At 48.8% G+C, this 71,394-nt stretch overlaps 1 protein-coding gene across 1 annotated transcript; it reads right to left on the reverse strand.

Moving 5' to 3' along the window:
- Window positions 1-2,628: 2,628 nt before the first annotated feature.
- LOC132587491 (zinc finger protein 592-like) lies at window positions 2,629-57,477 on the reverse strand. The gene is made up of 9 exons (XM_060259740.1): window positions 57,356-57,477; window positions 37,318-39,701; window positions 20,998-21,176; window positions 18,813-18,989; window positions 17,753-17,912; window positions 11,677-11,940; window positions 10,400-10,512; window positions 5,031-5,166; window positions 2,629-3,176 (listed from the first exon to the last, which is right to left on the reverse strand). Exons 2-9 carry the CDS (start codon window positions 39,691-39,693, stop codon window positions 2,649-2,651), a joined length of 3,933 nt encoding a protein of 1,310 aa, XP_060115723.1. The 5' UTR covers window positions 39,694-39,701; window positions 57,356-57,477; the 3' UTR covers window positions 2,629-2,648.
- Window positions 57,478-71,394: the final 13,917 nt, after the last annotated feature.

A 71,394-nucleotide genomic window follows, 5' to 3' on the forward strand; every position in this document is an offset into this window, starting at 1 on the left:
GTCCAGCAGACATTTCCCTCCCCCCCCCATTTTCTGATCACCCTGAAGCAGAGGGAGGGCCTCCAAACCGGGGGATCCCCTGTCTCCACCTGGGGATTGGCAACCTGAACAGGAGGGAACAGCAACTTTGGCGGCTGCGCTTTATGGCTCACTTCCCTGCTGACCCTCCTCCCCTCTCCCAACTCCCCTCCCCAAATCTCCAGGAATTTCCCAAACTGGAGTTGAGAACCTTGAGCCCGTTAGGGGAGGGTGGGATATAAATTTGATAAAATAAATCTAAAAATAAATTGCGCCTCAGCCTTTGGGAGAGCCCAAAATATTACCGAACAGACCCCGACGAGCTAAGCATTGTTAGATGGTTTTATTTGAAATACTTTGAAGTAAACATTATAGCAAGGCACCGAGGCCTCTGCAAATTAAATAGATATGTGAATGGCTTGGGAATGGTACCCCCCCACCCCCACCCCGCTATTGTTACTTTAGCTAGGCTACTCTGTAAAACATTCCCTAGACTAAATGTACATAGTATCAAAAAATACAAAGGGTTTTTATCAAAACACATTCCAACGAGAAAGTGAGCAATTCAAATGTAATAAGATAAATAGGGTTTTTTCTTCTTAAATTATTTATAGTAAACAATGAGCAGGAGTCTGACTCAACATAAAAAACTGTATATATATAATATATATATATATATAAAAAGAGAAAGTAGAAGTTATTACAGAGAGCATGGGAGGAAGGAAGCACACGAGGCGACAGGAGGGAGGGGGGGGGGAATGAAATCGATGCAACCGTAGGGGAATCGAAAATCTCCAGGCCGACTGACTCAAGATGCGCAATGGAATTCTCCCCACCCCCAAGTTGGAGCAAATGTTTGTGCTACTGACCATGCGCCTTGCTGGGAATTCAGATCGGTTTATGCAAACACAGGAAGCCAACCGAGTTGAACTGGGGGAACCAATATGAATTCTTTCTAGCCCGAGCTGTGGCCAACGAGAGCATCCCTGGGTGAGGGATGCTCGTGACAATTTATGCTGGAATAAAAAGCAGCCTATAAAGTGCTGTGAGACTCCTATTGTATATTTAATAGCTGCACTTTTTTTTGTGGCAGGAACTCCTTTGCACATTAGGCCACACACCTCTGATGTAGCCAATCCTCCAAGAGCTTACAGGGGCCTATTGAAAGCTCTTGGAGGATTGGCTACATCAGGGGTGTGTGGCCTAACGTGCAAAGGAGCTCCTGCTACAAAAAAAGCCCTGTTTAATAGTAATCGGTGGGTCACCCGTGAGGCCCCTCCCCCCCCAAAAAAAATCTGCAAAGGAAGAACATCTAAGGTAATCCCTCAAGTGCAGAGAAAAAAAAATATATAAATAGGGACTCTATATGCAGGGAGTTTAAAAATACCTCCCCAGCTTTCTTGTGAAGTCTGTGCAGATGGTGCATTTAAAAACTGACAATATAAAACACAAATGAGCAGAAGTAGCAATCTGTTAAGGAGATGCAGACTGGGCCAAACTGGGGTGGGGAGGGCAGATATAAAGCAGTGATTGGGAGGATTTGGATAGTGGGAAAACCAGACAGTCGGGAGAATAAGGGGGTAGAGAGCTGGGGCCGGTGGGCAAAACTGTATTTCCCTACCCCTGAGAATCCTTGTGCACCACCCCCACCCCCCTTAATGTATAACTCCCGGGCGACATATGGGGGCCAACCATTCACAAAAATGAACAGCTGTTTTCGTTTGCTGTGATCTCCTGTTGGGGTGGGAGAAGGGATAAGCCAGCATTCTGCTATTGCAGGGGTGGCCAACGGTAGCTCTCCGGATGTTTGTTGCCTACAACTCCCATCAGCCCCAGCTGTTGGCCATGCTGGCTGGGGCTGATGGGAGTTGTAGGCAAAAAAAAACCATCTGAAGAGCTACCGTTGGCCACCCCATGCTATTGGGTTCCCTCGCCTTCCTGATTAGCTACGAGCAGTGATGCAAAACGCTGCTTGTGCAGAGAAGAAAACCCACTTGGGCAGGTTCGAAAACACATTCATTGGACTGCTTTTCACAGCGTGGCCGAAAAGCGGAGTCAACACGAGTCTTGGGCAAGGGGGTCCTCAACTGACTGAAGGTCGAGAGGAATGGGGGTTGGGGGGGTGGATTAAACGCCTGCACAATCCCGCATCAAACTGAACGAGGAACTGTGACAAAAGTACCAGAAGCCTGGATGAGAGGGAGGAGGGTGGTGGTGGTGGTGGGGAAGTGAAGCGGAACTGCTGAAAGGGGCCTTGAGTGGCACATGATTAAAGGGAAAGAGCTCCTTTTTTGTTCTGATCTCGAAGGTGGGGGGGAGAGGAGGACCAAAGAAACAAAACAACAAAATTAGAATTTTTGTTTCGTTATGTTACCCTGCAGGTTCAGACACGGTTCAGTCTGGGGATCCTCCCCACCCGCTCCCCTCCTCACATCTTCAGTGCTACAGAGATGGTGGCAATGACTTTTTTGGGGGGGTTCCCTTACTAATCAGAGTTGAACGGAATGAAGACACCCCCCCCCTCCAAGAAAGGAATAGCATATTTAAGAAGTGTGAATCCCGCCCGACCCCCTCCCGCCCCCTCCCTCGAAACCTCAGGGAGACACACACACGCGCACACAAATCTTGTCTTAAACGTTTGAGGACTTTGAATGTTTGTTCTGAGAGGCAGGCTTCTCCGTGTCCCGTGATGCCGAATCGTCCCCCGAGTCTTTCTCCTTGGAACCACCTGATGCCTCTTCCCCGACATTCAGCTCCCCGTTAGGCTCCACTAGTCCGTTCCCATTTGCCTCCGTGACCGCTCCCTCTTTTTCGCCCCCTGCTTCTTCTTCTCGCTGCTCCTGGCCCTCTCCCTCCTCCTCCTCTTCCTCCTCCTCCTCCTCTTCCGGATCTTTGACTTTATGAACGATGAAGAGGTGCCTATTCAGAGAGATGTGGGATGTGTAGCACAAACCGCAGAGCAGGCACTGGAAAGTGGAGCTGTCCGTCTTGTGCCGAGGGATGTGCCCCTGGAATTCAGTCTCGGAGGCTGTTGAAAACTCACATTTGGCGCACTTCCAGTGTGCTCGCAGTTTTTTCGCTGGTGGATCTTCAGATCCTGACGCGGCTGTTTCTGTCTGCTCCGAACCGTCTGCGGATACCCTCTTTGGAGTTTTTGTCTATCAAACAAACAAGAAAGCAGAGCGTTATTGCATCCGTCTCCAAAGGCTTGGTCCAGTTCCCTGTAAGCCCCAGGGATGTCAATCTTTAATAAAGCAGCCCTTTGGTGTAGTGGTTAAGTGCGTGAACTCTTATCTGGGAGAACCAGGTTTGATTCCCCACTCCTCCACTTGCAGCTGCTGGAATGGCCTTGGGTCAGCCATAGCTATCACAGGAGTTGTCCTTGAAAGGGCAGCTGCTGTGAGAGCCCTCTCAGCCCCACCCACCTCACAGGGTGTCTGTTGTAGGGAGAGAAGGTATAGCAGATTGTAAGCTGCTCTGAGTCTGATTCAGAGAGAAGGGCAGGGTTTAAATCTACAGCCGTCTTCTTCTAAATGAATGAGAATTTTAACATTTGAAGTTGAATAAGCTTGCAACTGGTCTACCCTGTGTATGTACTACATATATTATTACCTCTGCTACTGGTTTTTGCCAAGATTAATTAATATGCTCCACCAGGGGTCCCCAACCTTTTCCAGCCTGCAGGCACATTTTGAGCAAGATGATGATACTGATTTATACCCCACTCTTCATTCTGAATCTCAGAGCGGCTTACAATCTTCTTTGCCTTCCTCCCCCACAACAGACACCCTGAGGTAGGTGAGGCTGAGAGAGCTTTGACTGACCCAAGGCCATTCCAGCAGGTGCAAGTGGAGGAGTGGGGAATCAAACCTGGTTCTCCCAGATAAGAGTCCGCGCACTCAACCACTACACCAAACTGGCTCTCAATGAATTCATGGCATGGTGGGTGCAGCAACAAAATGGTGGCCACAGGAGGCGAAGCCAGCCACAAAATGATTGCCGCAGCTAAAGTTCAGTGACACAGCAGAGACCTGTGTGCTGTGGTGGTAGCTGCTGCCCACGCAACATTTTCAAAAAAATCTGCAAAGCCGATCAAATCCCCAATAGTCAAATCAGATGCCTTGCCAGGCAAAAGCAGTTAAGTGTGCGGACTCTTCCCTGGAAAGGCCTTGGGTCAGCCATCGGTCTCGCAGAGCTGTCCTTAAAAGGGCAGAAGATACTCAGCCCCACCTACCTCACAGGGTCTCTGTTGTGGGGGTGGAAGGTGTGAAGGAGACTGTGAGCCACTCTTAACAAGACTCTTGAGATTCAGATGGAAGGGTGGGATATAAATCCAGTATCTTCTTCTTATCTTCCTTCTGGCCCCGCCTACTTCCCAAAAACGCTTGCACTGTTTTGCATTTGCGTTCTCCTGCACTGGAGAACGCAAATGCAAAAAACACATCTAATTTACACAATTTATTCCAATGATTTTGTGTGTGAGTGCTCGCACCAGTTTTGTGGGGTTTTTTTAAACAAACCGCTCTCGCAATGTTTGGCTTCACAATACGCACAGGTCATGGCTTGCTGTGAAAAAAGAAATGCAGAAATGGGCAAAGCAATTGCCGAAGAAGAAGATATTGGATTTATATCCCGCCCTCCACTCCGAAGAGTCTCAGAGCGGCTCACAATCTCCTTTACCTTCCTCCCCCACAACGAACACCCTGGTGAGGTGGGTGGGGCTGGAGAGGGCTCTCACAGCAGCTGCCCTTTCAAGGACAACCTCTGCCAGAGCTATGGCTGACCCACGGCCATCTCAGCAGGTGCAAGTGGAGGAGTGGGGAATCAAACCCGGTTCTCCCAGGTAAGAGTCCGCACACTTAACCAATACACCAAACCGGCTCTCCGAAATGGCACAGGCCAGAATTCGAGGGGATTCCACAGGCTACAAGCAAAAGGGGAAGGCCACCAGGTGGGCCGGGCAGCTACACGAGAGGGGAACCTGCGATTGACAAAAAAGCACAGCAGATTACTTTTGTCAAGACTTCCGCTGGAGCTTTGGCTTTGGCAATCTGGGAATGGTCTGGGGTTTTGATGCCGTGCATGAGGCTGATGTGGTTCTCTAGCGCAGACAGCTGAGGAAACGACTGAACTTCATCTGTGCAGTACCTGAAAAATAAAAGCAGGACAAGGGTTAAGATCGTTCATGTTCAGTCTTGCTCCTCCCCTTCGCTTCTTCTCTCCCTCCGCTGGGAACGTTTTTGGTCCAAGCCAGCTGGGGCAAGGACAACTGCTTTCGGCTTATGCAAACTGTGAAACTGCTGGTGCACACTGGTGGTATAGAATTCATACCACAAACGATGCAAGTGAGTCTTCCTTGCGTTGGGGAAGTTGCAGGGCTTGCACACTATCCTCACCCTGGGAAAACCTCCTATGCGATCAACGTGCCTCCCCTCCCGGGTAAGTGTGCTTTGTTTCTGTTTTGACTTGTTATCTGTTCAATTGTGGTCTTTGATCGCATACAGTAAACACTCTTTTATATTATTTATTAGTTCTGTTCCAAAAACTCCTTCCCCCCAGGGAGATTAGTCTGACTCCCTCTACTGGTATCTTCCGCCAGCAGGGGAAGTCCTTTTCTGGTTTCATCTGGCATACCCAACATTATTGGCCTTCCTTTTAGTGCCCTCCTTTTAGTGCGGCCCCGTGGCGCAGAGTGGTAAAGCAGCAGTACTGCAGTACTGTGGATCTGAACTCTCTGCTCACGACCTGAGTTCGATTCCAGCGGAAGCTGGATTCAGGTAACCGGCCCAAGGTTGACTCAGCCTTCCATCCTTCCGAGGTCAGGAAAAGAAGTACCCAGCTTGCTGGGGGGAAAGTGTAAAAGACTGGGGAAGGCAATGGCAAACCACCCCGTAAAAAGTCTGCCGTGAAAACGTTGTGAAAGCAACGTCACTCCAGAGTCGGAAACGACTGGTACTTGCACAGGGGACCTTTCTTTTCCTTTTAGTGCTCTGTGTTCACGTTTTCAATAACATTTTATAATTTAAACTATTTGTTATTGTTTTCAGAGGTGTCAAACTCATTTGTCATGAGGGCCGGATCTGACATAGATGAGACCTTGCTGGGCCAGGCCGTGTGCGTCATAAAATGGAATGCCAGGGAGCAGAGATATCAACTTTTGAAAGGACACAGAAAAACACAAAGTTTTAAAAACGTAAAATATAATATGCCTAAAAGATTAGCACTTTTGCAATATTTTGTTCTTTAACAGTTTCTGATAATGGACACCTTTGTGTGGTGTAGTGGTTACGTGCATGGACTCTTATCTGGGAAAACTGGGTTTGATTCCCCACTCCTCCACTTGCAGCTGCTGGAATGGCCTTGGGTTAGCCATAGCTCTCGCAGAATTGTCCTCGAAAGGGCAGCTTCTGCAAGAGCTCTCTCAGCCCCACCCACCTCACAGGGTGTCTGTTGTGTGTGTGTGTGTGGGGGGGAAGGTAAAGGAGATTGTGACCGCTCTGAGACTCTGAGATTCAGAATATAGGGCAGGATATAAATCCAATATCATCATCATCATCATCATCATCTTGCTCTGAATTACTGCATCAAAATCTGGAGATAATATCCATGGTGTAGCAATCTTGAGTATGCTATTCAGGTGTTGTTCAGAAATCTCATGGTCAATGCTCAGACTCACGTTTGACACCCCTGGCTTAAATGTTTTAAAATTAGTTGCTTTATGGACTCAGGACTGAGTGGAAAGGCAGCTTTAAATATATATATATATATAAATAAAATGACTAAATGCTGGCAAGTTGCCACAAAAAGAAGGCTTAGAATCCCTGTGCGTAGAAGATGGAGGCCCTCGGCTCAAGCTTATGTGGAATTTACTCCAGTCTAAGCCCAATCAAATCCGAGGTTTCGACGCCAATAACTTGGTAGAGAAGGGCTTTCTAACGCTCCTCAACCCTCAGTGCCCACTTCAATGTTCTTGGAGTCTTAAACATTGAAGAGCCATTGGCTGAAAACACAGAATGGTAGAAATGCAAACTGTATGCAATCTGTCCTGACCAGGAATAGCATTGTATGGAGTCTAGTTACATCTAACGCGTCAGGCTCCAGGCCACAAAATCCTCACGGGAGGGACTCTGTCATTTGCCATATCCTTCTGGGAAGAGGCAGATGTCTGTTGATGGGATGGCTCTAAAAGCGGGCAGGCTCTTCATTCCCTGCCCCCCAACTCAATCCCATCCTTGGATTAAGATTTTTAAAAATGCAAAAACGGTGACAAATTCCAAAGTGCCAATTCTAGAAAAACTCTCCAAAGAGCTGATAAGCTCTGCAGAGAAATAAGAAGGGGTGTGTGTGTGTGAAAAGTGCCGTCAAGCTGAGGCTGACTTATGGCAACTCTTCGTGGGGTGTTCAAGGCAAGAGACAAACAGAGGTGGTTGGCCATTGCTTGCCTCCACGTCACAACCCTGGGCTTCCTTGGAGGTCTCCCATCCGAATACCAACCAGGGCTCACCCTGCTTAGCTTCCGAGATCTGAGACAAGAACTACAACTTAGAAGTATTTAATATGGATTCTTGAGATAGGACCCTGTTCCGTTTCTTAAGTGCTCTGGCTTGTTTATGGAAATCTGCTGAATACTATGCGTATTCCTTCACACAAGCTTTTGTCTGTAAGAGAAAGAACTGCTGCTTATTCCAAATGCCCATGCTTCCCGCCTACTGACTCCCTTCTATACATGTCCCCCCCCCCTCCATTAACCAACCAACCTTTCTTCCTCCCTCCCTTCCTTTTGTGCGTATGCATGCACCTGGAAGTCAACCTCTGGTGACACCTGGAAGTTGACCTCTGGATGGCAACCTCTGGTGACTGACCCCTACTGGGGGCTGGGAGGATATGCACAGAGGAAGCCTGCCCTTGCCCTCCCGACTGCTGGTATTCCCTGGAGGTCTCCCATCCAAGTACTTGCCACAGTCAACCCTGATTAACTTTCCAAGATCCGGCTTGCCTGGACTATCCAGATCGCCCCCCACCCTCAATTATTAAAAACCAGCAAATGAGTATTTGGAAACACGTTTGCAAGCTTAATGCATAACCATGGGTGGCCTAACTGCAGCTCTGGAGCCACATGTGGCTCTTTCACACATTTTGTGTGGCTCACAAAGCCCCCACTGCCCCATCAGTCAGCTTGGAAAATGCATCTAAAGTTAGTTGCTTCCTTTCCACCTCTCCCTCCCCCCAAATTTATTTGCCTTCCTCCCTTCCGGCTCTCAAACACCTTACGCCAGGGGTGTCAAACATGCAGCTTGGGGGCCGAATCAGGCCCCCAGAGGGCTCCTATCAGGCCCTCGAGCAACCGGCTGCCATCTGCTTCCTTCTGCATAACAGCTTGCTTTGCAAGGCTCGCGCAATTGCTCAGGAGCTACAGAGCAAAACCTCAATTTTCTCCACTGGCTGAGGCTCCCCCCTCCTAGTCCCCTGGGGGGAGGAAGGAAAGAGCCAGAGCTTCCTTTGCCCAGTTGCCTGGACCCCATGGGGGAAATACAAAGAAAGCATCCTTAAGACCCATGAGTGCTAACGTTTTAAGCATGTTTTAAGTTTTTAAAAATATATATATTTGTGTTTGTCTGTGTTATCTCTGCTACCTAATCTTAAATAGGGACACACATGGCCTGGCCCGGCCCCTCAAAGTCTCATTTATGTCAGATCCGGCCCTCATAACAAATGAGTTCGACACCCTGCCCTACGCCCATGTCTTGCTGTTCTCAAACATTCAACGTTTATTCTATGTGGCTCTTACATTAAGCAAGTTTGGCCACCCCTGAGTGTAGCTCTGCCCTAGCTGCATATGTTTGAGTGTAGGTTCCAATGCTCCTTTTTGGAGAAACCTCCAGCTATGACATCTGCTCACAGATGAGCTCATGTGCACAGCAGGATGGCTTCCCAGGGTGCACCTGGTTCTTGGGGTGGTCTTCAGGCAACCGGCAGGGACATCCCAGCCACCTCCCCACAAAAGTCTGGGCACGGATCGCTGCCAGGAGCTAAAGGCACACGCTCTATCCAAAGAGGCTCAAAATCCAGCTTTCTATTATCAGTTGTTATTTTATTTCAGTTCATTTCTATTCTGCCCTTTCCCGCAAAGGGTGACCTTGGACCACCGGATTGACCACCAGAACTTTACCAGCAAGGCGGTGAGGAGGAGAATGGTTAGTGAAATTGCAAGAGCAGACTAATTTTAGCCAAGCTTCCCTTCTAGAGGACAAACAAAGAGATTTACATGAAGGGAACGCTGGACAAGATGAGGATCTCTTTTGCCTGTGTCTTGCTGGGAACCACCTTTGTTCAAACGAAGCAGGAATTCAGGAGCCGGCAAAAGGGAAGATTTCAAACATCCGAGACTAACTCATTCTGTTGCCCTGATGAGGCAATAAAAGCCACCTTGAACAAGGGCCTTTTCAGTGGCCAGCTTGAAGCCATCTGAGACATCTGCTTGGGGAGGGGGTCCCCAACCTTTTTGAGCCTCTGGAATTCTGATACGGCACAGCGGGGGCAGCAGTAAAATGGCTGCCACAAAATGGCTCCCGCAGGAGAAGGAAACAGCCACAAAATGGCTGCCACAGCTTAACCTCAGTGCCACGTTGTGGATCGTGGTGCGGAGGTGGCAGCTGCTGCCAAAGCAACATTTAAAAAACTCTACTCAGCCAATCAGATCTTCAATGGTCAATCAGAAACCTTGCTGAACAAAAGCCCTACCTGACCTCATCCACTTCCTAAAAACACTTAGCGGGCACTGGAAAAAGTGTCGGCGGGAGCCACAGAACACGCAGAACCACAGGCTCACGGAATCAAGGAGAGCCAGTTTGGTGTAGTGGTTAAGTGTGTGGATTCTTATCTGGGAGAACCGGGTTTGATTCCCCACTCTTCCACTTGCAGCTGCTGGAATGGCCTTGGGTCAGCCATAGCTCTCTCAGAGCTGTCCTTGAAAGGGCAGCTTCTGGGAGAGCTCTCTCAGTCCCACCCACCTCACAGGGTGTTTGTTGTGGGGAGAGAAGATATAGGATTATCAGCCGCTCTGAGTCTCTAATTCAGAGAGAAGGGCGGGGTATAAATCTGCAGTCTTCTTTCTATACCTAGGGCCAGCTAGTGAGGGTCCACACCAGACCACTACACCAGCAGTCTAACAAGGTCTGCATGACCCTCTCACATATCGGCTGCTGCTTGCATTATTGCTAAGACACATCACGTCTAATGGGGAAAACTTGGCCAGCATTGTAGCCTAAGACTCTATGTGATGTTCCAAAACAGGCAGCAGCAGATACGTTCGTCGCAAAGCCCTTTTGAACCTGGAAGACAGGTCCATTGTGGGAAAAGACTCCCTCCCCCCAATACTCACGGGCAGGTATAAACTTTCTTTGCTGTGTCGTGATCATTTCGCGTGTGTCTCCGCAGACTATTGGAGGCGTTGAATGACTTCTCGCACTGACGACAGGGATATCTCTTGATGTTCTAATGAGAGAACAGAAGGGGTTAGCGAAAACCACAAGAGCAGAGCAGGAACGTGTGTTTTGGGTCGGGGCAGAAGAACTGGACTTGTGTTTGCAAGGCCGTTCTTTGAATTATGGCACAAAGCTGCTTTGCGCACGATGGACAAAGGGGCACTTGCAATCTGTGTGCCGCACGACCCTGCTTGAGGAGTGGCTGCCTGCGGACTCACGGTAGACGGGCCTGAGAGTCTTGGCCAGAAGTCTGTGTGGCTCTCAGATATACGTTTGCTGAGAATCTGCAGACCCCCACTTTCCCTTCTGCTGTGGAGATGCACACGGGACATGTTCTTTGATTTGTTGATTAAAAACAATCATTGGCTACCTTCCCACCTTGCAAAACTCAAAGCAACTTTTTTTTTTAAAGTCGTCAAGGTGCAACTAGCTTATGGCGCCCCCTGGAGGGCTTTCAAGGTACGAGAAGAACACAGGTGGTTTGCCATTGCCTGCCTCTGCCCAGTGAGCCGGGTATCTCTGGTGGCCTCCCATTCAAGTACTAACCAAGGCCAACCCTATTTAGCTTCTGAGATCTGGCAAGATCGGCCTAGCCTGGGCCATCCAGGTCAGGAAAATAGCATATAATATAAATAAAACAATGATTATAGAAACAGCTAAAGACCACAATTTAAAATCTCCAATCAGGAATGCCTCCTGAAGATTGAAAATGAGGCGGCCAGGTGCACCTCTCCGGGGAAGCTGCCATGACTGTGGGGCTGCCACTGAAAAGGCCCTGTCTCAGGAACCCACCAAATGAGCTTCTTGGGTTGATGGACGGACAAGAGAGCTTTTCTGTGTGATCTTAAGATTCCCCTTCACATCATAGCAAACGACTCCTGACCACAAATTCGCTTGCTTGAGAGTTTGGCCGTAAACTCGCTTGTGTCAAGGACACCGATGAGTTTCTCAGCCTCATTCCCCTATCTGCAAGACGGACGCTGAGATCGCTTCAATGCTATCGCAGCCTTTCTGCAGGATATACTTGACATGCTGTCTCAAAGGTATGCAATGCAGCAAAGGAACCAACCTCCCAGACTCTCTCATGTCTTTATGGGCGCCTGTCGTACAGCTACGGTATTTTTGCTGTGTTTGTGGGAAGAAGAATCAAACGTCATGCCAATGTTTCCCTCACCTTTCCGTGGCTCTTCTTCATATGAGACACGTAGGTTTCTCGGTCCGGGAGCCACTGGGCGCACTCCCGGCAAGTCCAGCTGCAGGGCTTCGCCTTGGGCTTTGATTCTGGGCTCGTGTCTTTCGCAGGCAAAGGCGCCTGGGGAGTACCGTTGACGACCGACAGCTCCTTCGATGTCGAGAGGGCGTTGCTGCTCGCTGCCGTCTCTGACTTCTGGCGGAAACTGGCTGGGTCCTCGGGGTTTTCAGGGACTCCGTGGACACTCTGGCAAACAAACAGAATGGGAAAGGGTCACACAGAGAAAGAACAGAGTGATAAACTGTTAAAAATGTGTCTGCATACTCGGCTTATTGGGGAAAAAACGACGGCTCTTTCAAACGGCTCACCCAACTTGGGAAATGGTGAAGGGTGGACAACGTGGACATCACCCGGACGAGAGTACTCTGAATCACTGCAAACGTGTTAGAAAAAAGAATGGGGTGCATTCCTCTTTGAACCATACCACCTGACTGCAAAAGAAGAGACCACCACATGTTCCTCTGTTAAGAAATACTCCCTGAAAATGAAAGGTCAGCATGCTGGGCAGTGTTCCCTCTAAGCTAAATTAGTGTGAACTAGAGTTAGCTCACAGTTTTTTAGCCTCTGGCTCACACATTTTTGTCTTAGCTCAGGAAGGATGTCCCCAGAGCAAACTAATTTATGCAGTAGCCAAACTGCTCACTCACAACATTAATGCCGGTATCTTACAAAGTAGAATTTTTTGCTCACAAGACTCCACAGCTTAAAGGGAGCATTGCTAGTGAGACAGTATGAAAACTAGCGAGGTGCAGTGGATAGAGTGTGGGATTAAGATCCTGGGAGATCTGGGTTCAAACCCCAACCACTACCATGGAAGCTCGCTGACCGACCCTTGGGCCTCTCACAAACTCTCAGCCTGGCCTACCTCACAGGACTGTGGTGAAAAAACAAAGCAGGGGAGAACATTCCTCTAAGCCACTCTGAGCCCCAAGTGAGTGGGAGGGTAGGGGTGGGGGAAACAGGATAGAAATAAACACAAAAGGAAGCACATGGGCTGGTTCCTAGTCATCTCTCCTTGATGCACCACCTTTCCAAATACTGCCAGCTCTTGGCCGAAGGGGAAAACATCATCCCCCTTTCATGAGATACACACCCTCGTAAAATGGTACATTCTCTCCCCACCCCCATAAATATTTGAAGTGTTCCACTCAGAGGACAGTCTTGGTGCATGTAGGAGGAAAGACTATAATCCCAAAGAAACAGTGTTGAGCGTTGGGTCTGCAAAAGTAGTCAGCACAAGCCCAACTGCAGTTGCATTGCTTACAATAAAGACAATCAACACTTCATGCAGTCCAAAAATATGTACCCTAAGTAGACTATCATGGCTGTGAGTTGGGACCTGTTTTCTGGAAGCAGTCAAAGACGTAGTTCCCTGGGAGATTTTGGGACACAGGCTGACGGATGGATGGACAGAGAGTCTACTATGATGAGATTATGTATTGGCTGGATCTTGAGTAAACGGCATTGATCAGTGTCTCCCCAACAGCCATTTCCACAATTTCATAAAATTTGTATTGACTTGTCTGTTGCTAGCTTGTTGATGTGATTTCCCCTGCGCTATTTAATCTTCATACTGGGCCTTATCAGGGTTTATAGGCCCTTTTCCAGATTATGAGTAACAGGCGTGAGGCGTTTGTGCTACTTGTATGTGGCAACTGCTTACCTTTTAAGGTGGAAACAAAAAAGGAGATGATGATATTGGATTTATATTCCGCCCTTCTACCTGAATCTCAGAGCGGCCTACGATCTCCTTCACTTTCCTCCCCCGCAGCAGACACCCTGTGAGGCAGGTTGGGCTGAGAGAGCTCTCCCAGAAGCTGCCCCTTCAAGGACAGAGTCTCAGACCAGTCGATAATCTCTTTTCCCTTCCTCTCCCCACAACAGACACCCAGTAAAGTAGGTGGGGCTGAGAGAGCTCTCATAGAAGCTGCCCTTTCAAGAAGAGCTCTGCGAAAGCTATGACTGACCCAAGACTATTCCAGCAGCTGCAAGTGGAGAAGTAGGGAATCAAACCCAGTTCTCCCAGATAAGAGTCCACATGCTTAATCACTACACAACAATGACCGATTGAAGAGGAACAAAAAGAACGAGGAATCAGACGTCACTTAAAGGTGCAAAGCAGCTGCCCTTGAAGACAGCATAGTAAGAAAGCTGTATATTTAAACAGCAGCAATTCCACAACAAGATAATCCACTACTGCACAGATACACCAAGGCCCGGATCCTATGGAACTACTGCCCAACCAACGGCACACTCCTCTAGTGATATCAGAGCCAAGCTTCAGATTGCAAACCCATTAGGAAGAAACAAAGTATCAATTATTTTGAATAATATCACATTAGTGTCCATTCAGGGCACAGTTTGGATGTCCTGCCCTAAGAGCTGTGTCTTATCAACAATGCAGCAGATGTTGTTCAAGAATCTACAAAAGCCTCTTAGGACTTGCCTAGAAAACTTGCAGCACCTGATCCAAATCATACTTGGGAGGAAGGTTGATAGCAAACCCAAGAGGTGGCCATGACTCAGTGGTAGAGCCTCTGCTTTGCACGCACAAGGTCCCAAGTTCAATCCCCGGCACCTCCAGTTGAAAGGCTCAGAAGCAGGTGATGGGAAAAACCTCTGCCAGAGAGCCACTGCCAGTCTATTTATTTACATTATATTTATATCCTGCCTATTCTATGCAGACTCAAGGCGGCGAACAACATAAAATACACAATAAAAAATAAGCAATATTAAAACAATAAAACAATCAGGTAAATTGCAATGGTGTTACTTCAGGCACATAATATTTCCTTTCTCAACGCGTACAGATCCTAGGCAGTTAGTACTAAAGTGCGATAGATCCAGAAGTGGTGGCAGCCCTCTCCCGTTAGATGTCCTATGCCATCCGAAATAGTTCAGTCTTGCAGGCCCTGCGGAACTGCCTGCAGGGCCCTGAGGGCTTCTGGGAGGCTGTTCCAGAGTAGTCTGTCTGTGCAGACAAGGCTGACTTTGGTGGTCTAAGAATCCGATTCGGTATAAGGCAGTTTTATGCGCGTGTTCAAGAGACTGCTCTGTTTAACTCTCTCTGCTGGTTGTACCGTTTGTTTTCGTAGTTGTTGTCAAATTTATAAAAGGTGCTCGTGACCCACCACCACCTTCCCCTTAATGTACTACATCCAAACAGCCAATCAAATATCCAGTGGCCTATCAGAAGTGTTGCTGGGCAACCCTGTCCCACCCACTTTCTAAAAACACTCGGCGAGCAACAGCAAAGGTGCCTGCAGGCGCAATGGTGCCCACGGGCACTGCGTTGGGGACCCCTGTAGTACAGCATCTGCTGCTTCAAGTAACCTCACCTCTTTTATAAACTCAAGCATTCGCTTTGAGAACAGCTCTAATGGAACGGACTTGGCAACGAGGGTCGGTAACTTTATCATGTGTGATGTGCTTGTCTTGACCCAGGGCTGAATGTGAACTTGGGTCAGTCAACGTGACTGAGAGCCAGTTTGGTCTTATCTGGGAGAACTGGGTTTGATTCCCCACTCCTCCACTTGCAGCTGCTGGAATGGCCTTGGGTCAGCCATAGCTCTCAAAGGAGTTGTCCTTGAAAGGGCAGCTTCTGTCCGTGCTCTCTCAGCTCCACCTACCTCACAGGGTGTCTGTTGTGGGGGAAGAAGATAAAGGAGATTGTAAGCTGCTCTGAGATTCAGAGTGAAGGGCGGGTATAAATCTGTGGTTGTCTTCTTCTTCACATGGAAAAGAATCCACAGGACAGGAAAGACAAGATCTCAACTGACAGAGGTCGTCTTGGGTTCGATCTTTGGGGGCATCTCCAGCTAGACCAGGGCACAATCCCTTCAAGCCACCCCTCCTATTTATTATTATTTTTGAATGTACACCACCCTCTTGAGGCTTTTTGCATCGTGTGTGGAAGTCATTTGTCACAAGTTCGTCAAGACTGTTTCAGATCCAAGAATCTTTCATCAAAGTTCTGCATCTAATTAAAGACAGCTGTTCAGCACACAAGAAGGCAAAGGGGACGCTTGGGCAAAGCCGTAAGCCTCCTTCGCTTCCACCTCGAATAAAAGCCAAATCGACTGAGGAACAGGAGGTCTGATTTGTACTGCCTGGATGTGAAAGAGATAGTTGTAGCTATTGAGTTTGTGTCCAGTTATGACTCTCCCCCAGGTGAACCTGGAGACTTGGGAAGTCTTTGCAGTGTTCTCCAACATGGTGAGACTAACAGGGTTGAACTCTACATGCTGGTGAAGGAAAATGCATTATGTCAATTGCATTTGGTGATATGGACTGCAAGCTTATGATTTTTAAAATAAAAGAAGTGCCAAACATCTTTCTCATCCCGTGTTTTTTTTCTCCTCCCCATCTGAAAAGATCCCTTTTAAAGGTCAAGTCATACATCTTGAGATCCTATCTTTGACAACAAACCTTGAAAAGGCAGCTCAAACATTTACAAAAAGCACAGACATTTGGAGAAAAGCACGTGGTACAGTTCTCTTGGAACAGTACCACTTCTGAATGCAGGTAAATGATATATTTGAACGTTTTCTCTGTAAAAGGCTTCCTACTTGAAGAAAGCTGGCCTATCAGGAGGGAAGCTTCTAGCTGGGCCTTCTCACTGATGCACTGATTTTCCACAAGCAGTGACTTCTTGATGCACAAAAGAACCAGCACATACCACCACTTAGTTGCATCCTGAAGAGATACGGTCTTGTAGGGGCTGTACAGCATGCTATCTCTGAACTTGTGCTTCAGCTTTTTACGATTGTGAATATGTACATTGCTAGCAGGTGAAAGAAAATTGGCAGTGGGGATACCAAAAGCCATTGTTGGCCCTCTCCTGCTCTCGAGACCCGGCCCAGATATCTCTGAAGACGAATCACATGACCTGCCCAGACGAGCCGCATCTGCTTGGCATGCAGAAGGTCCCATACTCAATCCCTGGTGTCCTCAGGTGAAAGGACCAGGCAGGAGGTGATGGGAAAGACCTCTGCTTGAGACCCTGGAGAGCCGCTGCCAGTCTGAGTAGACAAGACGGGCAACGATGGACCAAAAAGGTCTGATTCAGTACAAGGCAGCTTCATGTGTTCATGGGTGTTTACCTGCCAATGACTTGGAGTATTTAAGAACATAAGAGCGTTTCAACCTTTCTTCATAGGGAAAGTGCTCCAGCCCTTTAATCATTCTAGTTGCCCTTTTCTGGACTTTCTCCAATGCTATAATATCCTTTTTGAGGTGCGGCGACCAGAACTGCACACAGTACTCCAAATGAGACCGCACCATCTATTTATACAGGGGCATTATGATACTGGCTGATTTGTTTTCAGTTCCCTTCCTAATAATTCCCAGCATGGCATTGGCCTTTTTTTTATTGCAAATGCACACTGTCTTGACATTTTCAGTGAGTTATCTACCACGACCCCAAGATCTCTCTCTTGGTCAGTCTCTGCCAGTTCACACCCCATCAACTTGTATTTGTAGCTGGGATTCTTGGCCCCAATGTGCGTTACTTTGCACTTGGCCACATTGAACCTCATCTGCCATGTTGACGCCCACTCACCCAGCCTCAACAGATCTCTTTGGAGTTCCTCACAATCCTCTCTGGTTCTCACCACCCTGAACAATTTAGTGTCATCTGCAAACTTGGCCACTTCACTGCTCACCCCCTCCCCCCACCCCCAGTTCTCTCCTCTCCTCTCCTTGCCAGCTCTGACGTGGTGGTGGTGGTGGAGGAAAGTGCTGTCAAGCCACAGGGTTTCCAAAGCAAGAGATGTGCAGAAGCGGTTTGCCACTGCCTGCCTCCGCATCACGACCCTGGTATTCCTTGGCGGTCTCCCATCCAAGTAGTAGCCAGGGCTGACCCTGCTTAGCCTCTGACCAAACTGGGCTAGTCTGGGCCATTCAGGGCAGGGCAGGGCAGGGCTGACATGTGCCGAGTTCAAGGGCAAGGGGGGAGGGGGAGTTCTGCGCAGGCGCCGGATCCTCTTCAGCCACCCACCTTGACGTGCTGCATCAGCTGCTGTTTCTGCATATACACCAGCTGGCACTGCGGACACTTGAAGACTCCCACCGTCAGCCGGTTGGCGTTTTGCTGGAAATGCTCCTGCAGGAGCCGCTTCTTGTTGAAGACCGTCTCGCAGGAACATTTGTAGATCACCCTGGAAGGATGGATCAAAAAACACCCCCCCAAACTGTCAAGTCGCCGGAGAGAAGCAAAAGAGAACAATTCCCATTCTCAGGATGTTTTCTGGAAATGGAAAAAAAATAATTTCTCTGCCACAAGACCTGCTATCTGAAAGCTCAAGATACAACAGCAGGGCGCAGAGGCCGAGGCTTTCCCCTGATGTTGCCTCCTGGCTCTGGGATTCAGAGGATTAGCGCTTCTAATGCAGCGGCTCCCAACCTTTTTGGCACCAGGGATTGGTTTTGCAGAAGACCATTTTCCCACGGACCAGTGGGGGGGGGGTGCTGGGGCTTTTGCTGCCCTAGGCTGCCCCCTTTACCCACACCTTGCCCCCCATGGAGGTCTTTAAATGAGAGGTAGGCGAAAGTCGCTGCTGCGCTGCCCCTTCTGCCTGCCCGGGACCCAGGTGGATGAAAGAGGTGGTGCTTTGGAGCAAGGCCACGCGGCCTCTTTCATCTGCCACGGTCCCAGATTCCAGGCGGACAAAAGGGGTAGTGCAGCGCCTCTGCCTCGCGCCATGGCCCAGTCACTAACAGGCTATGGACCAATCCCGGTCCACGGTCCGGGGGTTGGGGACTTCTTCTCTAATGCAGAGGTTCCTCTCAGTCACCATGACTAGTAGCCCCTGACAGATATATCTATCATGAATCTACCTAATCCCCTTTAAAAGCTGTTTATTCCTGTGACCATCACGGCATCCCCTGGACAGGGAACGCTACCTTTTAATCGCTCTCCATGTAAAGCAGCACTACGTTTTGTCCGTCCTGAACCTACTGCCCACCAGCTTCGTCGGACGCAGGAAGGCACACTATGCCATGCAACGGAGGGCAGGTCCGGAGCTAAGAGGGTGTGTCCCAGTGTGAGACCGACTTACTGAGATGTCTTGTGAGGTTCTGCAGGGTGCTGGCTCGTGATGTGGGCGGTGGTGCTGTCGGCGGACTTGAAGGCCATCGGGCAGAACGAACACTTGTGGAAGACTTCACAGTGCTTCTCGTGAATGTGCACCTTCAGCATCGCTTGTGACATGAAGACAACCCCGCAGTGAGTGCACCTGGAAAGAGAGAGGGAGGCCTGTGAGCGTGCATAATGGCATAATTTTTATGCATAATTTTATAAACCTATATCACAGGGCCAGCCAAACTTGCTTAATGTAAGAGCCACATAGAATAAAGATGTTGGAGAGAAGGAAGGAAGGAAGGAAGGAAGGAAGGAAGGAAGGAAGGAAGGAAGGAAGGAAGGAAGGAAGGAAGGAAGGAAGGAAGGAAGGAAGGAAGGAAGGAAGGAAGGAAGGAAGGAAGGAAGGAAGGAAGGAAGGAAGGAAGGAAGGAGGGAGGGAGGGAGGGAGGCAGGGAAGGAGGGAGGCAGGGAAGGAAGGAAAGCAAATAGATGAGAGGTGGAAAGAAAGCAACTTTAAATGCATTTTCCAAGCTGCTGGTTGGCTTAGCTTGGCAAAGTGATTTAAAGAGGCAAATGCCTTCTCCAAGCTGGCTCACGGGGTTGTGGGGGCCTCGAGAGCCACACAATATGTGTGAAAGAGCCACATGTGGCTCCTGAGCTGCAGTTTGGCCACTCCTGCTCTGTCAAGTCTTTCCCTTAGTTGTCTCTTCAAAACAGAAACGTTCCAGATTCTTCCGCCTTTCCTCCGCGGGAAGGTGCTCCAACCCTCTCATCCTCTGGGTCGCCCTCCTCTGTACCTTTCCCATCTCTGCAGTGTCCTTTTTGAGATACAGTGGCCAGAAGTGATCACAGTTTTCCCATTGAGACCGCACTACAGATCTATACAGGTGCATTCCAACACAGACTGTTTTATGCTGAATTCCTTCCCTAATAACCCCTAAGTCAGCGTTTGCCTTTTCCACTGCTACTGCATATTGGGTTGAAACTTTCATTTAAAAAAAAAAGCCAGGCCTTCACATTCGCAGGTGGCTCTCCAAGCCTCTGGCTACCTACCTGAAATTACAAGCCAGTCCCCTACGGGCAAGGTATGTCTAATCTTATATTCTGCCGTTCTCCCAACTACTCCAGGTGATCTGTGCCAGATGACGGTAACAATTCTCCCCATTTACCTCTGCTCCCACAAAAATCGTGCATGATTTTTTGTGTGTGTGTGTGAGAGCACATGGCATGCCGCTCTTTGAAAGCAAGAGCCCGGGGCTATAATTATGCTCCGTGTTCCCCTTCCGCTGGAACGCAGGCTGAATATGTATCTTTTTAATATGCTCATCTAAAATCATTTTAGCGGCTCTTGCGCTACGAGGAAGCAGCAGCAAATCTAGGCTTTGAGGGAAACCCCCTCCCCCCCAAAAAACACAACAACACAAGCAGTAACGCTACACCAGTACGAATTATCCTGCTGCTCCCGCTAATTTGTGTAAAGGCTATCAATTTATTCAGCAGCTGAGCTTGAGGGCACAGTTGCTTCTACCTCTTTGGCTACCGCGTTGTGGATGTGCTGTTATCGTTCCTGCGTTGCAGCTAATATTGTTACTCGTGCTTGCGTCTGGGACATGTGGCCTGTATGTTGAATGCTTCTCCTTTTGACCGGAGACCTCAACCTTTTCCAGCTGTGGGCACCTTTTGCCACAGGGTGGTGGAAAAAACCCCGGAAATCGCACCTGTGAGAGGAGGAGCCAACCACAAAATGTCTAGGAGCGAGGTTATGCGTAAGGCAGATGTTCTGTTTAACACAACTCCTTTTAAAATGTTTCCTTGCATGCACGCTGCGTATCAGAAGCCCCGCTGGGCAAAAACCCCACCTACTTTTCTTGTGCATGCCAGGAAAGGTGTCAGTGAGCACTGCGGTGCTCTTTGGCACAGTGTTGGGGATCCCCGCTTTCAATTGCGGTGTTACGAATTTCTGCGTGTCGCTTTAAGCCTGCATTTTCTAGCCTATTATGTAGAGTATGAAATGCCTCAAATGGATAAATACTAAGAACTGCTTCCAAAGACCGTTGTGTGAAGCCCCCTCCTCCAACAACCTCTCGGTGTGCTTCCAGCTCCTTCGAATGCTTTTTTTTTTTGCCCGGGGAAGGGGAGAGTAGGTGAATTGAAGGACAAACCTGTAGCCAACTTTGCGTGAGTAATGCAGGCAGTTCTCCTTGACATGGGTTTGGAAGTAGGCTGACCGACAAATGGCGCCACACTCCGGGCAGCAGTAAGGAGATTTGTGAGCGTGGATTCTTTGATGAGCCCCATAACTGCACTTGTTGGGCAACAGCATCAGGCACACTTGACAGGTCTATGGGGAAGGAAAGGGAGAGGCTGCGGTTAGCAGTTTTGCCTTGTAAGGGGACTTCTGTAAGAACATAAGAGAAGCCATGTTGGATCAGGCCAGTGGCCCATCCAGTCCAACACTCTTTGTCACAGAAGAACATAAGAGAAGCCATGTTGGATCAGGCCAGTGGCCCATCCAGTCCAACACTCTTTGTCACAGAAGAACATAAGAGAAGCCATGTTGGATCAGGCCAGTGGCCCATCCAGTCCAACACACTTTGTCACAGAAGAACATAAGAGAAGCCATGTTGGAGCAGGCCAATGGCCCATCCAGTCCAATACTCTGTGTCACAGAAGAACATAAGAGAAGCCATGTTGGATCAGGCCAATGGCCCATCCAGTCCAACACTCTTTGTCACAGAAGAACATAAGAGAAGCCATGTTGGATCAGGCCAGTGGCCCATCCAGTCCAACACTCTTTGTCACAGAAGAACATAAGAGAAGCCATGTTGGATCAAGCCAGTGGCCCATCCAGTCCAACACTCTTTGTCACAGAAGAACATAAGAGAAGCCATGTTGGATCAGGCCAGTGGCCCATCCAGTCCAACACTCTTTGTCACAGAAGAACGTAAGAGAAGCCATGTTGGATCAAGCCAGTGGCCCATCCAGTCCAACACTCTTTGTCACAGAAGAACATAAGAGAAGCCAGGTTGGATCAGGCCAGTGGCCCATCCAGTCCAACACTCTTTGTCACAGAAGAACATAAGAGAAGCCATGTTGGATCAGGCCAGTGGCCCATCCAGTCCAACACTCTGTGTCACACAGTGGCCACAAAACCCCAGGAGCCATCAGGAGGTCCATCAGTAGGACCAGGACCTCCTGATGGCACCTGGGATTTATTTTGCCGCTGTGTACATACACTGTACATACAATGTGTACATTCTTCCCACCTGAAGAAGAACCCCCACCCCCTTAGCTATTCATAAACTCCAGCTTTTCAGTACTTTCTGCTAGAGTTAAACCCTCCTGTATCCCTTCCCCTCCCCACTGCTCCCTCTCCAATATCTCTCCTTCAGCAGAGGCTGAACCCTGACAAATGTAAAGCGTTACAAATCCAGGCTCTCCATTCCCAAGAGCCTATCCCAGCCATCCCTGCAGTGGCTAGAAAATGCTGTCCAGTCGCAGGGCTTCCAAAGCAAGAGACATTCACAGGTGGTTTACTGTTGTTGGCCTCTGCATCTCCAAAAAAGGGTCCAGGCAAATAAGAACATAAGAGAAGCCATGTTGGATCAGGCCAACGGCCCATCAAGTCCAACACTCTGTGTCACACAGTGGCAAAAATTTTTATATACACACATACACTGTGGCTAAATAGGTGTGAAAACCCTCAGCTGGAGACCCTGGAGAGCCGCTGCCAGTCTCAGTAGACAATACTGACTCTGATGGACCAAGAGTCTGATTCATATGGACATATGAAGCTGCCTTCTACTGAATCAGACCCTTGGTCCATCAGAGTCAGTATTGTCTACTCAGACTGGCAGCGGCTCTCCAGGGTCTCCAGCTGAAGTTTTTCACACCTACTTGCCTGGACCCTTTTTTAGTTGGAGATGCTGGGGATTGAACCTGGGACCTTCTGCTTCCCAAGCAGATGCTCTACCACTGAGCCACCATCCCTCCCCTATAAGGCATTATAGGGGATTCAGTATAAGGCAGCTTCATATGTCCATTACAAAGCTGGTATTCCCTGCTGGTCTCCCATCCAAGTACTGACTAGGGCCAACCCTGCTTCACTTCCGAGATCTGAGCAGATCGGGCTGTCCTGGACCATCCGGGTCAGGGCACACTGCAGCAGCAGGGTGCAATAAACCTGGCATCCTCGATGTACAAAAGGAGTTATCGTAACTAGAGTTACCTTATTTTAGATGGAGAGATGGTGGCTCAGTGGTAGAGCATCTGCTTGGTAAGCAGAAGGTCCCAGGTTCAATCCCCGGCATCTCCAACTAAAAAGGGTCCAGGCAAGTAGGTGTGAAAAACCTCCGCTTGAGACCCTGGAGACGCTGGAGACCTCTGCTTGAGACGCTGCCAGTCTGAGTAGACAATACTGACTCTGATGGACCGAGGGTCTGATTCAGTAGAAGGCAGCTTCATATGTTCAACTATGCACAAATAAGCCACCCGCAGAGGTCCCCCAGGGCTAAAAATGAAGCCCGTCATCTCTGCAAGGTCAAAAATGGAGGCTTCCTGAGCCAAGTCTCCCAAGTCCTAGGAAGCCCTAGGAGCGACTCCACCTGAAGCTGTAAAAGCGGCACAGGAATCTCTAATTCAGGAGGCCACAGGGAGGCAAAGAACGATGGCCGTGTGCTGCCGGGGCCAGCGGGAAGAGAAAGCGGGGCAGCTGTTTGTGAGGCCAGCGCTCTGGACAAAGGGTTATTAAAGAAGAGAGTGGAGGACTGGCCGTCTAAATGCCACAAGACAAATTCCGAACTGCATTCTCTGGCCACGGTTAACTCTCACTGGGCTTCAGCCTCCAGGGTAGTTGTCTGGCCTGTTCTATGGTGGGGCAAGCAGAATGAAAACGGCAATCTACCAGTGAAGCATTCTGCAGTGTACAAACAGATGCGGGTGCCTGGAATTTGGGCAGGGACTGCTGGGGGTGGCTTGTCATGTTCTGTGCTGCAGAGGTTTAAAACATTTCAGTGGCCCATGGGGGTTGTATTTATTTTTTTAAAAAAAATCTAAGATATAACTGAGGTCAACCCACCAAGGTTCCACTGGACACCTTTACACACCTCTGCCCTATCCTAGCCTCATAGATATGCGTCTTTCTGAATTCCGTCTCATCACATCATTACTAATTCTCCTGTGTATTCACTCATCCACATGTATTAATTAAGTTAAATATATTTACGTACATGTTGTGGTGGAAAGCGCCATCCAGTCACAGCGGACCCGTGGCAATCCCATAGGGTTTCCCAGGCAAGAGATGTTCAGAGGTGGTCTGCCCTTTCCTGCCTCCACATCATGCCCCCGGTTTTCCTTGGAGGCCTCCCATCCAAATACTAGCCAGGACCGACCCTGATTATCTCCAGAAATCTGATGAGATTGGGCTAGCCTGAGTTACCTAGGTAAGGCTTTTAGATATATCCATCTATCTGCCATCTTACATATATCTAGGGGTGGAATTCTAGCAGGAGATCCTTTGCATATGAGGTCACATAGCACTGATGTAGCCAATCCTCCAAGAGCTTACAAGGCTCTTTTTTTTGTGAGCTCTTGGAGGAGTGGCTTCATCAGGGGTGTGTGGCCTAATATGCAAAGGAGCTCCTGCGAGAATTCCACCCCTGATTGGCTACATCAGGGGTGGCTCTCCAGATGTTTTTTGCCTACAACTCCCATCAGTCAGAGCCATTGGCCATGCTGGCTGGGGCTGATGGGAGCTGTAGGCAAAAAAACACCTGGAGGGCTACCGTTGACCAACCCTGGGCTACATCATAAGAACATAAGAGAAGCCATGTTGGATCAGGCCAATGGCCCATCCAGTCCACCACTCTGTGTCACACGGTGGCCAAAAAACCCCAAGTGCCATCAAGAGGTCCACCAGTGGAGCCAGGACACTAAAAGCCCTCCCACTGTGCCCCCCAAGCACCCAGAATACAGAGCATCACTGCCCCAGAGAGAGAGTTCCAATGATAAGCTGTGGCTAATAGCCACTGATGGACCTCTGCTCCATATGCTTATCCAATCCCCTCTTGAAGCTGGCTATGCTTGTAGCTGCCACCACCTGCTGTGGCAGTGAATTCCACGTGTTAATCACCCTTTGGGTGAAGAAGTACTTCCTTTTATCTGTTCTAACCCGACTGCTCAGCAATTTCATGGAGTACTCACGAGTAGGGATGTGCAAAAAAAAAAAAATTGGTTTTACACGGATTCGGAAGTATACGGGGGGGGGGGGAAATTCGGAATCCCCGTATACTCCTGAATACCGCATTTGGAATAGCTGCATATACGGTAGATGCGCGGCTATTACCGAATATATGGCCCTATTATACCCTATGGGCCATTGAAATCAATGGCAAATAGGGTATATTTGAAGCCGCATAGAGGGGAGGGGGTTTGAGGGAGAGCCCCCAAATTTGCAGGGGACCTGCAGGGGACTCTCCCCTCCAACCCCCCCAAAGTCCCAAAAAGATTGGGCCAGGGGATCCCATTCCAGGAACACCCAAAGAGGGTGCCCCTATTCCATCATTATACCCTATGGGCCATTGAAATCAATGGCAACATAGGGCATAATTAGAGGCTACTGGGGGGCAGGGGGGTTGAGGGAGAGCCCCCAAATTTTCAGGGGACCTGCAGGGGACTCTCCCCTCCAACCCTCCCAAGTCCCAAAAAGATTGGGCCAGGGGGTCCCTGTCTTTGGGCTCCCCAAAAGGCCCATTGCCAACAATGATGGGGAAAGCCCAATTAGCCACTTCCTCATTGTAATTGTCGTGGGAAAAGTGGCTCTGGGGAGCAGGGGGTTTTGAGGAGAGCCCCCCAAACTGCTGTGCAGCTTCAGGGCACTGTCCCACACAAAACCCACAAGACCAAAAAAAAATTGGACCAGGGGGTCCAATTCCTGGGGCACCCAAAGCCAAACCTAACCACATCAGAGAATCTCTATAGGACCCAAATGCACTACATCCCTCTATCTACTCTATGAACCCTGCAGGCCTGGAAGCAGTATAAACCCAGTTGCCAACGTCACTGCCACACAAAACACAATCTGCTCAAGGTCTGCTCTGCAGACCTGGCTGCAGCAAACCCAGATGCCAGCTCTCCAGCCCTGCCCCAAACAACACGGGGAGAGCTGGCCAACCACAACAAGCCTGCTGGTTCTGGGTCTCTCACCCAGGTGCCAGCTTCCCTGCCACAGAACACACAACATACAGATGCCAGCTCTCCAGCCCTGCCCCAAACAACATGGAGAGAGCTGGCCAACCACAACAAGCCTGCTGGTTCTGGGTCTCTCACCCAGGTGCCAGCTTCCCTGCCACAGAACACACAATCTACTCTATAAAAACAAGAAAGTGACCCAGCCCACACACACCCTCGCCAACCCCCACACCAACCAGAGGTAATTTAAAAAAACCAAAACAAAACCAGCAGAATCACAAAAGGCCAAGTGTTAAAAAAGTGGCCTTTTCACCAACAAGAAAGCTCAGGCCAAATCAGTCAACAACCCCCCCCCTAAAACCAGAACCAGGAAAAGGGGGACAAAAGTGGCCTTTTAAACAATGGAAATTAGGCCAAACAGCACCCCCCCCCCCAAGAACCCGAAGAGAAGAGTAACAGGAGCAGCACAACACAGCAGCAACAAATCAAACACTGAATACTTTTAAAACAGTAAAAAAATTAACTTTTAACAATACAGGAACTTTGCCAACCCCTCCCCCCCAAAAAGCCCCTTCACCCTAACCCCAAGAAATCCAAGCCACCCAAATCAGGAGAAGTAAAAGGACACTGCACTTTTAAAAGTCCTCTCACTAAATTAAGATATGGGCAAATTGGCAAACCCCCCACCCCAGGCCCCCTCCCCAAGCAGAAACCCCAAACCCCAAATAAGCTACCCCACCACCACCACCACCCAAATCTGGATAAGTAAAGGGACTCTAAGTCTTAAAAAGTCCTTTTACCAACAATAAATAAAAACAAGAACCCCAAGACTGTCTTACCTTGTCTTCTCTAGTCCAGGCAGTCTGGTAAGGCTGAGTGAGAGAGCAGCAGGCAGCAGCTGAAGCCAAGGGCCAGCCAGCAGCACAATCTCTCACACACAGCAGCAATGGAGGAGTCCAGCCAGGAAGGAAGACTCCTTAAAAAGCCCTGCAAAGCATGCATTTGCAATGCATTTTGCAAATGCATGCTTTGGATTGGCTGCTGGGGCTCCTCTTCCCCCTCCCCCCCCCTCCCTGATGACAGGGAGGCTATGGGAGAGGCGGGAAAAAGCAACTAAAGGCGGGAAAGTAGGCAAGCAGCTCCTTTGAGGCTGCAGAAGCTACTTTCCCGCCTTTTGAATTGACAGCCGTATACCTCCGAATAGCCATTCGTAAGTATACGGCGAGCCGTATTCGGCTGCTGTATAATGGGCGCCTATGGGGATCGGCTGCAGCCTATTCCGTATACAGCCGAATCAGTGGTGATTTGGCTGTAAATACGGTTTGGCCGAACCAAATGCACATCCTTACTCACGAGTTCTCATATTGTGAGGAAAGTACTCTACCTTCATCCCATGCATAATCTTGTAAACCTCTATCATGTCACCCCTTAGTTGACGTTTCTCCAAGCTAAGGAGGGGGGGGGGGTCTAACATGCAAAGGAGCTCCTGCTAGAATTCCACCCCTGATACATCCATCCATCCATCCATATAAATTTCACACTATAAAATGGCAAATTTCAGAGGGCAGCTGTGTCGGTCTGCAGTAGAAGAGCAAGATTTCAGTCCTGTAGCACCTTCCAGATCAACAAGATTTTCAGGGTATGAGCTTCAAGTGTTAATGCTCCCTTCATCAGATGCAAGTAGGAATTAAGATCCTCGAATCCTTATATCCCACACTAATCACGTTGATTCCATTTTGCACCGCACCTCTGCATCGCGACTCCCTTCTTTGCAACAGCCCTCCTCCTGTCTTCTGATTGGGATAGAAGGACTCCGTTCCTACTTGTATTCTTTGACTCTCAAAAACTTAGACCCCAAATGCTTACAATCGCCTTCCCTTTCCTCTCCGCACAACAGGCACCTTGTGAGGCAGGTGGGGCTGAGAAAGTTCAGAAAGAACTGTGGCTGGCCCAAGGTCCACCAGCAGGCTTCACATGGAGGAGCAGGGAATCAAACCCCGTTCTCTGGATTAGAGTCCACCACTCCTCTTAACCACCACACCATGCTGGAAGAACCACGAAGACGTGCACGAACGTCTCAGCTTAATCTGTGTACAAATCGAGGGATTCAGCCTTCTGGGGCCCCTAGCGGCAGCCAAACAAACCCCCTCTCCTAACAAGCCATGCGCTGCCACAGAGGACTCTCGGCCAGGACATCGGGGCCCATCTTTATTTTTTCTTTTGCTCAAAAGGGTAATATCTTTTCCATTCCTATATGAAAGGTGCTGGGTTTCCATCAAGCACGTGGAAACAGAAATGCCACCTCCTGACAAGAGTTCCCTCTGAGACGAGTTAGTGTGAGCTGGCTCAGTTTTTTTTTAGCCTCTGTATCCTTTCTAAAGTTTATATCTCCACTATCTGGTGTTACATTTTATGACGCACATGTCAGATCCGGCCCTCATAGCAAAGGAGTCTGACACCCCTGCCTGAGCATCTGAACTGAATCCTCCAAGTCATCGCGAGCTGCATTGCTGAGGCTGCGCTTATATGAACCTGACGTGACTAAAACTGTTCTTGAAACTGAAAATATCCGTGCCTTCAAGATCTGATGCAGGAAAAGTGCTATGGCTGGAAAGATTTGGTGTTGTTAGCCCTGTCTGCAGAAAAGGGCATGAAATGCTCATGGCCCAGACTCCCCATGGCCCCTGTTTTTTGTTCCAGAAATTTTTTCAGCATTAGCTTAAAGAACCACCCCCCAATAAAAACTGACTGTTTCTGCAAAACCTCTCAATTCCTGGCAACTTTTGCTCACTGATGGTATTACTAACGCCCCACGCTGCAGGAATCTGCAGATCTGCATTAGGCAGTAATTTAAGAGAGATTAGCTCAGTGTCTGTGTTAACGCCTTTGGCAAGACTGAAAGTGAAACCGGGAAGAGCCGCCAAACACAACAGCTCCGTAAGGGCTATCGGAGCAGAGCAGAAAGCTTCAAAATGGGATAGGAGTCTCTTCTGGGGCTCAAGCCACCTTCCCCCCACAAAAAATTTTTTTGCCAATGGAAAAATCATTGATATACTCCTTCCTCGATCAGAAAGAATACAGACTGAAAATGCAAAACTCAGATAAACTTAACACCGCCTACTGGAACATCACGCTTTCCCCACCTACGCCAGGTAACAGCTGGTTTTATTGCACGCTGTGAGTCACCCAAACAAGGGCTCGCCTCCTGCAGGCAGGATAACTTCTGTAGCTGACTAAAAACCCCGTCACTGCAAGAATGGCATTTTTCGGCACTCGAGAGAGATTGCGGGGTGTGTGAATAAGTCGCTACCGACTCTTTTATGGAATTATGTAAATAAATTATATGATGGCCCTGGCATATCCTGGAATTCCCCTTAGCCCCAGTTAACCCTAGAAACATCTTTAAAAGCCAACAAATAGGGAAGGAAAAGAAAAGGAGGAGGGGGAGGAGGAGGAATTGGTTTTATACCCTGCCCTTCACTACCCAAAAGAATCCTGGAGCAGTTTACGATAACCTTTTCGACTGTGGCTCCAACTCAGTGGAACGGCCTCTCTGTTTGGCAGGGCTTTGGAGGGGGTCTGAATAGCAGGCAACTGGCTCTTGTCTGCTTCCTTCTCCCTCTCTTGCTTCCTTTTGCATTTCAACTTACTTTGCAAGGCTTGCTCAATCGCACAGCAGAGCTACAGAGCCAAACCTGAATTTTCTCCATTGGTTGAGTCTCCTCCACTTCCTGGTCCACTGGGAACAGAGGAAAAGAGCCAGAGCTTCCTTGGCCCAGTTCCCTGGATCCCATGGGAGAAATACAAAGAAAGCGCTTTTAAGACGAAGAAGTGCTAATGTTTTAAGCATGTCTTAAGTTTTTTTTAAAAAAAACTTTACTTGTGTTTGTCTGTGTCTTTTAAAAAGTTTATATCTCTGCTACCTAATCTTAAATAGGTACACCCATCGCCCCGCCAGGTCTCATTTAGGTCAGATCCGGCCCTCATAACAAATGAGCTCAACACCCCTGCTTTAGAGTAAGGAGCCTTCAGTTCAGCTTAAGCGGCTCTAGACTGGAGGAAAGGTTCAAACTGGAGTTAAAAGGAAAAGTGCTGCAAGAATATTTTAATAAATAAACTTTGTCTGCTGAAGCAGCAATTTGTCCCCCCCCCCCCATAGAACTAGTCATACCATGAGATTGTACAATGCAATCATGTAGTGCACTGGTTAAGGGAGCGTCGGATAAGTATTGGGGAGACCCAGGTTCAAATCCCCACGTGTGTCATAGAAAACTGCTGGGTGATCTCGGACCAGTCACACATTGCCAGCCTAGCCTATCTCATAGGGATGTTGTAAGGACAAAATGAAGGAGAGGAAAACAATGTAAGCTACTTTGGGCCTCCATTGTATAGAAAAATGGAGTACAAATAAATAAAAATTTAAAAACCCACCACGGCTCTTTCCCTCCCCTATGCAGATCTCCCAGGCTTCTCAGCACACTTGCACTGGCCCCAATTTCCACCATGGCAAATGCTAACTACACCTTTTCTCAACTGGGAAAACAACTGGGAACCAATTCCCTCTCAGTAAGCTTTCCACACAAGCGGTCAAGAAACGCTTGTTCCCAAGAAACGGCTCAAAGCCTTCTTCGCCTGACCTGCACCAGCTGGGCGAAAGCTACTGCTGTAAATATATAATTTTGGCTGTGCCCTTAACTGCAGCTGGAAGATGGCATTTGCACTGTGGAATCAAAGGTCTCCCTGTGGCCCTGAAGCAGCCAGCAGTCAGAACCAAGATTTCCTGGCCCCTCCACGGCTCATGAATTGTGCAGTGAAGGCAGTGGCAGCCGAAAGCCACAATTCACAAGAACATAAGAGAAGCCATATTGGATCAGGCCAATGGCCCATCCAGTCCAACACTCTGTGTCATACAGTGGCCAAAAAAACCCAGGTGCCATCAGGAGGTCCACCAGTGGAGCCAGGACACCAGAAGTCCTTCCACTGTGCCCCCCTCCCCAAGCACCAAGAATACACAGCATCACTGACTCATTTGCAAGAGTAAGAAACAGCTTATGTGCTATCCGATGCCCTCGTTCCCCTTCACCTTGCTTGATGAGATTTTGCCAGTTTTACAGGGCCACCCTGAACAGACTTACACTCTTAGGAAAGGTCCCCTGTGCAAGCACCAGTCGTTTCCGACTCTGGGGTGACGTTGCTTTCACAATGTTTTCACGGCAGACTTTTTATGGGGTGGTTTGCCATTGCCTTCCCCGGTCATCTACGCTTTCCCCCCAGCAAGCTGGGTACTCATTTTACTGACCTCGGAAGGGTGGAAGGCTGAGTCAACCTCGAGTTGGCTACCTGAAAATCCAGCTTCTGCCGGGGATTGAACTCAGGTCGTGAGCAGAGCTTAGGACTGCAGCACTGCGGCTTTAACACTCTGCACCACGGGGCTCTTCGAGACCAACAAAATTTCAGGTTACACGCTGTTGAGATTCAAAGCTCCCTCTGACTCTTTCAAAACCTCGTATACTGAATATCTTGTTGGTTTCTAAAGTCTTGATTCTGGATTCGAATCAAGCTCTTCAACTACAGACCAACACGGCTGCCCTCTGAAACTGTCTGTTTAGGAGGACGCTGCGATTCATCTGTTTTGTTTTATTCCGAAAACCTCTGTCCTGCCTAATATGCCACGACTCTAACAGCCAGAAAATAAAACAGGCAAGAACTTCAGCCTAGAGCATCCTGTGTGAACTTCCCAGGCTGTGGCTTTTTAGCTAGATTACCAAACCAAATTGCCATAGAAGAAACGCAGCAAGTTGGCAGAAAGATCGCTGCTGAGAAAGTTCTGTGCCAGCAGCCAATCAGAAACGAGGGCTGTGAATGATCCCTTTGTTAAGATAAAGGTTCCTTTGTGGGTTTTCAACACAACTACAAGATCAACTGAAGACAGCCAAGGCAAGCAAAAACAAAACAGGACAGGACGGGAGGAAAGCCAGAAAAGAGACTCAAGATCAGCCCCACTGCTGCGGCGGAGTTGTGGAGAGTTTAAATGCACGCTTGCAAAAGGCTGCATGAAGTTAACACATGACCTCCGCCCTGACCACTTTTACTGGGAGGCGAGTCATTCAGATCTCAGCAGAACTCATTTCCAAGGAAGCGTATGGAGGAGTGGAAGTTTAACTTAGCGGTAAAGATAAAGGTAAAAGTAGTCCCCTGTGCAAGCACCAGTCATTTCCGACTCTGGGGTGACGTTGCTTTCACAACGTTTTCACGGCAGACTTTTTACGGGGTGGTTTGCTATTGCCTTCTCCAGTCATCTGCACTTCCCCCCCAGCAAGCTGGGTACTCATTTTACTGACCTCGGAAGGATGGAAGGCTGTGTCAACCTGGAGTCGGCTACCTGAACCAGCTTCCGCTGGGATCGAACTCAGGTTGTGAGCAGAGGGCTCCAACTGCAGTACTGCAGCTTTACCACTCTGCGCCACGGAGCTCTTTTTAACTTAACGTTAGGGCTTTTAAGAAACTGCGTTGTCTGAACAGTAGCATTTTGTTAACTCATTTTGTTGGGACTTCAATTTTTAGTGGAATAATCAAGTTAGATCGACCAAAAGCATCTCAACTGACTGAAGGTTGTTGCTGATTAATCAAGCAGGAGAATACAGTCAATCATCATTTTAAATAAAAGCCTTCACACACCAAAAAAGTAGGTGATTGATATTCTCTTAGAAGAGGCATAAGGAAGCCATATTGGGCCAAGCCAACGGCCCATCCAGTCTAACACTCTGGGTCACACAGAGGTCAAAACCCAGGTGCCATCAGAAGGTCCATCAGTGGGGCTAGAACTCCAGAAGTCCTCCCACTGTTGCCCCGAGTACCAAGAACACAGAGCATCACTGCCCCAGACAGTGCTCCATCTATACTTTGTGGTTCATAGGCACTGATGGACCTCTGCTCCATATGTTTATCCAATCCCCTGTTGAAGGTGTCTGAGCTGGTAGTCGCCACCATCTCCTGAGCAGGTGAATCCCCCCTTCTGAGTGTCCCTGCTATGACGCAGTCATGCATCATCTCCTGTGGAGAGCCAGTTTGGTGTGGTGGTTAAGTGTGCAGACTCTTATCTGGGAGAACCGGGTTTGATTCCCCCCTCCTCCACTTGCACCTGCTGGAATGGCCTTGGGTCAGCCATAGCTCTGGCAGAGGTTGTCCTTGAAAGGGCAGCTGCTGGGAGAGCCCTCTCCAGCCCCACCCACCTCACAGGGTGTCTGTTGTGGGGGAGGAAGGTAAAGAAGATTGTGAGCCGCTCTGAGACTCTTCGGAGTGGAGGGCGGGATATAAATCCAATATCTTCATCTACCTCACAGGGTGTCTGTTGTGGGGGAGGAAGGTAAAGGAGATTGTGAGCTGCTCTGAGACTCTTTGGAGTGGAGGGCAGGATATAAATCCAATATCTTCATCTACCACACAGGCTAACTGTTGTGGGGGAGGAAGGTAAAGGAGATTGTGAGCCGCTCTGAGACTCTTCGGAATGGAGGGGGGATATAAATCCAATATCTTCATCTACCTCACAGGGTGTCTGTTATGGGGGAGGAAGGTAAAGGAGATTGTGAGCCGCTCTGAGACTCTTTGGAGTGGAGGGCGGGATATAAATCCAATATCTTCATCTACCTCACAGGGTGTCTGTTGTGGGGGAGGAAGGTAAAGGAGATTGTGAGCCGCTCTGAGACTCTTTGGAGTGGAAGGCAGGATATAAATCCAATATCTTCATCTACCTCGCAGGGTGTCTGTTGTGGGGGAGGAAGGTAAAGGAGATTGTGAGCCGCTCTGAGACTCTTTGGAGTGGAGGGCGGGATATAAATCCAATATCATCATCATCATCATCATCTTCATCTTCTTCTTCCAAACTATGTCTTCTTCAGGTTTTATTTTGATAAAAACCCGCCTAGACTTTACTTCACTAACCTATTAAACCTCGTAAGATTTAAGATTTCTTTGCTCCAGTGACAGCGTTAATGCTTTACGGGGAGGAAGCAGTATTTTCTTTTTGTCACGTTACGAAAAGACGGAAGTTGCTGGAAAAGACAGCGACGTTAGGAAAAGTGGAAGGCAGCAGGAAAAGAGGAAGACCCAGCATGAGATGGATCGGCTCAGTCAAGGAAGCCACGGAAGAAGACTGCAGATTTATACCCCACTCTCCTCTCTAAATCAGCGACTCAGAGCAGCTTACAATCTCCAATATCTTCTCCCCCCACAACAGACACCCTGTGAGGTGGGTGGGGCCGAGACGGCTCTCCCAGCAGCTGCCCTTTCGAGGACAACTCCTGTGAGAGCTATGGCTGACTCAAGGCCGTTCCAGCAGGTGCAAGTGGAGGAGTGGGGAATCAAACCCGGTTCTCCCAGATTAGAGTCCGCACACTTAACCACTACACCAAACTGGTTCTCGAGACTCAAGCAAGGCTGTTAACAACAGGACATTTTGGCGAACGTTCATTCACAGAGTCCCCATCGGTTGGACACGACCTGACGTCACTTCATACACACACACAAATAGCAAATGTTTTGAAGACCTTTTGTATGTCTTGGTTGCAGACATCCAAGAGGACAGCAGTTAAATAAAAATGCACTTGACCACAACTTGTACCCCTGACTCTTTCTCACACACAGAGTGATGACATGGAAGTTATCTCAGACTAACTCCAGTTACCTGCATCTGAAGAAGTGTGCCTGCACACGAAAGCTGACGCCCAGAATTAAACTTGTGGGTCTGAAAAGGTGTCCCTGGACTCAGACTTTGTTCTGCTGCTTCAAATTAGCATGGCCACCCACCTAAATCTATCGTTACCTGTGATGCATTAATACAGAGGCATGGATTAACTGAACCTAGTTTTCTTTCCACTAACTAGGACCCAAAGCCAAGATTAAATTCTACATAAACCATATCCAGGCACGCTTTTTATTTAATAGTGGCTAAACTGGATGTCTGGGTGCAGCCTTCATAAGTGAAGAAGAAGATATTGGATTTATATCCCGCCCTCCACTCTGAAGAGTCTCAGAGCGGCTCACAATCTCCTTTACCTTCCTCCACCTCACAGGGTGGGTGGGGCTGGAGAGGGCTCTCACAGCAGCTGCCCTTTCAAGGACAACCTCTGCCAGGGCTATGGCTGACCAAAGGCCATGCTAGCAGGTGCAAGTGGAGGAGTGGGGAATCAAACCCGGTTCTCCCAGATAAGAGTCCGCTCAACTAACCACTACACCAAACTGGCTCTCCAGTGACAGTGGAAATACCTCCAGGGAAGATACTGAGCTGGTGTATGGCTCTCAGCCACTCCCATGCGAACCCATTACTGTAGACTGAAGTCTTGCTTCCTATAACAAAAGCAGCGGTCTATACACAGGACAGAGCCAAGAAGCCCAAGATGGCTAGAAGAGGGAAAAGGTGCTAAGTGGGGGGGAAAAAAAAAAAAGCTTGAAGGCATGCAAACAGGCCTGCTATAAGAAACAATACCTTAATCACTCATCTTCTATCCCAGTGATTGGAACTACATCGCTTCAAGGTGTTGGTATTGACCTTTAAAGCCCTATATCAGGGGTGGCCAATGGTAGCTCTCCAGATGTTTTTTGCCTACAACTCCCATCAGCCCCAGCCATTGGCCATGCTGGCTGGGGCTGATTGGAGTTGTAGGTGAAAAACATCTGGAGAGTTACAGTTGGCCATCCCTGCCCTATATGGTCAGGGTCCTGCTTATCTACGGGACCGCCTTTCTCCGTATGTTCCTCAGAGAGCACTGCGTTCAGGGACACAAAATCTACTGTCCATCCCCAGACCAAGGGAGGCCAGACTGTGCTCTACACGAGTAAGGGCCTTCTCAGTGGCAGCACCAGAAATGTGGAATTCTCTCCCGGAGGCCATAAGGGTCCCGCGGGACCTTCCTCAGTTCTGCAGGGCCTGTAAAACCAAATTATTTCGACAGGACTTTAACACCTAATAAGGGAAGGACTGCCATCCTACACTGCTGAGGAACTACAATCACTATAGGATCACTGTCAGAGGAAAGTAAGATCCCGCCTACTTTTGAAGTAAACAGCACCACAAATCTTTTAAACTGTATTTTATTGTTTTAAACTTCAATTGTATTGTTTGAATTTGCTTGTTAGCCGCCCTGAGTCCGCCTGCGGAGAGGGCGGGATAAAAGTCGAAAATAATAAAATAAAATAAATAAATAAAGCACCAGTGCGGTTTGACCGTGTTTCAGGGCACCAAACAGCTCAGAACCACATTTATATTTCACATTAAACCCTCTCTGTGCTCTTTCCCAGAGGCTGTCTCAAATTTTACACAGCAGACAGATCAGGGGTCCCCAGTGTGGTACCCGGGGGTGCTTGCCAAGACCCTTTCTGCCCCGCCCCCCCGCCACCGAATGCATTTAGAAAGTGGGTGGGGCCAGGTGGTGCTTTCTCCGGCAAGTCTTTTGATTGGCCACTGATGATTTGATTGGCTGTGCAGTCTTTAAACATGTTGCTTCGGCGGCAGCTGCCATCACGGCACAAGGGCCTTCGCTGGGTGGCTGAAGATAGGACGGGGCAACCATCTTGTAGCTGGTTCCACCTCCTGTGGCAGCCAATTCAGAGTTACACCCACGACACTGGGTCAGAATTCCAAAGGCTCAAAAAAGTTTGGGACCCCTAGTATAGATTCTAAGACAGGGGCGTCAAACATGTGGCCTGGGGGTCAAATCAGGCCCCCAGAGGGCTCCTATCAGGCCCCTAAGCCACTGGCTGTCATCTGCTTCCTTCTCCCTCTCTTGCTTCCTTCTGCATAACAGCTTGCTTTGCCAGGCCCTCTCAATCGCATAACAGATCTACTGAGCCAAGTCCCTCTCACTTCTATTGGCTGAGGCTCCTCCCCCTCCTGGTCCCCTGGGGAAGGAAGGAAAGAGCCAGAGCTTCCTTTGCCCAGTTCCCTGGATCCCATGGGAGAAAGACAAAGAAAGCACCTTTAAGACTGTGTGTTAATGTTTTAAGTTTTTTTTTTTAAAAAAAAATCTTTGTGTTTGCCTGTGTCCTTTACAAAGTTTATATCATAAACAGGTATGCACATGGCCCGGCCGAACCCAACCCGACATGGCCCGGCCCGACAAGGTCTCATTTATGTCAGATTCGGCCCTCATAACAAATGAGTTCGACACCCCTGTCATCAAAGGCACGGACTGATTTGGCAATTCCCACCTTGTGCTCAGCTTATCACACGTCGGCGGTTCTTTGGCTTTAACACAAACTCAACAGAGGGCAACTCAGACCTTTAGAGAGCAACTTACCAGCCCCTCGCTGTCTTCCGAGGTCCTCTGATAATGCGCAGCGAGGGCGACGTAGTCCAGCGCCTGCTTATTACATTCAAAACACTTTAATCCGTGGCGAATCAGTCTCAAGGGGTCCGTGTACAGAGGCAGAGCTGGCGGGGGCTGAGGGTTCGAGGAACTTCCCGTCCCCGGGCTTCCCGAGGCGGAGCGGGACTTTTGCGAGAGGGAGGGCAGCCGCGAGGCCTGCGGCGTCGAAGACGTTGACGAGCTCGTCGGGGAAGGCGAAAACATTTGGTCTGCGGAAATGGGCTTCATGAAGAGCTGCGAGCACTGCATGATGAAGCCTTTGCTCTTGTGATCCCGGGCGTGCTTGAGCAAGCTGCACTTGTTGAAGAAGAGCAGCGTCGCCGAACACTGGGTGCAGAGGACTTCGATGTGGACGCTCCTCCGGCTGTAATGCTGCGTGAGGCTCTTCTCTAAGGCAAACGAGTCCCCGCACTCCAGGCAACAATACCCGGAGACGGGCAACTGAATACTGCTGTCCCGCGGAGGGCTGAGGTTGGGCGCGTAGATCGGCACGGGGTTGGCGCCGTGGAGCACTTTGTGGAACGCCTCGACGACCAGCGGGGCGGCTTTCTTCACCTGGTGCACGAGCGGCACCGTCATCTGCGTCAGCTGGGACGGGCCGCGCCGCTGCACGGAAGATTTTGCCGCCACGGACGCGGCCACGCTGTGGGGGACCAGGTTGAGGTTGGCGAGGTGCACGGCCTTGGGGAGGAGGCTGGCGGGGTTGCAGGGCTGCGCTGCCAGGCCCTGCGATGGCTTCTTGCTCGGCTGCTGGCCCACGAGGCCCGCTTTCACTGCACTGCAGTCAGCCAGCAGAGAGAAACTGGAGGCGCTGTTGACGGGAATGTCTGTGATGAGAGTGTCTAGCTGGGGGCTCGCTAGGGTCACTTCCTGAGGAGCCGCTTTCACGAAACCTTTGCACGGCTCCGTTTCCATGGACGCGCCAGCTTCTGGGGAAGGGAGAGACTTCACAAACTCCTCTGTCGCTGAGCTCTCTGGGGGCGATTCTAGAGGGAACTTGCCCAGTTCGTCCACCTCTGGCAAGATCCTTGTGACTGTCCGTTTAATTTCCCCCGAAGAGGTTTTAATCGTCTTGATCCTCACCTTGGGGATGGCGGGCGGAGAGCCGGTGGCCACGGAGGGAGACCCTTTGCTGCTGCTGTCGCTGCACACGCTCCGAGGGGACTCGGGCTGCTTGTTGGCCTTCCTCACCATCTCGAGGGGGCTTCTGGGACTCTTTGGTGACTTGGGCATTTTGGGGCTTCCTTTAACGCCGTCCTTAAAGGAGCCCGGGGGCTCTTTCGCCGGACTCGCCTGATCGTCTTTTGCGATGCCCGCCACCTTTTTGGCCTGGAGGGCAACGAGCGCGGCGACGCAAGAGGACAGTTTGGAATGAGCGGGCTTTATTCGCTGGCGAGGAGGGACCGCAGAAGAGAAGTTTATCTCCGGCGCAGGCCCTTTGCTCTCCACCAGGTTATTGCTGTGGAAGTTGCCAAGGGGCAACCCTTCACCGAGGAAGCTGTTTGTGTCTGCGGGGTCTTTGCCGGGCGCGTCGTGTTTCTCCGGGCTCTTGTCGCGTTCCCTCTGGCCGGCGTCCACCCTACATTCTTGCAGCCCCTGCATTTCTATCTTTGGATCTCTTTTACAGTATTGATCGAACATACTCAGTTCCGGTTCCGGCAACTTCTTACTAAGCAGATCTAGCAGTGAGGGCCCTGTTGAAATAAACCTACTAAGCTCTGGTTCTGGTAGGGTCCTACTAAGGAGATCTAACACGGACGACCCGGAAGGAATATACATTGGATGGGGTTGAAAGTAGGGAGTCTGGGAAAGTTTCGGTTTATCTACAATACTGTTCTCTTTGAGCGCATCTTCCGGCTCGGGGCTGGAGATGGGGCTGAACTGACTGAAGGTCGGCAGCGGCTCTGACTTGGCCGGCTCCAGCTTCTCGGGGTAGCTCCTCAAGCCGTCCCCGTTGATAAAAGCGGAATCAAACTTACTGTAGCTGTGAGTCTCCAGGGGCAGATCGGAGCCCCGGAATCCATTGTGTAGCAGGCCGGGTCCTAGGTGGTTGCCTTCCTTTTCCGCCTCGAAGGACTCCTGGCGGCACGTGTTCTTCACGATGACGCTCACCACTGGCACGTCAGAAGCTGGCGCCGCGTGAGACAGGGACGCGTTTTCGTCGATGCAGATTCCGGACTGCTTCAGATGGTTCTCATTCTCCTCGCCGGCCGTCTGGATCGCTTCCTTGGCGTCGAGGCTGGTTGGATCGGGAATGTCGAAAGCAGCCAGCAGGTCGTCGAAGTCTGGAGTTTTCATGTCCCCCATGATGAAAGCTGTAACGAAAGCAAAAATACGCTGTCAGGTGCTGTGCTGGTGGATGCCAATTTACCACCTTTCCCACTGTTTAGACAGCAGTGGATTCTATTAACTTGAGAGCCCAGGGAGGCAAATACACACTTGCCACTTTAATGGTTCCCACACTCTAGGACAGGGGTGGCCAAACTGCAGCTTGGGAACTACATGTGGTTCTTTCACATATATTGTGTGGCTCTCAAAGCCCCCACTGTCCTGCTGGTCACCTTGGAGAAGGCATTTCTCTCTCATTAAATCATTTCTCCAAGCCAAGCCATCCAGCGGCTTGGGAAACGCATTTAAAGCTGCTTTCTTTCCACCTCTCCCTCCCCCATCTATTTGCCTGCCTGCCTTCCTTCTTGCCTGCTCTCAGTTATCTGACATTCATGTCTTGTGGCTCTCAGACATCTGACATTTATTCTCTGTGGCTCTTATGTTAAGCAAGTTCGGCCACCCCTGTTCTAGGACTTCAATGGAGGGTTAAACACCCATGGCTGTTTAGCAGAACAAAAACTATTTTTTGCAACAGGGGTAATGGGCCATGATCAATCTTTCCAAAGGATTCTTTGGCCTTTTTTTTTTGCCTCTGTTAACAGAGGAGAAACTATCTGCCAAACTTCTGCTGAGGATTTTAGCTTTCTCTGAAGTTCGAAAATGAAGCCTCTGCCCTCCCCCCTGACCAGATTCTAAATGACGCAGCACAAGAGTGGAAAAACAAAGATGCAAGAAACATAAATATGTTTCTTATATTTTAATGGACTTTTGGTGGTGGGTTCCCCCTCCTTGAAGTCCTTACACCCTTTTGCCCTTTCTCTTGTGGCCACTGTGTGTATGCATGTTTTGCTCTGCTTCTTGCAACTGGGTGACCCAAGCCAAGGGAGAGAGGAGAGGCTGATGCAGGGAGCACGCTGTTTTTTCCCAGCTGAAATGGAGCCAGCCACTGGAGAACCACGGCCAAGATACACATTAAAGCAATCCCCAGCTGGCTGACAGAAAGGTGATGGTGCTTCTCTGCCTCACACTGTTCTGAGCTGCGTGAGGGAAGGAGTTCTCTTCGCTCTGAGTTGTGCAAGGAGCGCCCAGCCAGGCAGTCTTTGCTCCGTCCTCGATAGCACTGCCAAGCGTGAAAAGGCAGAAAAGGTGCGAGGGGCAGGGGGAGGGAATTCTTTAACTTTGCCTTCTACAACACAGAGAACAACCAGCGCTGTAGAACTAGCAACTGTTTTATTTACTTGGCTATAGGGTTACCAAGTCCAATTCAAGAAATATCTGGGGACTTCGGGGGTGGAGCCAGTAGCAAGGGTGTGACAAGCACGATTGAACAGGGAGTTCTGACCATCACACTTAAAGGGACCACACACCTTTTAAATGCCTTCCCCCCATTGGAAATAATGAAGGATAGGGGCACCTTCTTTTGGGGCTGATAGAATTGGACCAATCCTTTTGAAACTTGGAGAGTGTTTTGAAGAGAGGCACTGGATGCTATGCTGAAAATTTGGTGCCTCTACCTAAAAAAAACAGCCCTCCAGTGCCCCAGATACCCGCAGATCAATTCTCCATTATATCCTATGGGAATCGGTCTCCATAGGGAATAATGGAGTGACCAGCAGACATTTCCCTCCCCCCCGATGACCCTGAAGCGGGGGAAGAGCCTCCAAACCACCCAACTGGGGACTGGCAACTCTACTGGGTTGTCCTTGAAAGGGCAGCTGCTGTGAGAGCCCTCTCCAGCCCCACCCACCTCACAGGGTGTCTGTTGTGGGGGAAGAAGGTAAAGGAGATTGTGAGCCGCTGTGAGACTCTTTGGAGTGGAGGGCAGGATATAAATCCAATATCTTCTTCTTCTTCTACTTGGGTAATTTATAACCTGCTTCCTCTCTCCCCCCCACCCACCCCCCCCCGGTAGCAACTCAAAACAGCTTACAACACAGTTCTCCCCTCTTCGCAACAACCACTCTGCGAGGTAGGTTAGGCTGAGAGGGGTGACTGGCACAAGGTTGCCCAGCAAGCTTCCATGGCAGAGTTAGGATTCAAACCTGGGTCTTCCAGATCCTAATCCAGCATTCCAACTGCTTTATGTATTTATTAAGATTTGTATCCCGCCCTCCCCTTACGGGCTCAGGCTGGCTAAAAACATTTTAAAATCAACAATTCAGCTTAAAAGCAAGACAATATAATAAAACAACAATATACAGAATTACAGACCGACAGGCTAGTCATCCAAGATTCGTTTACCATCACTACTGTTGTTATACTGGCGCCCGCATGTTGCTGACGTTATTACTGCTATTGGCGCTCAGACGTCAGTATCATACTATGCTGTTTTCAAAATAATTCTGTCAACTTGTATCAGAAGGAGTTCTTGGACAGCATAGAATCACAGAGCTGGAAGAGGCCATAAAGGCCATCTAGTCCAACCCCCCCCCCCCATCCCATGCAGGATCAGCCTACAGCATCCCCCACAAATGTTTGTCCAGACGCTGCTTAAAGACTACCGGTGAAGGGAAGCTCACCACCTGCCTTGGTAGCTGATTCCGTTGTTGAACAACTCTTGTAATAAAGTTTTTCCTAATATCCAGCGGGTACCTTCCCACCCTTAATTCAAACCCATTATTGCAAGTCCTCTCCTTCACTGCCTACAGGAACCGCTCCCTGCCCTCCTCTTAGTGGAAAGTAAAGGAAAGGTCCCCTGTGCAAGCACCAGTCATTTCCGATTCTGGGGTGACATTGCTTTCACAACGTTTTCACGGCAGACTTTTTACGGGGTGGTTTGCCATTACCTTCCCCAGTCTTTTACACTTTCCTCCCCAGCAAGCTGGGGACTCATTTTACCAACCTAGGAAGGATGGAAGGCTGAGTCAACCTTGGGCCAACTACCTGAACCCAGCTTCCGCTGGGATCGAACTCAGGTCATGAGCAGAGAGTTCAGACCACAGTACTGCTGCTTTACCACTCTGCTCTAAGTGAGAGACCTTCAAATACTTCTAGAGAGCAATCCTCAACCTCCTCTTCTCCAGACTGAACATTCGCAAGTCCCTCAGCCTTTCCTCACAGGGCTTTGTCTCCAAGCTCCTGATTATCCCTTTTTTCCTCCCCCCTTGGCAGCACCACCAATTTAAATCTTTTACTGGGACATTTACCCACCCAACGGCAGATGTGTCATCTCTAAGCGGTCTTTGTTTTTAACAGAAAGACAAGTCCCCCTGGCAAGTGGCTAAGGAGTGTTGGGCTAGAGCTTGGGAGACAAGAGTTCAAACCCTGTTCAATCGTACAGCTGGCTGTATGACCCTAGCCCAGTCACTCTCTCAGCCAGGCCTACTCCATAAGCTGTTGTGTTCAAAACGGTGGAGGAAAGATTCACATAAGCCGCCCTCAGTTCCTTGTAAAGACTAGATATGTTTTTTAAAAGCAACTGATAAAAGATTTTTCCCCTTCCCTCAGTCCAAGGAGCTCAGAGCAGCAAGCACAGCGATTATATGATTTTAAAGTCAAAACAACCCTGTGAAGTAGGTTGCTTATATTCTGTTAAATTAAAAAAAATAATCCGACCTGTGGTCCAAGGAACTCAGTACACAATTCTCCCTTTCTCCATTTTAACCTAACAATCTACGCTTGGCTGAGAGAGAGTGTCTAAAAACCACAGCCGCCCAGAGAACATCCCGGTCAAGTCGGAATTTGAACCCAGATGCATGACACTGTCACTGGTTCTCATAGTTCGGCAACTGGCCCAAGAGCACACAATGGCTTTCAAGGCAGAGCAGTTTCAGTCCCAGGTCTCCCTGACACAGGCTGACCCATCTTGCCACAGATACTGCTCAACTGGCAAGAATAAACCTGGGATGACACTCGTTCAAGCAAAATCTTGTTATTTTCCAGACAAACACAGCGGTTGCTGCTTTTATGTGTGCGCATATATGCACGTTGAAGAGCCCCGTGGTGCAGAGTGGTAAGCTGCAGTATTGCAGTCCAAGCTTTGCTCCCGACCTGAGTTCAATCCCGGTGGAAGCTGGGTTCAGGTAGCCAGCTCAAGGTTGACTCAGCCTTCCATCCTTCTGAGGTCGGTAAAATGAGTACCCAGCTTGCTTGGGGGGTGGGGGGTAAAGCGTAAAGACTGGGGAAGGCAATGGCAAACTACCCCGTTAAAAAGTCTGCCATGAAGTGACATCACCCCAGAGTCAGAAACGACTGGTGCTTGCACAGGGGACTATCTTTACCTTTTTATATACACATGTGTACATATACTTTTTTTATCATCAACTCACAGCTGACTTGCAGTGACCCCATAGGGCTTTCAAGGCAAGAGCTGTTCAGAGGCGGTCTGGCATTGCCTGCCTCTGCAGAGCGACCCCTGACTTCCTTGGAGGTCTCCCATTCAAGGACTAAACAGGGCCAACCCTGCTTAGCTTCCGAGATCTGATGAGATCAGACTAGTCTGCACCATCCAGGTCTGGGCTATCTTGGTGGCAGAAAGTGCTGTTAAGTCCCAGCAGACTTACAGCAACTTGTGCAGAATTTTCAAGATGTTCAGAGATGGTTTGGCATTGCCAGCCTCTGAAATAACAACCCTCGACTTCCTCGGGGTCTCCCATCCAAGTACGAACCTAGACCGACCCTGCTTAGCTTGCGAGATTGGCCCAGCCTAAACCATCTAGGTCAGGGCACAATATATGTATGCTGGTATTATTATATTCTGCATGGCTTTATTCTTCATCTTATACTGGAGATGTTCTACTCAGGGCCTCAGAAAGAGAGCACAACTCGCGCCTTTTAAAAAAGCGGATAATCAAGTCTACCAACCCCCCCCCCCCAATCACCAAACATACTTGCTCTCCGACTCGCCTCAAAGATGCATGGCTACTAAATAATATACGCTGTCCCCCCACCCCGCCCCGCATTCTGTGTAGTTCACAAACTATTAACCAAGTACGTGTGAGTAGCATGCCACTTTGATAAGCTGGGTAAAGGGCAGTTTAGCCTGGAAGTTTCAGTTTTGTCATCCTTCATTGTATTAAGCACACCAGGAAACGCTGCCTATCAGAGACGACACACACACACGATTGTCAGTTTCTCCAGAAGATGGTGATAATTTCCAGTGACTGGGTGACTGGGTTGCCAGGTCACCCCCACGGTCACTAGCAGGCAGACAGGGTTGCCATCTCCGGGTTGGGAAATTTCTGGATATCTGGAAATAGAGCCCAGGGAGGATGGGGATCTCAGTGGGGTACAATGCTATGCAGTCTACCCTCCAAAGCATCCATTTGCTCCAGGGGAACTATGTTCCTGTGTGTTCCTGCTCAAAAAACCGCCCTGGTTGAGAGCCATCTCTCCTATTTTTAATATAGTTTAATATAGTTTTTATGTAATTGAGATCCTTACAAGAGACCTGTGTGTGTGTGTGTGCGTGTAAATTTTGTACTTCATATGCTCTCAGTATTTTATATTTCTGTAAATGGCTCAATGCTGCAATAAATCTTGACTAGTTGAGAGCCAGTGTGTTATGTGGCGGCGAGTGCTATCAAAGTCACCACACAAGGTTGTTGAGAGGAAGAATTTGAGAGGAAAAAGAGGAAAAGCAGAACAGTAAATGTTGCCCAGAGCTTGTTCAGTGAAGGGCTGGATAAATGCGCACAAACTGCCGACCAGGCTGAGACAAACTCAGCTTGACTGCTAATGCTATAAAAATGCACTCTAAACTAGATACCCCCCCCACACCGCCGGCAGTTCTTTTCACACTTGTCCTGACTTACAGTAACCCCTGGTGGGCATTCAAACCTGCCTCCACGGCACACCCCTAGTATTCCTTGGTGGTCTCCCATCCAAATACTAGCTAGGGTTGACCCTGCTTAGCTTCTGAGATCGGGCTACCCTGGCTATTCTGTTATAGAGAAAAATATAAGGGACAGATCTCTAACGTGACTGGATTTAGAACATCTGCTTCAGTGTGGTGTAGAGGCTACAGCAAGGGTGTCAAAAATGCGGCCCGGGGGCTGAATCAGGCCCCCAAAGGGCTCCTATAAGGTCCCCAACTAACTAGCTGTCATCTGCTTCCTTCTCCCTCTCTCTTGAGAGAGCCAGTTTGGTGTAGTGGTTAAGTGTCTGGACTCTGATCTGGGAGAACCGGGTTTGATTCCCTACTCCTCCACTTGCACCTGCTGGAATGGCCATGGGTCAGCCATAGCTCTCTCAGAGGTCGTCCTTGAAAGGGCACTGTTGTGAGAGCCCTCTCAGCCCCACCCACCTCAAAGGGTGTCTGTTGTGGGGGGAGAAGATGTAGGAGATTGTAAGTCGCTCTGAGTCTCTGATTCAGAGAGAAGGGCGGGGTATAAAGCTGCAATTCTTCTTCTTCTTGCTCCCTTCTGCATCACAGCTTGTTTTGCCAGGCTTGCTCAATCACACAGGAGCTACAGAGCAAAACCTCTATTTTCCCCATTGGCTGAGGAAGGGGGGGGGGGAGGCAGAGCTTGCTTTGCCAGGTTCTCTTAATCACACAGCAGAGCTATCGAGCCAAGTCTCCCTTTCTTCTATTGGCTAAGGCTCCTCCCTCTCCTGGTCCCCTGGGGAAGGAAGGAAACAGCCAGAGCTTCCTTTACCCAGTTCCCTAGATCCCATGGGAGAAATACAAAGAAAGCACCTTTAAAACAAATGAGTGCTAATGTTTTAAGCATGTTTTATTTTAAGGTGTTTTTTTTTAAAAAAAAACCTCTTTGTGTTTGTCTGTGTCCTTGGTAAAGTTTATATTTCTGCTACCTAATCTTAAATAGGAACACACACAGCCTGGCCCGACATGGCCTGGGCCCAACAAGATCGCATTTATGTCAGACCCGGCCCTCATAACAAATGAGTTTGACACCCCTGGGCTAGAGTGTCAAGCTATGACCAAGGAACAGCCAGGTTTAAATCCCCACTCTGTCACGGAAGTTCCCTTGGTGTTTTCTGGGCCAGTCACACTCACTCTCACCTACCTCACAGGGTTGTTGAGAGGATAAAATGGAGAAAGGAGAACCACAAATGTGGCCCAGAGCTTATTCGACAAAGGGCAGGATAAAAAGTCACTAGTTAAACTGATACTTTAGAAGAAGAATTTATACCCTGCCCTTCATTCTGAATCAGAGCGGCTTACAATCTCCTGTATCTTCTCCCCCCACAACAGACACCCTGTGAGGTGGATGGGGCTGAGAGAGCTCTCCCAGAAGCTGCCTTTCAAGGACAACCCCTACGAGAGCTATGGCTGACCCAAGGCCATTCCAGCAGCTGCAAGTGGAGGAGTGGGGAATCAAAGCTGGTTCTCACAGATAAAGGTCCACACACTTAACCACCACACCAAACTGGCTCTCACTACACCAAACTGGCATTTGGTTTAGTGAGAGCCAGCAGGTAAAGCTCCATACGGCTTCTGGTCTCTAAGAGAGGCCAAATACCTCCTGGAAGGTCACAAACAAGAGCAGGAAAAGACAGGGGGCACTTACTGTCCTTTGACCTTCACACCTGACTCCTAATACAGCAGTCACCATACCTTTAATTACTACTAACCACAGAAGCATCTACCCACTCCCATAGAATTCGTCTACTCTGGCTTACAAAGCTATGTGCGTGATTGTCACCTGTGACAATGAATTCCATACCGTCACAGCGAAGAAGTGTTTGTTTATTAACTGCAAAAAGAATACATCAAAGCAGCTTAGGCAAGGATCTCGTGCATTCTCGTGCCCGGCTGCTGACCACACCGAGACAAGCTCAGTTTCACCGCTAACACCATAAAAACGCACTCAAAACTAGACCCCTTCAGCATTTATTTCCACGCTGGCCCTGAACTTATTGCTGAGCGATTCTGTATTTCTCTAGCTGCCATTTTTCTATCCTGCTTTCTCCCACCCAAGGGAGGCAAACCGGTTCACGACAAATAAAAAAACCAGCAATGCACCCAGGAATGAACAAACAAACAAAAGAGGGACTTTTGCTTTTCATCACTCTCTCATGCCCTCCTGAACTACTCAGCTCTTACATGGCCTCTAGAAGGACGCTGGAGGTTGATGTCTTATATGCAAGACGTGTATGTGGGGGCGGGGGGGGGTGCCTGTAGTGAAGACCAATGACTGGGCAGTCGCAGTTCTGCAAGTGAGACTGGAGCGCATGGTAAACCAGAGAGGTCTTCATACCGGGAAGGCTGGAGCTGCCGCACAGCTTTATACCAGGAGAGGTCACCTCTTGACTGTGCGGCTTCCAGATCATGAGGGGCTTGAAAGGCAGAAACGCCGCCTCAAACTGAACCCAGCCACAAGCAGGGTGGTGGTGAAAAATTCTCAGAATGGCTAGGCTCTCCAACCAACAGTCAATCCGCTACAATCTGGGCAGCACCTTACGGAGTCTGTAGCAGTAATCCAGTCTGGAGGTTATTACGGCAGCTAGGTTGGATGTGTCTATGACAAGGAACTTTCCACACAAGACAAAGAGCTGGGAAGAACACAGCCATTGCATCTACCTTCCAGAAAAAGAACTCCATCAAACAGAACTCCTAGTTTTGGGATCAATTCTATCAGTCACTCCACAATTTACCCCTATGCTCTCTACCCATATAGTGTTCTTCCTCAACTACCTTTTTCATAAACTGAAAAGTCTTGACTTTTTTCTTTAGAGGTACTACTGTTGGCTTCATGGCCCTTTCCCATGTATTTTCATGCTCTGCATTGCTTTGGAGATTTAAATTTTGTTTACCTCCTCTATTCCCCACCTTTCCACCCAACAAGGCCCCAGAGCAACTTGCATCCTTCCCCTCGCCTCCATTTTGTCTTCACAACAACCCTGTGAGGAGGAGCAAGGTTGTGAAGATAAACGATCTTAATCTTGTCTTGCTTTATTTCAGAGGTACTGCACAGGTGAAGTTCAGACATTTCCTCAACTGTCTGCGATGGAGATCCTCAGCCTTGTGCACAGCATCAAAAACTCAGATCTTCCCCAAATATCCAAAGCCAAAGTCCCAGAAGTCTTGACAAAAATAATCTGCCATCACTGTCAATAATGGGTCATGGGGTGGTTCATTTCCCCCCGCCCCCCGCTGTGCGGCTCCTTTACCCATCTGGTAGCCTTCCCCTTTGGCTTGTGACCTTTGGAATCCCTCTGAAATCTAGCATAATTTCAGCAACTGCTTTACCCATTTTTGTGGGGTTGTTGTTTCTCACTGCAAGCCGCAACCTGCATGTATTGTGAAGGCCAAGTATCCTGAGACCTGTTTTTAAAAAAGAACACCTTGTGCATGTGGAATAAACCTTGCAAAGTAGATGCATTTTTGCATTTGTGTTCTCTATTGCTAGGAGAGCCCTGTGGTGCAGTGTTAAAGCTGCAGTACTGCAGTCCTAAGCTCTGCTCATGACCTGAGTTTGATCCCCGGCGGAAGCTGGGTTTTCAGGTAGCCGGCTCCAGGTTGACTCAGCCTTCCATCCTTCTGAGGTCGGTAAAATGAGTACACAACTTGCTGGGGGAAAAGTGTAGGTGACTGCAATGGCAAACTATCCCGTAAAAAGTCTGCCGTGAAAACGTTGTGAAAGCAACGTCACCCCAGAGTTGGAAATGACTGGTGCTTGCTTTCCTTTCCTTCTCCAGTGCTGGCACAGCTGTTAGTGGTCTGCCCACAAGACTGACACTGGAGCACAGGGGTACTGTGGCACCTACCAATACCTTTTCTGGAGCCCACCAAGTGTTAACATAAGAACATAACAGAAGCCATGTTGGATCAGGCCAATGGCCCATCCAGTCCAACACTGTGTCACACAGTGGCCAAAAAAATTACATATATACACACACACACATATATATACACACACTGTGGCTAATAGCCACTGATGGACCTCTGCTCCATATTTTTATCTAACCCCCTCTTGAAGCTGTCTATGCTTGTAGCTGCCACCACCTCCTGTGGCAGTGAATTCCACATGTTAATCACCCTTTGGGTGAAGAAGGACTTCCTTTTATCCATTCTAACCCGACTGCTCAGCAATTTCATTGAATGCCCATGAGTTCTTGTATTGTGAGAAAGGGAGAAAAGTACTTTTCTCTACTTTCTTCATCCCATGCATTATCTTGTAAACCTCTATCATGTCACCCCGCAGTCGATGTTTCTCCAAGCTAAAGACCCCCACGCGTTTCCCTTTCTTCATAGGGAAAGTGTTCCAACCCTTTAATCATTCTAGTTGCCCTTTTCTGGACTTTTTCCAATGCTATAATATCCTTTTTGAGGTGCGATGACCAGAATTGCACACAGTATTCCAAATGTTTTTAGTAATCAGGTAGGGCTTTCGCCTGGTAAGGCTTCTAATTGACTATTAGGGATCTGACTGGCTGTATAGATTTTTTTTTTTTAAATGTTGCTTTGGCAGCAGCTGCACGTCTGAAGTTCAGCTGTGGCAATCGTTTTGCGGCTGGTTAGGCAGCGACTGCGTGACTGGGCCAAAATCTCTTGGTGAGCCTTCCAGGGCAAACTGAGGAACTGAACCTGGATCTCCCCAGATTTTAATTTGACACTCTAACCACACTGCGCTGGGGCAAGCATTCTACACATACAGCCACAACGCAGATCTATCCCTTTACATTTTCCCCTGCCATTTCTACAAAGAGCTCCGGGCGGCGTGTCTAGTTTTACTTTCACAATCACCCTGAGCTAAGCCGAGAGAATGTGAATTTCCCCAAGGTCACCCAAAGAGCTTTATGGCTGAGGGCCCAGCTCTCTAATCACGGATTGAAAATGCCTTCCCCAAAGTGCTTTAAACTCTGGCAGGGAAAGAGAGACAGGAACCTACACTGCCCCCCCCCACACACACACACACTGATGAGTCCTAAAGCACTTTTCAATCAGGACGTTGGCATGGGAGGGGGGAAGCTCTCTTCCCCATATCCCTGGTGGACATAATGGGAGTCACAGCGGCCATTTGCAGCTAATGAGAGAAAAAAGTACTTTTCTCCCTTTCTCACAATATGAGAACTCGTGGACATTCAATGAAATTACTGAGCTGTCGGGTTAGAACTGATAAAAGGAAGTCCTTCACCCAAATGGGTGATTAACGCATGGAATTCACTGCCACAGGAGTAGGCGACGGCTACAAGCACAGCCAGCTTCAAGAGGGGATTGGATAAGCATACGGAGCAGAGGTCCATCAGTGGATATTAGCCACAGCTTATTGTTGGAACTCTCTGTTTGGGGCTCTGTATTCTTGGTGCTCGGGGGGGGGGGCACAGTGGGAGGGCTTCTAGTGTCTTGGCTCCACTGGTAGACCTCCTGATGGCACTTGGTTTTTTGGCCACTGTGTGACACAGAGTGTTGGACTGGATGGGCCATTGGCCTGATCCAACATGGCTTCTCTTATGTTCTTAAAATTCAATGGAAGATATAATCATGTATCCTCAACACCATTGAAAGCTTGGATTTGAGTGGTGATCGCAATCCAGGTTTCTCCAGTCCTTCTCCGACAATCTACCATCCCACCTGACCTGGATAGCCCAGTCTAGCCCGATCTCATCAGATCTTGGAAGTTAAGCAGGGTCAGCCCTGGCTAGCATTGAGGTGGGTGACCTCCAAGGAATCCCAGGGGCGTGATGAAGAGGCAGGCTATGGCAAACCACCTCTGAAATATCTCTTGCCTTTACAAGTCTAGGTCACCACCAAGTGGTGCACAATGCTAAAAGAGCAAAAGAGCTAGAACTTCTGGCTACCAGACAATCTTAGGATCTCCTGGCTATACTACACACACTGACATACTATAGTTATTATTATCTATCCTGTACATTCTTTCCCTGCTGAAGGTGCTCACGGTCATATGGAAAATCTTCTGTTCCCTATTTATCCTAATAACAAGACCTGTGAGGTAGGTTAGGCTGAGGGAGAGAAAAACGGGGGCACGGCCCACAGTTGCTCAGAGAGCTTCACAGCTAAGTTAGGATTTGAATCCAAGTCTCCCAGATCCTAGTCCGAACTGTAACTCTTACACCACATTGTCTCATTATATACCAAAGGTGGCCAAACTGCGGCTCGGGAGCCACATGTGGCTCTTTCACACGTATGTTGTGTGGCTCTTGAAGCCCCCACAGCTGGCTTGGAGAATGCATTTAAAGTTGCTTTCCTTCCACCTCTTCCTCCCCTCATCTATTTTCCTTCCTTCCTTCATCCGATGTTTATTCTATGTGGCTCTTACATTAAGTTTTGCCACCCGCTATACACATATACAGCTGTCTTATGACACACTTTGGTTATGTACAGCAAAACTGTGCATGGGGGGCATGCTGTAGCCATGACTGAAGCACGGACATCACAATAGCTTCTCCTGACAAGCACCGGCTGGGTTTTGAGTTAATCCGCCTGGACAAGACCTTTTAGACAGCCTTGCGCTATCTAAACCTTCATGAAACAGAGCTGGTAACACTCAAGGGAGGAAGGCCTGGTTTGCTGCAGCTCCAAACACGCTAGCAAGTGCTTCCTGCCAATGACACAAATGATTTATTTATTCAAAAACCTGATACCCTCCCTCTATTGCTGAGGTTCTGACTAAACTTTGTGCAAACAAGAATATGCAAATATGACTAAACTTTGTTGAAACAATAATATGCAAGTTATGCCACTGTACGCACACATATCAACTCTCTTTGGCAGAAAACCTTTAGAGCCAAACTCCCCCTCCTCAGCCACGCTAGCGACTAAATGCACTGCCTATCAGCAAGAAGAGTGAGACCTTAGCAATCACCTCTTAAGTATTCTAAAGGTAAAGGTAGGCCCCTGTGCAAGCACCAGTCGTTTCTGACTCTGGGGTGACATCGCATCACAATGTTTTCACGGCAGACTTTTTACGGGGTGGTTTGCCATTGCCTTCCCCAGTCATCGCCACTCCCCCCCCCCCCCCCAGCAAGCTGGGTATTCATTTTACCAACCTCGGAAGGATGGAAGGCTGAGTCAACCTTGAGCCGGCTACCTGAACCCAGCTTCCGCCAGGATCGAACTCAGGTCGCGAGCAGAGAGCTCGGACTGCAGTACTGCAGCTTTACCACTCTGTGCCACGGGGCTGTTATCTTAAGGATTCTAACTACTGCTCTTTCGAGCCCTCCTTTGGAGATTCACACAGATGGGAACCAAGAAGAGGCACGTGTCCATAACTCTCCACAGAAATGTAAATTGCATAAAGAAAAGGGAAATTCCATGCATCTGCCTTATTCACAATGGATGTCCACCCAGGGCCTATTTTGGACCTGAGTATATCTTAGAACCCCCTCCCCCACCCCCCAAGTCAAAGTGGTCACCAGGTTTGTTCCTTTGCTCTGCCTGAAGACACAGCCCCCTCTAGACACTGTGGTTTAGACCTCTGTCAACAAAATGGGAAAGGCAACGACCTCGGGAGAGCGCTGCGAAGTCAAGATAAGGAAAGCACGCTAAGCGGATGAGAGGCCTTGCAACGAAGCCCCAGGGAAAATGGAAGCACAACTGCAGGTTTTAATGTTCGTTTAGGACAACCTACTTGAGAATCCAAGTTCTGCCCTGACCTGGAGAGTCCAGGCCAGCCCAATCTCATCAGATCTCAGAAGCTAAGCAGGACCAACGCTGGCAAGTACTTGGATGGGAGACCTTCCTGGAATGCCAGCAGTTGGGAGGCAGGGGCAGGCTATATTCAGCCACCTCTCCGAATATCCTCCTGGCCCCCAGTAGGAGCCAGTCACCAAAGGTCACGATTACTTCCAGGTGCACACACATATCCATGTTCTCTCAGAGGATTACCTACCTCAGGGGTGGACAAACTATGGCTTGGGAGACACATGTGGCTCTTCCACACATATTGTGTGGCTCTCGAAGGCCCCCCCCACCCTGTGGGTTGGCCTGGAGAAGGCATTTTCTCTCTTTAATATCACTTCTCCAAGCTAAGCCAGCCAGTGGCTTGAAAGATGCACTTAAAGTTGCTTTCTTTCCACCTTTCCCTCCCACATATATTAGTCCTCCTTCCTTCCTACCTACCTACCTCTGACATTCACGTCCTGCAGCATTCAAACATCTGATTTTATTCTATATGGCTCTTATGTTACGCAAGTTTGGCCACCCCTGACCTACCTGTTTGCCTCTGATACTATCTGTGTTCAAGGATTTTAAGGCGACTGGGGGGAGGGTGGGTGGGGAACAGGAATCAATACCCTTATTATTAGCAGAAGACAGCTGCAGATATTAAGATGCCGTGGAAACTCTGCAACAACTGCCCTAATAGCCAGTCATTCTTGTCACAGTTTGCCAGATTATCTCAGGAGAAGCCGAGGTTGCTGGCAAAACACATCCCACAGGAGGAACAGAAGACATCACAACTGCCATGGAGTGAATGGCCAGCATTTCAATGGTGCAGTTAAGTTCTTACCAGGGCAAGTCTGAAAGAAACAGCTCCAAGGATAGTAGAGGCAGAGGCTGGACAAAACTCACAAGTAGCCCTTAATTTCTCGAACCAGCGTCTCTCTGACGTAACAAAAACCAAGCGTTCCTGCTGAACTTACCGCATCTGCGGTGAGTTCAAGTGAGAAAGGCGGACTATAAACAGCACAATAGATCAATCTTTCACCTTCCTCCCCCCACCTAAAAATCTTAAAAGGTATACCTGCACAGCTACCGCGCCTCCCACCCCATTTCTGCCCCCCATCTTCATCTCCCAGCAGGGCCGACACTACCACTGTACAGAACTGGGTGCCCCTCATGTGACTCGGTGACCTTATCAGTGCAGAGGGGAGTCACCCCTTTCTCATGGCACACTTTCTGCAGCCTGAGACAGCCAGACCTGCATGAGGCACAGACTCCCCTGGAGGACAGTCCTGCCCATGGTCATTACCCAAGAAGGCTGAATGGAACCTCCATGTTCAGAGACTGTATACCTCTGAGCACCTGCTGATGAAAGGGGCAGGCACTGGCCTCCATGCCCATTCAAGGGCCTACCAGGGTATCTGGATAGCCACTGTAAGAAAGTGGATGCTGGACGGAATTGGACCATTGTCGTATCCAACAAAGCTGTTCTTATATTCGACCCAATCTTTTGTTCCGGTGATTCCAGTGGGGGCTCCGGAAAATAAACATTCCCCACGTTTGGGGAACAGCTGAATCTCTATAGGCCTGTTACTAATCGGATGTGCAGCCTACCTGCTTTCACCCCCTGTAATTCAGGAACCGCTGCCTACAGACACTTCAGTTCTGCGGAACAGCTTCAAGGTATTATTGTTATTGAAAGAGAAAGCATTCTTTGTTTTGGTCTCGACCAATGAATACATTTATGAACTTCCAAAGGCACAATCATTCAGCTGCGCCACACGCTCGGATCTGACTTAAACAGAAAAAAAAAATATCTAAAGTTGCCTCATAATAACAAAAAAAAAATTTAAAATGCTTTCTGTTAAGAGGCATTAAAGCTCAATGCAACCTGACTGACATTCCTCTTCTTCAGAACAACGGTTCTAGGGCAACATTTACACCCAGGCTGACCAAAGGCCAAGGCTGTTCACTTTGCAAACTCCTGCTTTGACTCTCAGCTCCCCCATGCATGGGAGGGGGGCGGGGCGAGTTCACAAGCCATTACCCTACATCCGCCATTGCAAGTAAGGGAGAATACTGACAGATACGACACACAGTTATTGTACAGATGTTTAAAATGTACATGAGGTGCTTTGAATTCTTTAGAAAAATTATACATAAATTATCTTAGCTTGCTAGTAAGTGATATGCGGTTAATCTCAAAGGGATTTTTATATATATAAGCGTTTCTGTCCTGCTTCTTCCCTCATTAGAGAGGACTCATGGTACCTTGCTTCCGATTATATTCAGTACTGACAGAGAAACACTTCACAAGGGCCAGTGGAGACATTTCCATCAAGATCCATTCTATATGCAGCAGCTTCTACAGGGATCAGCATCATCGAGGTGAATTTCTCACCTGTGCCCAAGATCTGCAGTTAGACCATGAAAGATATCTTGGGAATATTTTACCACAATACCCAGGGAGGTTGGACCAGAATACACTGGCAATATTACTTGCAGATAATGGGGTAACACTACAATCAGTAAAGTTTGCGGTCCTGCTTATAAAGACACAGTCCAAATCTTCTGACGCAAGTTTGGCCTTTGAAAATTTTACGAGCCTTACGCTGAATCACTCTTCTTCATTACAGGAACAGTAAATTGCTGTTAATTCTGTTTCTTTCCATAACTAAGATTTATGTTCTAAACGTTTATTGTGTATTTTAATCTTCTAATGGATATTTTATGGATTTCACTTGATATTGTGATTGCCCTGTTTTGCTTTCATTCCCCCCCCCATTCTTTTGCTATGGCTTTGAGCGAATGCGATAAAATGTTGTGAGCCGCCCTGAGCCTGCTGCGGCGGAGAGGGCGGGATATAAATAAAATATTATTATTATTAAAATAAAAACGAGTTTTCTACCTGCCAAGTGAAACCTTTAGCAGCACCACCACATCCCAAATCAGTGGCAGAGAAACTGGCCATCTGACAGCCTCGATTCTTGCGGTGAGCACTGGTTAAATAATCATTACAAAGCAGCAGCACCGTATGACTCGGGGAGTGAGCAGGAAACTCAAGTCAACTGGGCAGGAGACGCAGGCAGAGAAAGCTAAATGAAATATTTCTCAACAAGAGGCAGTACTAAGAGAGACCAAAGTGCACTGCAATTTCTGCATGCTCAGCACCATTTAGGCTTTCAGGCATACACCAGGGGGGAGAATGTAATGTGTACATGGGGTGTGTGTGCATGCAGGGAACCATGTATTTACCAATTCACGCATTGTGCGGGTACACGTGCCAGAGAGCCGGGCCATACAGCAACCGACAAGTACTTGTCACCACAGAACCTGCCAAGCGGCCCCGATTCGACAATAAAAGGGGACTGCGCAGTGGGCACCGTCCTTGCCAAGTGTTGCCAAAAGATGCACCAGGTATGTGGGCATGCACAGGACGGGGGTTGGGGGGGAGAACAGCTGTGCCACTCTGGCCAAAGGGGTGCTCTCTGCTGTGGGGGGCAACCTTCCCACCCTTCTGGGCCTGCCCAGTCCGGTGCCCAGCACTGCAGCCACCTTGCCCCCCTGCATGGCAACCTTCCCATCCCCAAATCGGCCCATCTACCTACTTACAGAGGGGCTATGTGCCCCCCTTGGGCTGTCTACATTGTCCCAAGAGGGTGCCCTCCTCGGGGATCTTTTAGGGGCAGAGGGATGCTCCGCAGCCTCTCTTCAAGGGAAGGCTTCAACATGGGGAGGGGGGGAAGAAGTTCCAGGGGGAGGGGAGGATCTGGGTGTTTTTGCTGGGGGGGGGGCGCACAGGAGAGGGTGGGCAGAGCCGCGCTGTCTGTCCCATGAGGCGAGCCGGCCTGCAGCGTGGCTGGCACTGCCCGCCCGGTCGAAGGCGGAGCCCAGGGGGGCAAGGCGACCCCCACCACGGGGATCCGTCGCCGGCCTTGCGGCTTGGAAGACAGCCTGGCGGGCTCGAGGGAGGGAGGAACGGAAGGAAGGAGAGCGAGCAAGGCGGGTGGGTGGGTAGGCGGGCGGTTTGCGGCGGGTCCTGCGGGGTTGCCCCTCAAGGCCCCTCGGCTCTGCAAGCCGGTGCGACCCCGGGGTTTTTCCTTTCCCACTTACCGACGCAGGCGGCTTCTCTCCCCCGCGGGCTCCGTCGCCGCCCGGGCCCCGCACAGGCCTCACCCAGCGCCGGGCAGCGACCGCCTCAACATGGCGGCGGTGTCTGCAGGCGGGGCGGAGAGCGGGGCGGGGCCTAGCAGGCCTGGCCGAGGCGGCCCCTCAGCTGAGGCGGAGCGGCCAGCGGGCGTCGAACGGGCCAGATGGGCGGCCTCGCTTGGGGCGCTCGCCCAAGGCCGGGCGGCTGCGGCCCGGCGGACGAGAGAGGCCTCCCTCGCGGCCTCAGTCGCGGGAGGAGGGTTTTCGGCCTGTACCGCCGCCCGCCATTAGTCCCTCTCCCCACAGGTCGACCACCCTCGGCCTGTTCTACTCAGCCCCTCCTCACGGCCTGCATCGATTCCCCACAGAGCGACCTCCCCGCCCCCCTTATCCCTCACCCCACACATTCTTCTTCTTCTTCTCCTGGCTCTTCTTTCTGCCTCACCTCAGCCATCCCATCCTTTCTCACCCACACGCCCCTTTCCCCACCTTTATAATTAAATACCAAATAGCGGGGCACTCCTTGGGGGAAAAAAATACTAAAGGTTGGTCAGCAAAATGCGATTTTAAGATTGCCAACTGGCGGGCGAAAAATGTTCTGTAGGGGAGCCTTGGTATGCAGAAATGGGCAGTGGAAGCTTCCTTGCTGGCCTGGCGTGGAGGTAAATCACTTGGTATTTAAGGCAGATGGGACAGAGATATTCAGATATAGAGCGGGGGTGGCCAAACTCGCTTAACATATGAGCCACAAAGAATAAATGTCAGATGTCTGAGAGCCACAACGCATGAACATCAGATGTTTGAAAGCTGCAAGACTGGAAGGAAGAAAGGAGGGAAAGCAAATAGATGGGGGAGAGATGAGAGGGAGAGAGGTAGAAAGAAAGCAAATTTAATTTTAAATACATTCTCCAAGCTGCCAGCCAACAGGGCAGTGGGGGATTCAAGAGCCGCACAATATGTGTGAAAGAGCCACAGTTTGACCACCCCTGAGCTAGAGGGACCAGGTTGAAAGTTGGCACTGCAGGCTTCCCTCTAAACTGAGTTAGTGTGAACTAGCGCACAGTTTTGTAGCCTCCAGCTCACACATTTTTGTCCTCGCTCAGGAAGGAGGGCCCCAGAGCACACTAATTTATGCAGCAGCCAAATTGCGCACCCACAACTTGAATGTCAGTAGCTCACAAAGTAGAATTTTTGCTCACAAGAATCCACAGTGTAGAAGAAGCATTAGTTGGCAGCCCTAATTTTTAGGGAAATTTGGGTTGCTAACTTTGAACATATGAAGCTGCCTTATACTGAATCAGACCCTCTTTGGTCCATCAAGGTCAGTCTTGTCTACTCAGATTGGCAGTGGCTCTCCAGGGTCTCAAGCTGAGGTTTTTCATGCCTACTGGACCCTTTTTCGTTGGAGATGCCAGGGATTAGAACCTAGAACCTTCTGCTTACCAAGCAGATGCTCTACCACTGAGCCACCATCCCTCCCTATCTTGCCTTCCACTCCAAACCTCAGTGGCTCACAATCTCCGTTACCTTCCTCACCCACTCTGAATCTCAGAGTCTTAGAACCTCATAATATAACTTTCAACCTGGTCCCGCTCACTTGTGTGTCCATCCTCTTTTGGGCTATTTTTTAAAAAATGAATGGAAATGCCTTCTTGGGATTGGAAGGTTAGGAATATTCCTAGTTAGTAGCAGTGATCATAGCTGAAATAGTAGGGGTCTTTAAAATTAGATTTGTCATAGTGATCACTTGATTGAAGTAATAGAACAAAGTCTGAGTCCTGTGGTACCTTTAAGACCAACAAAGTTTAATTCTGGGAGTATAAGCTATCAGGTATGCACACTTCTTCAAATACATACACACGAAAGCTTATACCCAGAATTAAACGTTATTGGTCTTAAAGGTGCCTCTGGACTCAAAACTTTGTTCTGTTGCTTCAGACAAACACAGCTACCCACCTGAAATTGTTTTAAGTAGTCAGGAAATACGTCCTCTTTTTTGCTTTTCGGAAGAGTGACCCTACTAATTTTGGAAGTAAAAGATTGGCTTTTAACAGGGCCATCCTCTGGAGAGTTGCAGATGCTTATTTCAATGATTTTCGTCGCATTGCAGGTTATAACAGGCCTAAACCAGAATCTGGGATGGAACCAGAACCTCATTATACTCTTGGTTCTTCTGGGCTGGTGCTCTGGTTTACGGCCCAACTTGGGTCAGTTTGTGAGCCGGACGTCATTTTGCTAGTTTCTTGGGGTTTGAAGAAGAGATATTCAAGGAAAAGCTAGAGGGACCAGGCTGAAAGTTGGCACGGCGGTGTTCCCTCTAAGCTGAGTTAGTGTGAGCTAGTTCACTAACCTGCAATGCAATGAAATTGCTGAGCAGTCGGGTTAGAACTGATAAAAGGAAGTACTTCTTCACCCAAAAGGTGATTAACACGTGGAATTCACTGCCACAGGAGTGGCGGTGGCTACAAGCATAGCCTGCTTCAAGAGGGGATTAGATAAATATGAAGCAGAGGTCCATCAGTGGCTATTAGCCACAGCATATTGTTGGAACTCTCTGGGCAGTGATGCTCTGTATTCTTGGTGCTTGGAGGGGGCACAGTGGGAGGGCTTCTAGCTCCACTGGTGGACCTCCTGATGGCACTTGGGTTTTTTGGCCAATATATGACACAGAGTGTTGGACTGGATGGGCCATTCGCCTGATCTAACATGGCTTCTCTTATGTTCTTATGGTTGCCTGTCCTTGCAGTTTGGTGTGGCGGTTAAGTGCGCAGACTCTTATCTGGGAGAACCAGGTTTGATTCCCCACTCCTCCACTTGCAGCGGCTGAAATGGCTTTGGGTCAGCGATAGCACTCGCAGAGTTGTCCTTGAAAAGGGCAGCTTCTGTCAGAGCTCTCTCAGCCCCATCCACCTCACAGGGTGTCTGTTGTGGGGGAGGAAGGTAAAGGAGATTGTGAGCCGCTCTGAGATTCGGAGTGGAAGGCAAGATATAAATCCAATATCTTCTTCTACAGCTGATGCCCACAGTGCGTTTTAACCTCTGTTCAGGCATACAGTCTGCAGCTATTTGAATGCCCAGAACAAAGGCACTCTCCTGACAAAGAGCAAGCAGCTCACAAACAATCATAGGCAATGTCATTTTTGCAGGGAAGAAGAGGGTTTATACACAAACCAGGGTTTGTTACTTGCAGCTGGTAGAATAACTAAAGTGCCAACCATGGTTTAAACAAACTGAAAAGGACCCTCAGTCCTTCAAGGTCAGTATTGTCTGCTCAGACTGGTAGTGGCTGTCTACGGCCTCAGGCTCTTTCACACCACCTACTGCCTGGTTGTTTTAACTGGGGGTGCCAGGCATTGAATCCGAGACCTTCTGCATGCAAAGCAGAGGCTCTTCCACTGAGCCACAGCCCCTCCCTGTCATTGATCATGATATCTGAATGTAGCCATTGCATTCAATGAGGCTTGTTACTCCTTTGCATAGTTTGCAAGGCCTTTGAGGGACGCCTGTTGAACCTACAGATGTGTATAAATATGATGAGCAGAAAACTGGAAAGAAAGACGTTTTATGCTTCCAGTCCAGACATTCTGATCGGACTGCAGCCTTCCTTACCTACGTAAATTGGTCAGAAGATGCAGCTTGGCTCTCTTCCTCCTTAATGCAATTTTAACTTTAGCTCCTACTTCGGGACTCCGATCAACAGACAATGCACCACCTACTTTGAAAGAGACAGATAAAAGAGCACAGTTACCTTTGTTGGAGCTGGAGGCTTGGAGGCCTAGGACTGTTGCAACATCCAGTCGGCCAAAAGACTTCCAGCCATGGAACTGGCCTGACTTGTCAAGCCTGTATAATTCTTACAGGTAACCCAGGGATTGCATCTAGGCACTGAGTCCCTTGGAATGATCTAACCCATTGCAAAGCAAGATGAAGCTCCTCTCTGCCTACAGGGTCGAGTTAGCCATAGTGTCATCTACCTTGATTTTAGCTATGGGCAGGGCTTTTTTTGAGCAGGAATGCAGTTCCGGCTGGCTTGGCATCAGGGGGTGTGGCCTAATAAGCAAATGAGCTTCTGCTGGGCTTTTTCTACAAAAAAGCCATATGCTAACCAATGGTGATGTCAGGGTGTGTGGCCCAATATGCAAATGAGTTCCTGCTGGGTTTTTTTCTACAAAAAAGGCCCTGGCTATGGGGATAGTTATACACTCTCCTAGCCTGGCGGTATTTCTTAGCTTCAATCCAGAGAGAGATCTCTGTAAATAATTTCTGTGGGGTGGGTTTAGAACAGTTTTATGCAAGACAAAGCCTAGGTTGCTCCTTATTGCGCAAATCTTAGGGCACTCCAACGCATTCTGATAGGGTTGCCAACTCTGTTGAGAAATTCCTGGAGTTTTTGTGATGGTGCCCAGGGAGGGTGGAGTTTGGGGAGGAGAGGAACCTCAGTAGGCTACGATGCCACAGAGTCTATCCTCCAAAGCCACCATTTTCTCCAGGCGAACTCATCTCTGCGGTCTAGGAGAGCAGTTGCAATTCTGGAAGATCTCCAGGTTGGCAACCCTACCTCCGGATGATCACATTGCCTTCACACTTGGAAGGATAGCTGATGCGCCAACAAAGGAAGCCACTGCATAGGGCATCATGCTGTTTATTCTAGCCGGCAGTGGCTAGAAGGTATTTTTGGCTGGGGTCTTTCACAGCACTGCTAATTAGCATCTTTGTACCTGAGTGCCAAGCAGATGCTCTGCTACCAAGCTTTGACTCTTAGCTTGGTCTAAGGCAAGGGTGTCAAACATGTGGCCTGGGAGCCAAATCAGGCCCCCAGAGGGCTCCTATCAGGCCTCTGAGCAACTGGGTGCTGTCTGCTTCCTTATCCCTCTCTCTTGCTTCTTTCTGCAAGTCTTGCTCAATTGCACAGGAGCTACAAGGCTTTACAAGTCTTGCTCAACTCCGCAGGAGCTACAGAGCAAAACCTCTGTTTTCTCCATTGACTGAGGTTCCTCCACTGGGGAGGAAGGGGGGGAGGGAGAGCTTGCTTTGCCAGGCTCTCTAAATCGCACTGTAGGGCTACTGAGCCAAACCTCTCTTCCTTCTATTGACTAAGGCTTCTCTCCCTCCTGGTCCCTTGGGGGAGGAATGAAAGAGCCAGAGGTTCCTTTGCCCAGTTCCCTGGATCCCATGGGAGAAATACAAAGCGAGCACCTTTAAGACCAATGAGTGCTAATGTTTTGAGCATGTTTTATTTTAAGCTTTAAAAAAACCCAACAACTTTAATTGTGTGTTGTCTATGTCCTTTATATATAAAGTTTACATCTCTGCTACCTGGCATAACATTTTATGACACATAGCCCAGCCAGACAGGTCTCATTTATGTCAGATCCGGCCCTCATAACAAATGAGTTCGAAACCACTTGTCTAAGGAGTTCTTTGAGTTTGGGTTGAGATCTGTTCAGATCTCATATTCAGTCACAGAACTCACTGGGTAACCTTAAGCCAGTCATAATCTCTCAGTACAGGGTTGGCCTCAGATTCAGCAGGAACTCACAGGAGCCTAGCTCCTGAACCTTTCTGAGGGTTCCCCCCCCTCCTCCCCACCTTGTCCATTGAATAGTACGTGCAGCTGCATAACAGTCCCTAGACTCCACCACCTGTTTTTCTACAAAGCAACCCCTGGTGTTACCCTATTGCCTCAGTAGAGAAATCCTCTTAAAATAACTCAGTTTTGCATAGTTTGCAGAAAGCTTCTGGACCTCCTCAGGCCAGCCTTTCCCACAAGGTGGGGGCCACAATGGAGAAGGCCTGTGCATGGTTGATGTTGATTTTGCCCATTTGCTGGCTGGTACTTGCAGAAGGCCTTGCCTGGATGGGCAAAGTTGTTGTGGAGGGATATAGGGGGAGAGGCAGTCTTGCAGATGTGAGGGTCCAAGGCTTTGAAGGACTTTGTATGTGACAGCCAATACTTGAACTTCAGCCTGGTACCTGATGAGCAGCCAGTGGACTGACTGTAAAATGGGAGTAATATGCATGTTCCATCTAGCTCCTAATAATAGCCAAGCCGTGGCATTCTGTACCAGCTGGAGTCTCCATATTGATGTTGGGAGGGAGGTGATACGATCACCATCTTCAGGTTCTTGAAGGGCTGTCATATAGAGGATGGTGTGGAATTGTTTTCTGATGCCCCAGAAAGTAGGACCAGAACCACAGGTTGAAATTAAATCAAAAGAGTTTCTGACTAAATTAGGAAGAACTTTCTGACAGGTAGAGCAGTTCCTCAGTGGAACAGGCTTCCTTGGGAGGTAGTGGTTTCTCCTTTCTTGGAGGATTTTAAACAGAGACTAGATGTCCATCTGACAGCAATGCTAAACCCTGTGAATTTAGGAGAAGGAATTTGTGATTTCCTGCATTGTGCAGGGAGTTGGACTAGATGACCCTGGTGGGGATCCCTTCCAACTCTATGATTCTGTAATGTCCAGGAGTGTAGTCTGGATGTCACCGTGGCATGGATCCAGGGGCTAAATCTGCTGTATCAAGGTAAGGGGTCATTTCCCAATCTAGGCTGGGTTTGAAGAAAGCCTTTTTTGCACTGGGGGCGAGCAATATGGAAAGAGGAAATTTTGAGCAGAACTAGCAGAGATAAGAAAATTGACAACATCCCTGTACAACCTAGGTGCTTTACATTGCAATCCTAAACAAAGTCAATACCCATCTAAACCAGTGAGCTGCATGTCACTCTATTTAGGATTGCATTGTTAGTCAAACTTTCTGAGCACCTGCATGCTCATCTGTGAATGGTGATGAAGATATTTGTCCTACCTTACAGGGTGGTTGTACAGTCATGCACATGAAGCGCTTGAGGAAAAAAAAACACAGTATAAATGCTAATATCATGATAATATCTTTTTGGCTGAAAAGGAAGGGCTGAGAGAGACATCCATGAGAAACTTCTCCTATGCCCTTACATTCTGGCTTAACCACATGGTGCAACAGCTGTTCTCATCTACGGGACTCTGAAGTGAAATGAAGCATTTTATCTTCCAAACTGTGGGGGATTCAGTGTATATTATAATGCCAGTTGTGGCTTAAAAATGCTTGCTGCACAGTCAAACATTTTAAGCCATGACTGGCATCATAATCTTGATGGCATCTTGATGACGGGAAGTTTTCATATACACTCGATGTTTTTGTACTGCTTGTAAAATATTTAGAGACTGACTACTCTGGTATAATTAATACAGTTTATTAGCATACTATATACAGCGCAGTGGTATAGTTTTGAGTACATGCAACATCAATGATAGTTATTTTGTGCATTTTATCTCCCACCAGGAAGTGGCACATTGTACCTTTTAGCGATGAACCCCTTTGCCAATACTTCATAGGCTGTAACTGATTTCCAGCTTGTCTCAAGCTCTTCCCTATTGTTTATTATCAATTATGAAATATTAAATCAGATAAATACCGTTGGCCTTTCTGCAGAGGAGGGGAGAGGGAGAAGAGAAGCCTTTCGTTACTACCTGCTCAAATGCCACTGTTTTCATCGAGAAATGCTAATGGTATTATGTAAAAGGTTATTTTGTTCATTTCAGAGGAGAGGCACACTGACACAATCTGCAATGGCCTTTGTTTATGCCTGGTTAATGATTCCTTTTTATCTCCAGAAACCTCGGGCCTTAGAGGCATTCTCCGCCACGGGAACCTCTCACTTCAGGCTTTTTCTCTCTGACTTAACAAGGCGTGCTTTCTTTTCTTTTCTTTTGATTTTGTTTTGAGAAGATGTAATGGCCCTTAATGAATACCCGGAAGAAGTTGGCAAGGACAACCCAGCGGAGAACACTTCTGAATCCCAAATCTGGTTCATCAGTCTGGATCACAGAAACAGCTCGGCAATGTGAGAGCACACAGCAGGATCCACTGTAGGTTTGCCAGGTCCCCCGGGCTACCAGTGCAGGATGGGGGGTAGGGTTGCCAGATCCAGGTTGGGAAACTCCTGGGGATTTGGGGGTGGAGCCTGGGGAGGGCAGGGACCTCAGTGGGGTGGAACGCCATAGAATCCGCCTTCCGAAGCATCCATTTTCTCCAGGGGAACTGATTCCTGTAGTAGAATGCTAGTCTGGACTGTGATTCTGGGGATTTGCTGGAAATAAACCATGCCTATTATAACGTTTCACCTGTCCCAGTTTGCCAGTCATTGTCCCTATTTTCTGCATCCTCTGCCTGGGAATCTCTGGCCCGATTTCATCTGACTTTGAGAATGCCTTATTCAAATATTGAAAATATTGCTAGCTCTAGCTGCTGGAGTAATCCAGCTACGGGGCTTATATCTTTCTCCCCTGTGGCCTGTAGGGAAAAAAAAAAGAGTGAAGAGTATATGTATCTTGTCTCTCAGTCACACGCATGTTAAATGCATGCACATGAACCCCAAAGCACCTTGTGGTAGATAGCCTGTCATTTCATGCAGGTGCATCTTTTGAATGGTTGCCATTGCAAAGTGAACACATGCAGTATACAGCAGATGGAGCAGAGCAGGGATCCCCAGAGTGGCGCCCGTGGTAGCCATGGTGCCTACTGACACCTTTTCTGGAGCCTGCCAGTGCTTTTGGGGGGGGGGATTTTTGTGTTTTGTGTGTGTGTGTCTGTCTGCACCCGGAAGTCATGGTGACCTCTGGTGACTGACCCCCACTGGGGGCCTGGAAGATATTCAGAGAGGTGGCTGAATAAAGCCTGCGCCTGTCCTCCATGACTACTGGTATTTCAAGGAGATCTCCCATCCAAGTACTTGCCAGAGTTGGCCTTGCTTAGCTTCCGAGATCTGACGAGATCGGGCTTGTCTGGGTATCCAGGTCAGGGTGAGCCTGCCAGTGCTTTTGAGAGCCAGCTTGGTGTAGTAGTTAAGAACATCAGACTCTAGTCTGGAGAACCTGGTTTGGATCCACACTCCTTCTCCACAAGAAGCCAGCTCAGTGACCTTGGGCCAGTCACAGTTCACTTAGATCTCTCTCAGCCCCACCTGCCTAACAGGGTGTCTGTTGTAGGGAGAGGAAGAGAAGGAGATTGTGAACCGCTCTGAGACTCCTTCAAGTAGTGAAGAGCAGAGTATAAAAACCAACTCCTCCCCCTCCTCCTCAAGCAGGGCTTTTGCTAGCAGGTCTTTGGATTGGCCGCTGGAGATCTGATTGGCTATGAGGTTTTTTTTTTAAAAATTGCTTTAGCAGCAGTTGCTACCACAGTTCAAGGGTCTTAACTATGCTATTGAAGGTAAGCTGGGGCAGCCATTTTGCAGCTGATTCCGCCTCCTATGGAGGCAGCCATTTTGGAGTTGTTCCCACCATGCTGTGCTTGAATTCCAGGAGTGCTCACAGGCTCAAGAACAGTTGGGAACCCCTGGAGCAGAGCCTTCTGTCACTTTTTAAAGTGGTATTTATTATTTCTTTATTATTACTTCAGTCTTATATCCCGCCCTCTCCGCAAGCGGACTGAGGGCAGCTGACAGTCAATTTAAAAAAAAAAGTGATGTAGCAGTTAGAGTGTTGGACTAGGATCTGGGACAGACCAGGGTTGAATTCCCCCCTCTGTTATGGAAACTCAACCTTGGACAATTCATGGTCTCTCAGTGTAACCTACCTCACAGGGCTGTTGTAAGGATAAAGCAGAGAGGAGGAGAACAATGTAAGCTGCTTTGGTCCCCATTGGGGAGAAAAGTTGGGTAGAAATGGCTAAATAAATAAATAGCATGAGAACAGAATGTCATCAGCAGGGCTTTTTTTTCTGGAAAAAGAGCTGCTGGAACTCTCAAGAGCGGAATGAAGGAGAAACACGCAGGTGTCCCTCATGAACTTTCCATTAAGAGGTTCCGGAACTGTTCCGCTGCATTCCCCCAGGGAAAAAGCCCTACACTCATAAACGTGTCGCTTTTTCTCTGAGAGGAGGATAAATGCATGTTTCCTTATATGTAAAGGTAAAGGTAGTCCCCTGTGCAAGCACCAGTCATTTCCAACTCTGGGGTGAGAGTGCTTTCACAACGTTTTCACGGCAGACTTTTTACGGGGTGGTTTGTCATTGCCTTCCCCAGTCATCTACACTTTCCCCCCAGCAAGCTGGGGACTCATTTGACCGACCTCGGAAGGATGGAAGGCCGAGTCAACCTGGAGCCAGCTACCTGAACCCAGCATTTGCTGGGATCGAGCTCAGGTCATGAGCAGAGGGCTCCGACTGCAGTACTGCAGCTTTACCACCCTGTGCCACGGGGCTCTTATATGTACAAATCTACTAATCTCTCGTGCATGAAATTCTCCCCACAAGGATACAAGTAGTGTAGCAGAGTGTGGGCTGAGCTAGCATTGTTCTCCTAGACATGCTGTTTGTCATGTGCGGTAAGGTTGATTTAAAAAAAAAAGAAATCTGGTGGAAAGTTTCAAACAGGGCATTCCCCTACCTGATGCCTAACTTAGGTTGGTTCCCTCTTCCACCTCAGGATGTTTTCACCCTTTGCATGCGCAGAACCAGATTCCAGCTGTCGCTGATAAGCACATATCAGGTGACAAGAGAGATGGAGCAAGAGGAAGGAGCCTGTGCTGGTGGAACTCAAGGGAGCGTCTGCAGAGACGTGAGATAGCAGAACTTGCTTGCACGAGGCAGGGATGGGAGCCTCAGACACTGATGCCAAATAAGAAGCACAGGCTGAAAGGAAAGCCTCACTGGAGATGGGCAGAAGCAACTGTTAAGCCCAGGTATGTAATCCAGTAGACAAACAGTAGATAATATCTTTTCTTTGAGGTATGGGGACCAGAACTTGCACACAGTATTCCTAATGAGGCCACGACTGGGCCTGGCTATCCAAAAACCAAATAGAAAATTGCAAACCCCAAATCCCTCCTCCACCTCTTCAAAGATGCCTGTCATTCCGACCCCCTGGCCAATGAATACCAAATGCTCCTGGCCTGTCTTTAGTTGCCCTCAGGAGGAAGGATCTCTTCCGGCTTGAGCCATGAAGAAAGGGATGAGAGAACGAAGGGAAGTTAGAGGGAAGAGGAGAAATGATGGGAGGGAAGTCAGAGAGGCAGGAAGGTTCGGGTGATCTCAGTTCCAGGCCAAGGAAGCCTTGACTAAAATTTAAATGTGGCGGTCTCCAGGATGCCAAAAGATGTCCACTTCCTCTAAAGGGGGTGGTGATGGATGTCTGCGAGAGTTGCCAATCTTCAGGTGGGGCCTTTGAATTCTGCAGGAAGTACAATGTATCTCCTGACAACAGAGGTCAGTTCCCCTGGAGAAAACGGCTGTTCTGGAGGATGGCATTTATGAGATATTCTGCTGAGCTCTCCCTTCTCCAAACCATGCCCTCCCTCAGGCTCCACACCCAAGTCCCCAGGAATCCCCCAACATGGAGTTGGTAACTCTCAGTTGGAGCCTGGGGAAGGGGGAGGTATTTATAGTGAGCTAAGGAGCATATATCCACTCCTCTTCCTCCTCCTCCCCTGATCAGTTAGCCAAGTAGGTAGGTGTTGGACAGCTCCCTGATTGGTTAGGCTGCAGCTCTCTAGCTGTTGGAGCTGGACCCACCAAGAAATCAATGTGTGGGGTCAAGCTCAGCACCAGAGACTGCAGCAGCAGCTGTTAAAACCAGGTTTTCTTTGTGTGATCTGGTAGCTGAATGGTAAAAGATGTTGCAGGCTAAGTGGACAAGTGTCAGAGAGTCCCCTGATTGGTTAGCCAAATGGATAGATGTTGGATGGGTTAGGCCATTGGTTAGGCAGAGCAAGGGTTTTCGGAATACCTGAGACTGAAGATCCCTCTGGAATAGAAAGCACATCTGAGTATTAGGCCATTGCCCCACAGCTGGTGGTACTGGACCACAAGTGCATCTTCTGCACCCTGACCTAAGGTGGCTTGAACCCAGTGGCACTTGGTTGTTCAGGGTCTCTTAAAGACAAGCAGAAAGACAGTGACCAACACAGCCTGCCTGCTGCACACACCCTAAAGCTACAGGAGCCGGTTCCTTTTGTCGCATCTGGCTTTCTTGGAAAGAGATGGCTTAGAACATTCATAAAAACAGTTTGTGCCTTGACCTGGATAGCCCAGGCAAGCCCAATCTCATCAGATCTTGGAACCTAAGCAGGGCTGACTCTGGCAAGTACTTGGATGGGAGACCTCCTTGAAATACCAGCAGCTGGGAGGAAGGGGCAGGCTTTGTTCGGCCACCTCTCTGAATGTCCTCCAGGCCCCCAATAGGGGTCTGTCACCAGAGGTCAACATGACTTCCAGATACACACACACAAGTATGCAAAAAAAAATCCCAAAAACCTAGTTTGTGCTGTTGCAAGTCCTGCACCTGAGAAGGCTGGAGTCTGCCAGTTCAGGCCTCTTCTGTTCTGAATGAAGTCTTTAGAGCAACCGCAAGTGATGGGTGAATCAGTGTGCCAGCAAACAGATAACCTGAGGTTAGGATAGCTTCAGAGGGCAGCAGTGTTGGTCTGCAGTAAAACAGAGTCGCAACCAGTTAGTACCTTTGAGACCAACAAGAGTTTCAGGATATAAGCTTTCCAAAGAGTCAAAGCTCCGCTTGTCAGACACAAGTGGAAATGGAGATCTCTGAGCCCTTTCATTCTAGTTAGAAGGTAGGAGGGGAGTGTTGTAAAGAACGCTTGTCATGAACTTGTGCTTGTGTTCAGTCACAGTTTCAGAACACTGGACTCCGCAAGGGCCGAATAGGGACATAGGATTCTTATCTCCCTACAGATGCTAATTTTTTGCCTCCAAACATTTCCCTTCTGCTCCAGTCAAGCTGATTACAATACACATGGTATAGAATTATAGAGTTGGAAGGGACCTCCACGGTTATCTAGTCCAGGGGTGTCAAACATGTGCCCCGAGGGCCGGATCAGGCCTGTGAGCAACTCACTGTCATTTGCTTCCTTCTCTCTCTCTTACTTCCTTCTGCATCACAGCTTGCTTTGCTAGGCTTGCTCAATCGCACTGGAGCTACAGAGCAAAGCCTCTGTTTTCTCCATTGGCTGACCAGCACATGAAGCAGGTTATGTACAAAAGTTCACAATGTCCAGCCATTTCATGTTTTCCCCTCGGTCTTAGGCTCAAAGCATTGACCACGAGATTTCTGTAATGAATGTCGGTAAATCAAAAGTAGGCTTGCAACCAACAGATACACACCTGAACAGCCTACTCAAGATTGCTACCACACAGACATTGTCTCCAGATTTTGATGTAATAATTCAGAGCAAAGAGGTGTCAGTTATCAGAAACTGTTAAAAATAAAATATTGCAAGAGTGCTATTCTTTTAACCATGTTTTATTTTAAGTTTTAACAAAACCTTTGTGTTTCTCTGTGTCCTTTATAAAGTTTATATCCCCACTACCTGGCATTACATTTTATGACACACAAGGCCTGGTCTGAAGGTCTCATTTATGTCAGATCCGGCCCTCGTAATAAATGAGTTTGACACCCCTGTTAGTCCAACTTCTGCATCTTTTTTTCTAGTTCTTCTGCATCTTTTACAAACATTCTTTACAACACCCCACTCACCATCTGAGTAGAATGAAAGGACTCAGAGATCTTCATTTGTGCTGTTAGGAACATATGAACGAACATGCCTCACACCAGTTTGGTGTAGTGGTTAAGTGCACGGACTCTTATCTGGGAGAACCAGGTTTGATTCCCCTCTCCTCCATTTGCAGCTGCTGGAATGGCCTTGGGTCAGCCATAGCTCTGGCAGGAGTTGTCCTTGAAAGGGCAGCTGCTGTAAGAGTCCTCTCAGCCCCACCCACCTCACAGGGTGTCTGTTGTGGGGGAGAGAACATATAGGAGATTGTAAGCCACTCTGAGTCTCTGATGCAGAGAGAAGGGCGTCTTCTTCTTCTTCCCAGATCCATGGAGTTCAATGCAATCTGCTCTGGGTGGCAGCAGTTGCCAAGCAGAGCAAGTGTTTTCAGAATACCTGAGACTGAAGATCCCTCTGGAACAGAAAGCACATCTGAGTATCTTCGACCACGGGTACAGC

Source organism: Heteronotia binoei, chromosome 19, assembly GCF_032191835.1.
Source record: "Heteronotia binoei isolate CCM8104 ecotype False Entrance Well chromosome 19, APGP_CSIRO_Hbin_v1, whole genome shotgun sequence".
Lineage (NCBI taxonomy): Eukaryota > Metazoa > Chordata > Lepidosauria > Squamata > Gekkonidae > Heteronotia > Heteronotia binoei.

Coding starts and splice junctions, on each gene's coding strand:
- LOC132587491 (XM_060259740.1), bottom strand. CDS start 39,693: ATGGGGGACATGAAAACTCCAGACTTCGACGACCTGCTGGCTGCTTTC. Junction 11,941..17,752: donor AGCTGATGCAGCACGTCAAG/GTGGGTGGCTGA, acceptor TTTGTTTGCCAG/AGTGTCCACGGAGTCCCTGA. Junction 10,513..11,676: donor TGAAGAAGAGCCACGGAAAG/GTGAGGGAAACA, acceptor TTCTCTCATTAG/AACATCAAGAGATATCCCTG.